Source organism: Siphateles boraxobius, unplaced genomic scaffold, assembly GCF_051911475.1.
Source record: "Siphateles boraxobius isolate OS27281-9 unplaced genomic scaffold, OSU_SipBor_1 231, whole genome shotgun sequence".
Classification (NCBI taxonomy): Eukaryota; Metazoa; Chordata; class Actinopteri; order Cypriniformes; family Leuciscidae; genus Siphateles; species Siphateles boraxobius.
Genome location: NW_027508846.1, coordinates 127,241 through 199,329, shown reverse-complemented (window position 1 = coordinate 199,329; position 72,089 = coordinate 127,241). Strand labels below are relative to the sequence as shown.

The 72,089-nt window shown below is 45.2% G+C and overlaps 3 protein-coding genes and 1 non-coding gene across 5 annotated transcripts in view; 2 read left to right on the top strand and 2 right to left on the bottom strand.

The window, feature by feature from the left end:
* Positions 1 to 18,127: 18,127 nt before the first annotated feature.
* On the bottom strand, positions 18,128 to 26,116 carry rpl24 (ribosomal protein L24). The gene is made up of 6 exons (XM_077240450.1): positions 26,084 to 26,116; positions 25,881 to 25,956; positions 25,360 to 25,470; positions 21,471 to 21,607; positions 18,542 to 18,605; positions 18,128 to 18,254 (listed from the first exon to the last, which is right to left on the bottom strand). Exons 1-6 carry the CDS (start codon positions 26,086 to 26,088, stop codon positions 18,174 to 18,176), a joined length of 474 nt encoding a protein of 157 aa, XP_077096565.1. The 5' UTR covers positions 26,089 to 26,116; the 3' UTR covers positions 18,128 to 18,173.
* Positions 18,334 to 18,465, bottom strand: LOC143748428 (small nucleolar RNA SNORA17). The gene has a single exon (XR_013206786.1). It is a non-coding gene; the product is annotated as a small nucleolar RNA SNORA17 (small nucleolar RNA).
* cep97 (centrosomal protein 97) lies at positions 26,085 to 55,613 on the top strand. The gene is made up of 12 exons (XM_077240449.1): positions 26,085 to 26,127; positions 26,252 to 26,365; positions 26,791 to 26,933; positions 27,051 to 27,209; positions 27,323 to 27,424; positions 27,520 to 27,633; positions 30,072 to 30,238; positions 44,464 to 44,622; positions 44,702 to 44,868; positions 47,302 to 47,896; positions 48,137 to 48,212; positions 54,537 to 55,613. Exons 2-12 carry the CDS (start codon positions 26,308 to 26,310, stop codon positions 55,035 to 55,037), a joined length of 2,241 nt encoding a protein of 746 aa, XP_077096564.1. The 5' UTR covers positions 26,085 to 26,127; positions 26,252 to 26,307; the 3' UTR covers positions 55,038 to 55,613.
* Positions 55,614 to 71,035: 15,422 nt separating this feature from the next.
* nfkbiz (nuclear factor of kappa light polypeptide gene enhancer in B-cells inhibitor, zeta) overlaps positions 71,036 to 72,089 on the top strand; it is a 10,611-nt gene continuing 9,557 nt past the window's right edge. Inside the window, exons 1-4 of one of the 2 annotated variants that reach the window (XM_077240442.1) lie at positions 71,036 to 71,299; positions 71,690 to 71,775; positions 71,881 to 71,914; positions 72,010 to 72,089. The exon at positions 72,010 to 72,089 is cut by the window's right edge and continues 15 nt beyond it. In XM_077240442.1, the coding sequence (XP_077096557.1) occupies positions 71,104 to 71,299; positions 71,690 to 71,775; positions 71,881 to 71,914; positions 72,010 to 72,089 (396 nt within the window). In that variant the 5' untranslated portion in view covers positions 71,036 to 71,103. Of the gene's footprint in view, positions 71,300 to 71,686; positions 71,776 to 71,880; positions 71,915 to 72,009 lie in introns of both variants that reach the window. The other variant, XM_077240441.1, reaches the window with a different exon arrangement.

Sequence of the window (72,089 nt, the reverse complement as noted above, 5' to 3'; positions counted from 1 at the left end):
GAAGGCTGACCCTCGAGCAACGCACGCTAAAGAGCACTCAGGGACAAGTAGACAGGCCAGCGGTTCCCTCACCACGGGACGAGCCCATGCCAACGGCGGCCTCTACGCCTCCGGCCCGAACTTGGCTCGCTGGCTGCATTGTTCATAACAATCTACCAATTGGAGCCCCGGAAGCCGACGTCAGGATCAACGGTAAGCCGGTTCGGGCCATCCTGGATTCCGGCAGTGCGGTAAGCTTGGTCCACTCAAACATTCTGTCCCCCCGATCGGAGTCTTCCGCCTTCCTCCCTATAACCTGTGTCCACGGGGATACCCGACAAGTACCAGCTCGCAGAGTGACCATCTCAGCTGGCTCTGGGACCTGGCCGGTGGAGGTAGGAGTGATGAAGGATCTGCCGGTTCCCGTTCTGCTTGGGAGAGACTGGCCCGGGTTTGACCGCCTGTTGGCTGCCTCGACGCTGCCTGCCAGCCGTAGAAGAAGCCGCCAAAGACCGAGGCTGACTCGGGGACCTCGTCAGCGCCCCGTCCTCCTGGCCTCGGACAGCGGAAGAGACGGTGAGTCCCCCTCTCAAAATCCTAACCCTTTTTATGATGTGTTCCAACAGGTGACGCGAGGGGGCTCATTTGCCAAGGAACAACGGGGGGATGACAGGCTGAAACACTGTTGGACCCAAGTCCGTGTCATCGAGGGCAAAGAAGCTCAGCCTGGCCCCCATCCTTTCCCACACTTCATTGTCCAGAATGGCCTGCTCTATTGTGTCGCTCAATGAAGGGGAGAAGAGAAAGCGTTGTTAGTCGTGCCACGCACAAGGACGGAGACCGTGCTAGAACTCGCACATTCACACCCCATGGCGGGACATCTGGGGGCCGCTAACACCGTTCAGCGGATCCGCGACCGCTTCCACTGGCCAGGCTTGGAGGCCGAAGTAAAGCGCTTCTGCCAGGCTTGCCCGATCTGTCAGGTGACGTCACCCAGGACTCCACCTCCCACTCCGTTGATTCCTCTGCCCATAATCGAGGTGCCCTTCGAGCGCATCGGGGTGGACATTGTGGGGCCACTGCCTAAGTCTGCCCGGGGACATGAACACATCCTGGTGATCGTCGACTACGCCACCCGGTATCCAGAAGCAGTCCCCCTCAGAAAGGCCACTGCCAAAGCCATCGCTCAGGAGCTCTTCCTGCTCTCCAGCCGAGTCGGCATCCCAGCAGAGATCCTGACTGACCAGGGTACCCCCTTTATGTCCCGGCTAATGGCTAGCCTTTGCAGCCTGCTGCGGGTGAAACAGTTGAAGACGACCGTCTACCATCCCCAGACTGATGGCTTGGTGGAACGGTTTAACCAGACCCTAAAGCAGATGCTGAGACGGGTGGTCGCGGAGGACAAACGCGACTGGGACCTCATGATACCCTATGTCCTTTTCGGAATCCGTGAAGTTCCCCAGGCCTCAACGGGCTTCACCCCGTTTGAGCTCCTTTTCGGTCGACAACCCCGCGGCCTCCTGGACGTAGCAAAAGAAGCCTGGGAGCAACAGCCTGCAGCCCATCGCTCTGTGGTGGACCATGTGAAACAGATGAGGGAGAAAATCGATCGAGTCATGCCACTGGTAAGGGAGCATATGGTGAAAGCGCAGCAGGCCCAACAGCGCCACTACAACCGGGCCGCCCAACCACGAGAGTTCCAGCCCGGAGATCAGGTGATGGTTCTAGTCCCCAACGCTGCCTGCAAATTCCTGGCCACATGGCAGGGCCCCTACACGGTGGTAGAAAGAATTGGACCGGTTACCTACCGTGTGCGGCAGCCGGGAAGGAGACGAGCCGAGCAGCTGTACCACATCAACCTCCTAAAAAAATGGGTTGGGACTAGAGACCAGCACGCCGCCCTCGCCACCTCTGACCCCGTGGTGGTAGACGTCAACCCCCATCTTTCGGCGGCCCAGAAGGGGGAGCTGCAACACCTAATTGATCAGTTCTCTGACGTATTCTCTTCTCTTCCCGGGCAGACCACCGTGCTGCAGCACGACATCCGCACACCTCCGGGAGTCATCGTCAGGCAGCAGCCCTACCGTGTCCCTGAGGCCCGTCGGCAGGCTATTGAGGAGGAAGTACTAGAGGTGATAGAACCTTCACGCAGCCCATGGTCCAGCCCGATCGTGATGGTCCCGAAGCCTGACGGCAGCCTCCGCTTTTGCAATGACTTCCGTCGCCTCAACGAGGTTTCTGAATTCGATGGTTACCCCATGCCTAGGGTCGATGAGCTACTGGACCGGTTGGGAAGGGCCCGGTACATCTCAACACTGGATCTTACCAAGGGCTACTGGCAGGTACCGCTCTCTGAAAACACAAAGCCTAAAACTGCTTTTTCCACCCCTAGCGGCCACTGGCAGTACCGGACCCTACCCTTTGGTCTTCACGGGGCACCGGCCACGTTCCAGAGAATGATGGACATTTTACTACGACCCCACCAGGCCTACGCCGCCGCCTACATCGATGACGTCGTGGTGCACTCCGAGACCTGGGAAGACCACCTGGACCGTCTGCGGAGGGTGCTGTCAGAGCTCCGGAAGGCTGGGCTCACCGCTAACCCACGAAAATGCCACCTCGCGCTTTTCGGCGCAAAGTACCTGGGTTTCCAGGTCGGTAGGGGTCTCATCCGACCGCAAGAGAAAAAGGTAGAGGCAATCCACTCAGCCTGAGTCGCTGCTTCATCCCTAACTTCTCCTCCTTAGCCGCCCCTCTGACAGATCTGACTAGAAAGGGACAGCCGGAGAAGGTTCACTGGACGGCAGAAAAGGAGGAAGCGTTCCGAAACATTAAGACGGCCCTCACCTCGGAACCGGTACTCCGAGCACCGGACTTTAGCTGCCCCTTCCTGTTACAGACAGATGCATCCGATACGGGATTGGAAGCCGTCCTGTCACAGATCAAGGAAGGTGAGGAACACCCTGTTTTGTATATCAGCAGAAAGCTGACCCCAGCCGAGAAAAACTACGCCGCGGTGGAGAAGGAGGCCCTGGCTGTCAAGTGGGCTGTCTTGGAGCTGCGGTATTACCTCCTCGGCCGAAAGTTCACACTGGTCACGGATCACGCTCCCCTTCAGTGGATGGTCCGAGCCAAGGACACCAATGCCAGGGTAACCCGATGGTTCCTCGCGCTCCAAGACTTCCACTTTGTTGTGCGCCATCGGGCGGGAGCTGCAAACGCCAATGCTGACGGCCTTTCTCGGATTTGGGCAGCTTTTGCAGGTCTGTCAGGGGTAACTCCCCACCCACCCCCTATTTCTCCCCTACTGTCTCAAATCATCCACAGGACCAAGACGACGCTTGGGGGGGGGGGAGTGTGACGAGCACCCAGAGGGTTCATCAGCGTCGCCCTGGAAACAGACGAGGAACACCTGCATGCCCTCGTCACAGGCTGATCGGCCCCAGCCGTGCCCCATCAAGCAAACAGCTATATAAGCCACATGGACTTTGTCAAAGGGAGAGAGATCTCTGCACGAGACAGAACGTTAATGCCTGTACTCTATCTTTCTCCAGAAAGCAGCAGTTGACCGCTCAGCCTCCAAGAAGCACAGCTCAGCCTCCAAGAAGCACAGCTCAGACTCCAAGAAGCACAGCTCAGACTCGCTGCACTACGAGGAAGAGGCAACACACTTCACCGGGTTTTTCTTTGTTTTTTTCTTCATGTTGTAAATAAATCCACTCTTGGGCACTTTGCATGAGCTCCCCTTGTCTTGTGATTCTTCACCCCGTGACAGTATCTTAACAACTCAGCCTATCAAGGCTTCGTTAAAATTCCCATTTCAAGTTTTGCGGCCAGACGCGGCTTCGTCCATGTTTAAAAATAAGCTCTGCCCATATAGAGTGACATTCCTACTCTCGATCTTGCTGAAGTCTCTTATAAGTTATCTTATCTCAGAACATATCGTAGTTTTAATCTTTTATGCTTAGTACCTGACTTTAAGATAAGCAATTAAAAGTCGTCTTATTGTCTTCCCTATTTATTAATCATACTGTATGCTTTCAGAATCCTCATAGGTATGTATGGAATTCGTCACATTTTCCTCACTTTTTGGGGGTAGGCTCCGCCCCTGCCTCTAACATCAGGCAGGACCTATAAGCTAACCTTCAGACCCTGACGGAGGACGAGGCCTACGCCAAAGAACTCAGAGACGGAGCTTGTCGAGCATCTACCTTTATTTTTGTCTGTAAACTCCTTTCACAAAATAAATTCTTTTTTCTTTTTTCACCAGCCTATCGAGGTACCAGCCTATCGAGGCACCAGCCTATCGAGGTAACAGCCTATCGAGGCATCAGCCTATCGAGGCATCAGCCTATCGAGGCACCAGCCTATCGAGGCACCAGCCTATCGAGGCATCAGCCTATCGAGGCACCAGCCTATCGAGGCATCAGCCTATCGAGGCACCAGCCTATCGAGGCACCAGCCTATCGAGGCACCAGCCTATCGAGGCACCAGCCTATCGAGGCACCAGCCTATCGAGGCATCAGCCTATCGAGGCACCAGCCTCTGGAGGCACCAGCCTATCGAGGCACCAGCCTATTGAGGTATCAGCCCATCGAGGCATCAGCCTATCGAGGCATCAGCCTATCGAGGCACCAGCCTATCGAGGCACCCAGCCTATCGAGGTATCAGCCCATCGAGGCATCAGCCTATCGAGGCATTAGCCAATCGTGGCTTATTTCATAAACACATATTACATTTAATCTCGGTTCTGACATATGGACTAAGCCTATCGAGGCATCAGCCTATCGAGGCATCAGCCTATCGAGGGATTAGCCTACCGTGGCCTTAGACAATCGTGTCTTATTTCATAAACGCATATTACATTTAATCTCGGTTCTGTCGCATGAACTAAGCCTATCGAGGCATCAGCCTATCGAGGCTTAATGTACAGTTTTAATGATTACTTTAAAGCCTACTATCATGGGCAGCCGAGCCTTTCGTATGTATGTATCTTAACAACTCAGCCTATCAAGGCTTCGTTAAAATTCCCATTTCAAGTTTTGCGGCCAGACGCGGCTTCGTCCATGTTTAAAAATAAGCTCTGCCCATATAGAGTGACATTCCTACTCTCGATCTTGCTGAAGTCTCTTATAAGTCATCTTATCTCAGAACATATCGTAGTTTTAATCTTTTATGCTTAGTACCTGACTTTAAGATAAGCAATTAAAAGTCGTCTTATTGTCTTCCCTATTCATTAATCATACTGTATGCTTTCAGAATCCTCATAGGTATGTATGGAATTCGTCACATTTTCCTCACTTTTTGGGGGTAGGCTCCGCCCCTGCCTCTAACATCAGGCAGGACCTATAAGCTAACCTTCAGACCCTGACGGAGGACGAGGCCTACGCCAAAGAACTCAGAGACGGAGCTTGTCGAGCATCTACCTTTATTTTTGTCTGTAAACTCCTTTCACAAAATAAATTCTTTTTTCGAGAATCCTTCTGAGTCTTTATGGTAGAAATGCATTGCTGTAGATTAAACAGTAGAGCAAAATGCAATAATGCTGAAATAATGGGTTTTATTTCTAGGGAAATCTGAATAAAATAACTCAATGAAACTTAAATACAATATAGGGTTACCTAATTCTGCATTCTACAAAATGGACAGCTAATGCTGAAGAAGAGTCTGTTAGCTGTTTTAAATGGATGATGATTGTGGCCTTCATAGTCAGCATCGATGTTTTTGCTTAGAGAACACTCTCCTGAAACAGTCACAGCAGCCTTTTAGTGTTATTATAGTTTACAGAAAAAACTAACATAAAATAACTTATTACTAACGAACAATGAGATGAGGGGTGAAGATAAGGCAATATATGATGTTGTATAGTCAAGTCAAGTCATCCTCATTTATATAGCGCTTTTAACAATGTAGATTGTTTCAAAACAGCTTTACAGAGATAAACATATAATTTAAGGTAACAGAGATTGGTTTGGTTTTAAAGTGGTTCTTGAATAATGTTTTTTCCAGCTAAAGTTAGTCATGATTGATTCAATTCCGTCGAAATGATCATTTGTTATTAAAGTCGGGCCGCTAAGACGACACCGTTCTCTCTAAACAGACTTTAAACGCGAACCTGTGACTAGATTTCTTAGTGGTTTTGAAAATATTACTATAAATTATGTTTAGGTTCATGTTTATAACAGTAATCTTGGGGGGTGCCCTCATTTAAAGTAATGTAATAGTTTGGTTTTAGCCAGGTTTCTGTCATACACAGCACATCTAGGTTATAATCTGAAATCATATCATTAACTATGAGTGCTTTTGAAGTAAGGGATCGAATATTCAGCAACCCAAGCTTTATCGTTTGCTCATCTGTATTATATCTGTTTTTTATTTGTTGAACATCAATTAAATTTTTAACCTTAGATAGGTTTGGAAATTTTTTGTATTTCCAAATTCGGGGAACAGACACAGTCTCTATATGATGATATCTAGGTGAAAGAGCCTCTATGTGATGGGATTTATCTGACCTTGGTGACGCGAGGCCGCTAGCAGACGGTCGGTTTAGCCAGTTTGTCTGCTTCCTGACCTGAGCCCCAGATTGTCATGTTTTGTCTCTAAGACTATGAGCCAAATTACTAGAGAGAAGAGCAGCACCATCCCAGGAGGGATGAATACCATCTCTTTTCAACAGGCCAGGTTTGCCCCAAAAACTTTTCCAATTGTCTATGAATTCTATATTATTTTGCGGACACCACTTAGACAGTGGTGTAAAACACTATAAATTATAGTGTTTATAGTTTTTAATAAATTAAACAACATTTATAATATTAGTATAATATTGCTAACCCTTTCCTCGTCCTGAAGCGTCAGCCCGTTCTGTGTATTAGAGTCAGCAGTGATGTACAGTCCGGAGGGAACGGCTGCTGCAAATTCCAAATAAAGAACAGACACTGATGGATGATTGTTTAAAAGCACTTTAACTCTCATGCCTGGGAAACCTCTATTCTCTCCCCTGCCATTGGTTTCATCGGCAGTTACATTATATTATGTTTGCCTGCTTAACTAACGCATACTTCAGCTAATTTAGTGATGTCATCTTTCTCACCTGTAGATGTCATTACTGTTACAACACCTAACACAAGGGAAAACTCCAAAATACACTTCCGACATTGCAGACGACATGATTCAGACCACAAATTTGAAAATAAAAAAAAGATATAAAGGGTTATTTCACTCAAAAATTTAAATTCTGTCACCATTTACTCTTTATATAGTTACTATTTATTAATTTCTTTCTTCTGCTGAATACAAAATAAGTTTTTTTTGGTTGTCAATGAATAATTTAATGGTATCAGCTGACTTGGATGGAATAGTGGCTTTGACAGAACTAAAGTCTAAACATGAAGACATGACACAATTCATATCTCGTTCATATCAATTCATATCATATCTCGTTCATATCAATTCATATCAAGTTATGTGTCCAGGTTTGCTATAGAAAAGATGTTTGTGAAAAATAAACTGTCGTCACAGTTTGGTGCGTACACATTAGCTAGGACAACTGATATATTATAAAGTTGACCAACTACTATAATAGAGCGACCTGCAGAATCTGCTTCAACTCTCGAAGCCACAAATGGGATGTTTTTTTTCAATAAGAATTTCTGTGCCTCTAGATTTAGAATTAAAGTTAGAGTGATATATCTGACCTACCCATCACACTAACCCTAACCTAACCCAGTATAGAATGGTCTGTTTTACATAAATTAGTTTCTTGAAGAAAGGCAATGCCCATCTTTAGTTGTTTTAAATGTAGAAGTACTTTTCTGTGCTTAACGGGATGATTTATGGACTTGACATTCCAGATAACAAAATTTAGATTGCAGCTCGCTGACCTATTGGTTTTATTAATCATTTTTATTATCTGAACAAATTAGAAAAAAAAAATCCAGAATCAAGACACAACAGTATGGGATCTAAACAAGTATAACAGTAATCCCTAAATCAAGTTAATAGAAAAAAAACCCAGAACGAATAAAGTGCAAAATATAAATTTGGTCCAGTGAAAACCCGGCCCGTCACCCAACGGAACAGATGACCCCTAAACCCATTGAAAAGGCATCCACACATTGATATGCTTCGTACGGATGAATCATTGTGAAGCAGGTGCTCCTAAACAAAAGAGATAAAGAGTGTATAACCTATTATCAATATTCTCAAAGGCAGTGTGGTCATTTTGCAAAAGTGACAAATAAATTTGGCTTACTGCAGCTTCATGCCATGATAAAGTCTTCTACTCACCAACTGTGTTAGAAAGGGAAAAACAAAGTAGAAGAGAGAGGCTAAAAAACACAGCAATGACACGTTAAGTGTGTGTAATCTGTCCTCGGCAAAAATTAGTGTCCGTAATGCAACGCTATCCAAAACGATGTTTCTCTTCACAAACGCCATGGCCTCCACCAGGTCGCAGAACTCCTTCTCGTTGCCATTGTGAGTGATCCTAAGCTTCGCTGGGTGCAAAATACTGTAGCGCACGCCATCTCCACCTCGAAGCAACTTCTTTACATCCTTAAACACAGATCCTGCGCAAGCCACGCTGGCGGGATAATCTGGAAATATGAAAATTGTGGATCCTTTGAATTGAAGGGGTCCAGCCTCCCTGGCTCTGGAGAATCTCGACACAGTCCTGGTAATAATGCAATCCGCTGTCCATGCCTAGGACGTCTTTAGGCTGGAGAGCTCGATCCTGGTCCCTCTGCCACGTTGAGTATACAGATGTTTGACCTCCTCATCCTCCCCTCCACATGAGTGCATCTCTAATGAAGTCACACCGTCTGAACAAGCAGATAGTCCGTGTTCCATTTCGGTAAACGTCTTTTTCTTAGTTTCCGGATCCGAGCGCAACAGTTGCCCGACAACCTTGTGTAATTCTGACCTCATGTTGTTGAATTCGTCCGTGAGAACAGTCTTCAGTTCAGCCCTGAGCAGCGTAGGGATTTAATTTTTCAACAGCGGCAGAATTTCTGCCTTCATACCCGCCATTTCTGTTTGTTTCTCCGGTGATTTCTGATCACTGCACGAGGCACTAGGCCTACTCGAAATTCCCTTCCCCATGTAGGTGTATTGTCGCAGACTTTTTGCCATTTAACGTGCTGCAGTAAGGAGAAAAAGTTGTGTAAATACAAGAGACACCAAAACAGAACATTTTAGTGCCAATTTGAAACCATAAGATGCCCCAAAATATAATTTAACGAAATTTGGCGGAGCTTACCCAAAACACAACTCACTCCATATCTGCTAACTAACGCCCCCCAAAAGAAGATATTTTAAAGAACATCAGAAAGTTTCTGGTCCCGTTTCTGGTATTTTTTTTTCCTCTACTATGGACGTCAATGGGGACCAGCAACTGTTTCATTACCAACATTCTTCAAAATATCTTCCTTTATGTTCAGAAGAAAGAACTTCATGCAGGTTTCGAACAACTTGTGGGCGAGTAAATGATGACAGAATATTCATTTTTGGGTGAACTGTCCCTTCAACTCAGTTTTCCTCAGTATTTCACATTAGATCAGTGTTAACATTGTTACTTCTGCCTAACTATCTAACTTGTGATAAAGAAGGATCGGAACATACAGAAGTTATTAATTCAGGTGACTTTAAACTACCAGTTGATGTTATCACCATTATGACGGCAATGAAAAGGCTCCAACACACACCTCCAACGTTGCAAATCTCGCCTAGAGCAACCAAAGGGCTAGAGCCGGCCCTGGGTCCAGCAGTCTCACAAAGCCCGGTATTAATACTCTGTCGACTCAGGTTTGATATACAGTTTGTGATTAAACTGTGCGACTGTGTGACATCATTAGCGAACAGCCAATCACAGCAACATTTCGAGCGTCAGTTTGATTCAATTCTCTTCTGAAGATTTAGATTTAGAAAATTATCATGAAATTAAAAGCGTTTACAAGGCAGGAATAAACAGTGATACTGCAGCTAAAGTTTGAGAAGCAGCTGAAAGAAAATATCTGACTATATCAATGCATGATGTGAATAAAACAAATAGGCCTAATAATTATAGATTCACAAAGAGGTCAAATGAGTACCCATTAAAAAGCATTGTATATTAATACATGTCTTATAATTATTATAGCCTATTGACAATTTTAAACTTTGCATTTTAAATTATTATATCAACATATATTAATTAAAAGCAATTATAATTAATATATAATAAATTAGCCTAAAAAGATGTGCAACTTTGTCTCTAAAGTTTTCACTATAAAATGCTTTAAAGGGTAACTAAACACTAAACTTTTTTTAGTTAATGATCTGTAAGAATGGAGCTTCATAAATGCTGTTCATTGATTCGAGTACATTTTTTAACATTTGGGTATAAAGTGTTTTAATTTTCAAATATATGGTGTAAAAACGTATGAGTGCTGCCCTCTTCAGGTTAAACGGAAAGCTCCTGACGTAGGGTACTCTGTGACGTAGGGTACTCTGTGACGTAGGGGACTCTGTGACGTAGGGGACTCTGTGACGTAGGGGACTCTGTGACGTAGGGGACTCTGTGACGTAGGGGACTCTGTGACTTAAGGGACTCTGTGACGTAGGGTACCCTGTGACGTAGGGTACCCTGTGACGTAGAGTACCCTGTGACGTAGGGTACCCTGTGACGTAGGGGACTCTGTGACGTAGGGGACTCTGTGACGTAGGGGACTCTGTGACGTAGGGTACTCTGTGACGTAGGGGACTCTGTGACGTAGGGTACTCTGTGACGTAGGGGACTCTGTGACGTAGGGGACTCTGTGACGTAGGGGACTCTGTGACTTAGGGTACCCTGTGACGTAGGGTACCCTGTGACGTAGGGTACCCTGTGACGTAGAGTACTCTGTGACGTAGGGGACTCTGTGACGTAGGGTACTCTGTGACGTAGGGGACTCTGTGACGTAGGGTACTCTGTGACGTAGGGTACCCTGTGACGTAGAGTACTCTGTGACGTAGAGTACTCTGTGACGTAGGGGACTCTGTGACGTAGGGGACTCTGTGACGTAGGGGATTCTGTGACGTAGAGTACTCTGTGACGTAGGGTACTCTGTGACGTAGGGGACTCTGTGACGTAGAGTACTCTGTGACGTAGGGGACTCTGTGACTTAGGGGACTCTGTGACGTAGGGTACCCTGTGACGTAGGGTACCCTGTGACGTAGAGTACCCTGTGACGTAGGGGACTCTGTGACGTAGGGGACTCTGTGACGTAGGGGACTCTGTGACGTAGGGTACTCTGTGACGTAGGGTACTCTGTGACGTAGGGGACTCTGTGACGTAGAGTACTCTGTGACGTAGGGGACTCTGTGACGTAGGGTACCCTGTGACGTAGGGTACCCTGTGACGTAGGGTACCCTGTGACGTAGAGTACCCTGTGACGTAGGGGACTCTGTGACGTAGGGGACTCTGTGACGTAGGGGACTCTGTGACGTAGGGTACTCTGTGACGTAGGGGACTCTGTGACGTAGGGGACTATGTGACGTAGGGGACTCTGTGACGTAGGGTACCCTGTGACGTAGAGTACCCTGTGACGTAGGGGACTCTGTGACTTAGGGTACTCTGTGACGTAGGGGACTCTGTGACGTAGGGGACTCTGTGACGTAGGGGACTCTGTGACTTAGGGTACCCTGTGACGTAGGGTACCCTGTGACGTAGGGTACCCTGTGACGTAGAGTACTCTGTGACGTAGGGGACTCTGTGACGTAGGGTACTCTGTGACGTAGGGGACTCTGTGACGTAGGGTACTCTGTGACGTAGGGTACCCTGTGACGTAGAGTACTCTGTGACGTAGAGTACTCTGTGACGTAGGGGACTCTGTGACGTAGGGTACTCTGTGACGTAGGGGATTCTGTGACGTAGGGTACTCTGTGACGTAGGGTACTCTGTGACGTAGGGGACTCTGTGACGTAGGGTACTCTGTGACGTAGGGTACTCTGTGACGTAGAGTACTCTGTGACGTAGAGTACTCTGTGACGTAGAGTACTCTGTGACGTAGGGGACTCTGTGACGTAGGGGACTCTGTGACGTAGGGGACTCTGTGACGTAGGGTACTCTGTGACGTAGGGGACTCTGTGACGTAGGGGACTCTGTGACGTAGGGTACTCTGTGACGTAGGGGACTCTGTGACGTAGAGTACTCTGTGACGTAGGGGACTCTGTGACGTAGGGGACTCTGTGACGTAGGGGACTCTGTGACGTAGGGGATTCTGTGACGTAGGGGACTCTGTGACGTAGAATACTCTGTGACGTAGGGGACTCTGTGACATAGGGGACTCTGTGACGTAGAATACTCTGTGACGTAGAATACTCTGTGACGTAGGGGACTCTGTGACGTAGGGTACTCTGTGACGTAGGGTACTCTGTGACGTAGGGTACTCTGTGGCGTAGAGTACTCTGTAACGTAGGGTACTCTGTGACGTAGGGTACTCTGTGACGTAGGGTACTCTGTGACGTAGAGTACTCTGTGACACTTTTTAAGGCAAGATTCTATTCTGTGGCATTTCCTTCTGACCGTCGTCAATAGCAACGCATTATAAAAGCGCAAATCCATGCATCACAACAGACGCGCTCTCTCGTTTCATTCAGGTACAACTTGCCTACTTGCGTCTCCGTTTTTGATTGTATTGAAAAAGGATTTATAAACAGGTAAGATTTAAAACATTAATGCAAACTTTTCTTCGTGGAAGCTTCACGTTTATTTCAAGTGAGTGAGATAAAATGTTTCACCTCAAAACAACATTTTGAAGTGTATTGCAGCTTTTTTTTGTGCATGTTCTGCAGACAGGGTGACCATCATCGATTACGTTTCCCTCAGGACTTTTGTAAAAGCCAAAATATGACCACACCTCAGATTTGATCCTCTTAAAAGGCAGAAAAAGTAGGTGAAGGTGGGGAAGAAAAGACTTCAAATGACCGCTCTGTTGCAAAGCTACTTGCGTTACTCCAGTCGCTCTCCATTTTAGCGAGTCTGACAACAGCTGTCAATTAATCCGTCACTGCGGGTCTCTGGTGCATGGGTGCATTTCTTCACGCCCTGACCAAACTTAATTCACAAAATTAACAATGCCAAGCTGATGCAATCCCTCCTTCCCTTCACCTGCACAGATCTAACATTGTCAAAATACTTCCGGTTCACATGGATACTCGGAAGCAATAAATACTAGGGCTGTCAATCGATTAAAATTTTTAATCTAATTAATTACATACTCTGTAATTAATTAATCTAAATTAATCACATACACAATCTTACAATGTTTGCATGGTACAATTTCTGGTAAGCTACGTTTTTATTATTATATACCACCACGTGGTGGTGATGGCGCAGGGGATAAGACACATGCCTTTGGTGTGAGAGACCCGGGTTCAAATCCACTGTGAGACACCAATGTGTCCCTGAGCAAGACACTTAATCCCTAGTTGCTCCAGAGGCGTGCGACCTCTGACATATATAGCAATTGTAAGTCGCTTTGGATAAAAGCGTCAGCTAAATGAATAAATGTAAATATTAGGTACACAAGACAGGCATTCATTTTTCTCAAGAAAAAAAAAATCTCACCCAATGCTGTAAAAATACAGAGAGCCATATCAGCTGGTAGTATTTAAGGTTAAAAATAGCTCAAATTAAATATAATGCGTGTTTATTACAAATAAGAACTTTGATATAAGTAAAAATATAATACATAGGTAATATAGTAGTAGGCTACATACATTTTGAAAAATACTCTCTATAGCTCTTTTTTTATAGCCAACTATAACATGATATATGGTCATGAAATGGCTTTCCTGAGGTAACTTAGGGCTAAATGTTATGTGACATAATTGTTCTCCAGCTGTTTTATTGACCTCTTTTTGCGGTTGAAAAACACGGATTGATCGAGGAATATACAGTACATTTCGGTAAGTTTTAGGCTGCCCTACTGTATCTTTCAACATTGGTCATTCGTGTTTATTTACTATTAGCTAGAGATGATCGGTTCACGTGCCGCTATAGGAATCTGTCATGTCACATTTCCAAGCGCCAAAACGGTATTGTTTGATTTTCGTAATAAAATTAACAGAATCTGAGAGCTGAGATTTTTTTAAAATCATAAGTAACGTGCTCTGTCTTGTCTGTTTCCGTGTCCTCTCTTTGGTGCGCGATTTTTCTGTGCGTGAGAAAATGGTTGTGTGACGTGAGAGCGCGTGAAAAGTTACAACATACACACACACAAGCGCGCTTTCTCTCAGACACACTCATCGACTCACGTACACACTCCTGGATGCTTTGCATTTATGTGGTACTTTAGAGTTTGACGAACTCCGTTTGTTATAAGTAAATGTTCCAAACAATGATCCAAGCAGCGCGTTCTTGTCACCCTCCTTCTTTTTACACGAATGCTAGAACGGCTCCGCAAAGGTCAAAACGGAATGGATTAATCTGCGTTATTTTTTTTAACGCGCTATTTCTTCTCAGATTAATTAATGGAAATTAACGCGTTATTTTGACAGCCCTAATAAATACATTAAGGCCAGACAAGTAATTTGATGAGGCGAGTTTGTAAAGAAAGACTACACGCCTGCGCACATATATATTCAAATGCACATATCTATAGACTAAACTATAATACGCACGAGCGCCGTCAGCGTTTCACAGGTTTGTGCAGAGATAACCTGCTTTTCAAAAAATTTCACCACTTGCACCTTGCAACCTATTTCAAGGTTTGCGTTCTCGAGCACTGAACGAGTGCATGGCCGGAGTGTGTTCAGGGTTTGCGTTCTCGAGCACTGAACGAGTGCGTGGCCGGAGTGTGTTCAGGGTTTGCGTTCTCGAGCACTGAACGAGTGTGTGGCCGGAGTGTGTTCAGGGTTTGCGTTCTCGAGCACTGAACGAGTGCGTGGCCGGAGTGTGTTCAGGGTTTGCGTTCTCGAGCACTGAGCGAGTGTGTGGCCGGAGTGTGTTCAGGGTTTGCGTTCTCGAGCACTGAACGAGTGTGTGGCCGGAGTGTGTTCAGGGTTTGCGTTCTCGAGCACTGAACGAGTGTGTTCAGGGTTTGCGTTCTCGAGCACTGAACGAGTGCATGGCCGGAGTGTGTTCAGGGTTTGCGTTCTCGAGCACTGAACGAGTGCGTGGCCGGAGTGTGTTCAGGGTTTGCGTTCTCGAGCACTGAACGAGGGCTTGGCCGGAGTGTGTTCAGGGTTTGCGTTCTCGAGCACTGAACGAGTGTGTGGCCGGAGTGTGTTCATGGTTTGCGTTCTCGAGCACTGAGCGAGTGTGTGGCCGGTGTGTGTTCAGGGTTTACGTTCTCGAGCACTGAACGAGTGTGTGGCCGGAGTGTGTTCAGAGTTTGCGTTCTCGAGCACTGAACGAGTGTGTGGCCGGAGTGTGTTCAGGGTTTGCGTTCTCGAGCACTGAACGAGTGCGTGGCCGGAGTGTGTTCAGGGTTTGCGTTCTCGAGCACTGAACGAGTGCGTGGCCGGAGTGTGTTCAGGGTTTGCGTTCTCGAGCACTGAGCGAGTGTGTGGCCGGAGTGTGTTCAGAGTTTGCGTTCTCGAGCACTGAGCGAGTGTGTGGCCGGAGTGTGTTCAGGGTTTGCGTTCTCGAGCACTGAGCGAGTGTGTGGCCGGAGTGTGTTCAGAGTTTGCGTTTTCGAGCACTGAACGAGTGTGTTCAGGGTTTGCGTTCTTGAGCACTGAGCGAGTGTGTGGCCGGAGTGTGTTCAGGGTTTGCGTTCTCGAGCACTGAGCGAGTGTGTGGCCGGAGTGTGTTCAGGGTTTGCGTTCTCGAGCACTGAACGAGTGCGTGGCCGGAGTGTGTTCAGGGTTTGCGTTCTCGAGCACTGAACGAGTGTGTGGCCGGAGTGTGTTCAGGGTTTGCGTTCTCGAGCACTGAGCGAGTGTGTGGCCGGAGTGTGTTCAGGGTTTGCGTTCTCGAGCACTGAACGAGTGCGTGGCCCGAGTGTGTTCAGGGTTTGCGTTCTCGAGCACTGAGCGAGTGTGTGGCCGGAGTGTGTTCAGGGTTTGCGTTCTCGAGCACTGAGCGAGTGTGTGGCCGGAGTGTGTTCAGGCTTTGCGTTCTCGAGCACCCAGCGAGTGTGTGGCCGGAGTGTGTTCATGGTTTGCGTTCTCGAGCACTGAGCGAGTGTGTGGCCGGAGTGTGTTCAGGGTTTGCGTTCTCGAGCACTGAGCGAGTGTGTGGCCGGAGTGTGTTCAGGGTTTGCGTTCTCGAGCACTGAGCGAGTGTGTGGCCGGAGTGTGTTCAGGGTTTGGGTTCTCGAGCACTGAGCGAGTGTGTGGCCGGAGTGTGTTCAGAGTTTGCGTTCTCGAGCACTGAACGAGTGTGTTCAGGGTTTGCGTTCTCGAGCACTGAGCGGGTGTGTGGCCGGAGTGTGTTCAGAGTTTGCGTTCTCGAGCACTGAACGAGTGTGTGGCCGGAGTGTGTTCAGGGTTTGCGTTCTCGAGCACTGAGCGAGTGTGTGGCCGGAGTGTGTTCAGGCTTTGCGTTCTCGAGCACCCAGCGAGTGTGTGGCCGGAGTGTGTTCATGGTTTGCGTTCTCGAGCACTGAGCGAGTGTGTGGCCGGAGTGTGTTCAGGGTTTGCGTTCTCGAGCACTGAGCGAGTGTGTGGCCGGAGTGTGTTCAGGGTTTGCGTTCTCGAGCACTGAGCGAGTGTGTGGCCGGAGTGTGTTCAGAGTTTGCGTTCTCGAGCACTGAGCGAGTGTGTGGCCGGAGTGTGTTCAGAGTTTGCGTTCTCGAGCACTGAACGAGTGTGTGGCCGGAGTGTGTTCAGGGTTTGCGTTCTCGAGCACTGAGCGAGTGTGTGGCCGGAGTGTGTTCAGGCTTTGCGTTCTCGAGCACCCAGCGAGTGTGTGGCCGGAGTGTGTTCATGGTTTGCGTTCTCGAGCACTGAGCGAGTGTGTGGCCGGAGTGTGTTCAGGGTTTGCGTTCTCGAGCACTGAACGAGTGTGTGGCCGGAGTGTGTTCAGGGTTTGCGTTCTCGAGCACTGAACGAGTGTGTGGCCGGAGTGTGTTCATGGTTTGCGTTCTCGAGCACTGAACGAGTGTGTGGCCGGAGTGTGTTCATGGTTTGCGTTCTCGAGCACTGAACGAGTGTGTGGCCGGAGTGTGTTCAGAGTTTGCGTTCTCGAGCACTGAACGAGTGTGTGGCCGGAGTGTGTTCAGAGTTTGCGTTCTCGAGCACTGAACGAGTGTGTGGCCGGAGTGTGTTCATGGTTTGCGTTCTCGAGCACTGAACGAGTGTGTGGCCGGAGTGTGTTCATGGTTTGCGTTCTCGAGCACTGAACGAGTGTGTGGCCGGAGTGTGTTCAGAGTTTGCGTTCTCGAGCACTGAACGAGTGTGTGGCCGGAGTGTGTTCAGGGTTTGCGTTCTCGAGCACTGAACGAGTGTGTGGCCGGAGTGTGTTCAGGGTTTGCGTTCTCGAGCACTGATCGAGTGTGTGGCCGGAGTGTGTTCAGGGCTTGCGTTCTCGAGCACTGAACGAGTGTGTGGCCGGAGTGTGTTCATGGTTTGCGTTCTCGAGCACTGAACGAGTGTGTGGCCGGAGTGTGTTCAGGGTTTGCGTTCTCGAGCACTGAACGAGTGTGTGGCCGGAGTGTGTTCAGGGTTTGCGTTCTCGAGCACTGAACGAGTGTGTGGCCGGAGTGTGTTCAGGGTTTGCGTTCTCGAGCACTGAACGAGTGTGTGGCCGGAGTGTGTTCAGGGCTTGCGTTCTCGAGCACTGAGCGAGTGTGTGGCCGGAGTGTGTTCAGAGTTTGCGTTCTCGAGCACTGAACGAGTGTGTGGCCGGAGTGTGTTCAGGGTTTGCGTTCTCGAGCACTGAACGAGTGTGTGGCCGGAGTGTGTTCAGAGTTTGCGTTCTCGAGCACTGAACGAGTGTGTGGCCGGAGTGTGTTCAGGGTTTGCGTTCTCGAGCACTGAACGAGTGTGTTCAGGGTTTTCTGTTAGAACGGTGTCGTGTTAGCGGCGGATAAGTTAATAACTAATGATCTTTACAACGGAAGTGAATCAAAACTAAAATGGGCATCAGTTTTCATTTAAAAACCAAGTATCAATAATATTATGTAAAGTTAATGTCACTGACTATCACTGAACATCAACGAAATCAATTCAAGGACACTTGAGGTTGATGGCGAAACCTTTATTAATACACAAAACACCAAAACATGAGTTTAACGCTTTCCACCGACGCGAGGAGCGTTGACCTTCATGGGCTTGGCGATCTTCTGTTTCGGTGCGTTCTTAGCAGGGGCCTGAAAACAAGACCAACATGTTACTGACTACATGCAGGGATTCAAGAGGATTTACTGTCAGCATTAGAGATTGTAATAAAGTGTAGGACTAGAAATGACACTGAGCACCCATTAAAGGAGTACCAGGTGTAGACACAGTCCTTCTGCTCTACGCCACCTTATGACACAGAAGCGACAGAATCAGTCGCACTGCAACGCCTCAAGGGGCAGAAGATGATCACACGTGAACAGATGTGTGTGTGTTCCAGCAGGAGATGAGCTGAAGACTGAGACTAAAGAGATCTAACCTTGGTGCTCTGGGCCGACGGCTTCTTCGTCACTTGCTTCGCCTTCTTGGCTTCTTTAGCAGCCCTGAAACATCAGATGGAGATTACAGTCAGAAGAGAAACTCAGTTCAGGTCACAGTCACTGTCGTGTGAGGAAGAGCTCGTTTAACAGATTCACTGACGGCAGATCACACTATAAACACGCAATCTCTTACTTTAATGTCCTCGGTTTACTTCCATATGACTGCACTGCGAGACGTCTTATGAATCTTGCAAGTCAGTTCGGGACAATGATCTGTTCACACTGGAATCTAATATAGGCAATATGAATCAACAGCTATATCCAAAAAATCAGATCTGATCAGTTAATCGGGATTGAGCTCGCAGTGTGAAAGCCTTCGAGATCTGAAGTCTAGAGTCAGAAACAACACTAATAGATTCATGCAGAACCACACAATGAAACGCTGTCTCAGTCTGTAACCACAAGATCAACTTGCAACAAATTATATTTAAATCATCTAGTATTCAGCTCAACCGCAGCAAGTTTCATCATTGCCAACCTGTGACACCCTCACATCGTTTTCATTTATTTAATAGTAATGAAAATCATTTAGAAACTGCTCGTGTCCAGAATGCGTGGCGCGAGCCGATTGAGCCAGATCTCGTTTATAACGAGTGACGAGCCGACTGACGAGACGGAGAACTTCCTTTCAAACCGAAATCCAAAAAGCGCCTATTTGGCATATTTTTGATTTAAACTCAATGGTTATGGGAAACATGTAAATCTGTCAAACTCATCTGATGAAGGGTGGCAGAATTCAGACGTAACACTTCTAACACACCTTCATGGTTTAAGACGTGTCTAAGCTTCGTTAAATTTGTTAAATTTAAATTTTGTCTTATTTGTTTTGTTTAGGGCTGCAACTAACGATTATTTTGATAATCGATTAATCGGACGATTATTTTTTCGATTAATCGATTAATCGGATAGAAATTAAATTAGATTTTTTTTTTATTATAACTAAATAAAACCGTAAATCAGGGTATTTATGTGTAAAAGTGTACTTTAAAAAGTGCAAAAGCCACACATTGAGTTTTACTAATATCAATATTTGCATTGTTTTTAATGATAATTGCTGATGGCAAGTTGACAAACATGATTATTGTTATAAATGATATCCAACATATTATGTTTTAACAAAATTTTTGTTAAAACAAATTTACACAGACATGTTGTTCAGATGTGAATATCTGAACTAAAAACAAACTAAAAACATCTAAAATATATAATTCATTTAATTTGTATTTAAAATTAATTATATATAAGGAATATAAGGATAAAGAATATAATATATATTATATATATAATATATAAAAGAATATAATATAAGGATAAATTGATTAAATAAATATAGAAAGACTGAAAACAATTGTGTGAACGTAGAGCCGCAGTAGATCGCGTTTGAAAAACAATTAAAACTTAGTAGACAAATGCTATAAAAAGAGAACGGAATGGAGGTAACGTTACCCAGCAAGCTAACAGGCTTGAGTAAAGGACAGGAGAAATTATGCATTAGTGCACAAGCATTCGCTGAAAACCACTGAGTACAGTGACTAAAAAACAATATTTTACTGCTGCTGTTATTAACTGCCTTTGTATTTAATGCTTCACTTTGTAAACACCGTTTTAATTTAACCTATTTCTGCGGTAGCGCTATTTTAATCCATCACTTACGTTGCGAGCGAACTGATTGCACAACCTGATGCTCGAGACAAAATACAGACATCCCGGAAGTCCCGGGAGTCTCCCGCATATTGATTGCGGCTCCCTGATGCCCGCGAATTAGTTCAAACTCGCGAAATCTAGAGCGCGCAAGCAAGAGCGCGCATGCGAGACATAAGAGACTGCTCCAAACCGTGTAGCGCGCGCGCTCGGCAGAGCGCCTGAGGGAGAGAGACCTTGCGTGTGTGTGCGTACCAGTAAACGCTCCCCGTGACGTAAGCAGACCAACTAATCGATAATGACATTCGTTGACAACGATTTTCATAATCGATTATAATCGATTTTATCGATTAGTTGTTGCAGCCCTAGTTTTGTTAATAAAAGTCATATGTTCAAATAATAATAATAGTGTTTATTTTCTATAGCGCCTTTCAAGAACCCAAGGTCGCTTCACAATGTAATACAAAAAACAAATAGCAAACAGACAACAAGCGAACAAATACAAAGGCCATCTGCTTACGAGAGACAAAACAGATGGAAACAAGCATACACTGGTTTGCATGAAAAGAAGGAGATATTGCATTATCAAAATATGCTATTATGATAAAGTATGTAGCAGATAGAGTTGGAAAAGTGCAGAACATAGAAAACAGTGATAAGGAAGATGATTTATTGGGCAAGCTTGAAGAAATGAGTTTTCAGATGTTTTTTGAAGGACCGGATGTTGTCGTTCGCACGAAGATTCGGGGGCAGCTTATTCCAGAGCGTAGAGCCAGCAACATTAAAAGCCCTTCCGCCCACCGTGGAGAGTCTGACCCGGGGTACCACGAGAAGGTTTGCCGTGCTAGATCTGAGGGCCCGAGTTGGAACATATGGCTGTACCAAGTCAACAAGGTATTTGGGTGCCGGGCCATGTAGGGCTTTAAATATTAGGATTAAATAAGAAATTAAATAAGTTTGTCATTGTACCGTTTTGTTGGGTGTGTTTTTCGTTTAGAATAATAAAGCACGCATCACTCAAGGAATTGACGTCCCAGAATTGCCACTAAATCGAAAGCAAAATGTGTCGATTAACCGGTGATCCTCAACACACCTCAAGCTAATCAAGGTCTTGCAGACCAATATTTATTTGAAAATGTTGAGCTGTCAATCATACAGTCATAAGAGTCACCCCAGTTCAGGTTGAATCATGATAAATCAGTGTGAATGGAGCGTAAGGTTAGTCACCTGATCGCCTGCTCTCTCTGCGCTTTACGCACTTCCGGCTTCTGGTTCCTCTTGGCCAGGATCTCGGCCAGAGACGCACCAGTGATCGCCCGCTGGAACTTCACCGCGCGCCGCGTGCGCTTCTTAGAGACCTCTTCCTGATGGGGAAAACACACACGAGAGAACATTAGACGCCTCTTCCTGACGGGGCAAAAACACACTAGAACATTCAAGCGTGAGACACAGACAGACAGACACACACACACACACACACACACACACACACACACACACACACACACAGTAGTGTTGGGCGATATGCTCCATTTTCATATTGTCCAATCGTCAGCCTGTGAGATCGGCGATACACAATATTATCGTGAGGGGCGGGGCTTACTTATTTGATTATTAACTTGATTATTTACTCATTAATTTGCTTGTTTTATTACTTCATTTTATATGAGAATTTTTTTTATATTGCTAGCAAAGGTGGAGTGTTTATCACTAGGCTAGATCAGGTTATTTCCCGGTATAGTGAGGTAAAAAAAGATCATAGTTTTTGTATCCGTCTCGAGTATTTCAACATGTCAGCGGGAAATTTATGGACACACATGATCCTCTCATGCCGTTACAGATGCAGCATTTTGACTGTACTTCTGCACGAGATAACACGTTTTAATAATTTCTAGGGTCAAGAAAGAGTCAGAGTTTGCGATATGTGTCCTCCCACCAGTGCTGTCTGGATGCACTTCACATACGCGCACTTCAATAAGCCCGAAGAACGCGGGTTTAAAATGCCGGGAGAAATCTGGCTAAGTCGATCGGTTTATTATGACTTGACTCCGATAAAGGAAAACAGGTTAATGCGTTTACATGACCACATGCATTGTCAGTTTATTCAGCATAATCGTGTTGGAACGTACATGTAAACGCACTCATTCTCTGAAAGTGAAAGTACAAACGGGCTGAGCTTTCAGCATCTGTTGCTGCATTAACGCCGCGTTCTCTCAGAGACGACGTTGGATATAACGGTATAGCGACGACTATCTTAATTTACTGGCTTAATAGTTCTCTTGTGGACCTACATGATGACAGGGAAAAAATTAGAAGAATATTTCTTCTTAAACAAGTGTTTGAAGCTGCTTAAGATTTTCATAGATGGCAGAGCTGTGCTGTGTTCGTGAATTAAAGACTGGCCTATATAATTTTAGTGATATTATTATTATTATAAATATTTAATTGCATTGTTTTTAGTGTTATTAGTGTTATTAAACATTTTGGTTAATGTGCTATGGAAAAAAAATACTGATGAAGAACGATGCTGTTTTCATCTTGGATCTGTATAAGATATGTGTGCGTCTGTTAAAACTCTTGACAGTTTGTGAATGGATCACCTTGCAATTAAATTTTGATGTGGGATGTAGGCCTAGTTTTTCATTCTGTTTACAAACATTTTCTTAGAGGAGTCCTCATACGCGCGTGTCGGTGTTGTCGCAAGTGTTAGGCTATGCGGTGATGTCGTTATGAATTTAGGCAAGGCAAATGAATTGTAGTTCCTAATATTAATTTAATAACAATACTAGCTTTATAATAATATTAATACTATCATGGTAAAACGAGCCAATTATCGTATTTATATCGTCAAAGGCATCTGCCATCGGCGAAATCTCAGTCTATCGTCTCTACACGATACTATCGTCACAACCCTAATAGACAGACACACACACACAGATAGACAGAACCCCTGGAGAACATGTCCATCTCAGGTCTGATCACATGTCCATCTCAGGTCTGATCACATGTCCATCTCAGGTCTGATCACATGTCCATCTCAGGTCTGATCACATGTCCATCTCAGGTCTGAACACATGTCTATCTCAGGTCTGATCACATGTCTATCTCAGGTCTGAACACATGTCTATCTCAGGTCTGAACACATGTCTATCTCAGGTCTGATCACATGTCTATCTCAGGTCTGAACACATGTCTATCTCAGGTCTGATCACATGTCCATCTCAGGTCTGATCACATGTCCATCTCAGGTCTGAACACATGTCCATCTCAGGTCTGATCACATGTCCATCTCAGGTCTGATCACATGTCTATCTCAGGTCTGAACACATGTCTATCTCAGGTCTGATCACATGTCTATCTCAGGTCTGATCACATGTCTATCTCAGGTCTGAACACATGTCTATCTCAGGTCTGATCACATGTCTATCTCAGGTCTGATCACATGTCTATCTCAGGTCTGATCACATGTCCATCTCAGGTCTGATCACATGTCCATCTCAGGTCTGATCACATGTCCATCTCAGGTCTGATCACATGTCCATCTCAGGTCTGATCACATGTCCATCTCAGGTCTGATCACATGTCCATCTCAGGTCTGATCACATGTCCATCTCAGGTCTGATCACATGTCCATCTCAGGTCTGATCACATGTCCATCTCAGGTCTGATCACATGTCCATCTCAGGTCTGATCACATGTCCATCTCAGGTCTGATCACATGTCCATCTCAGGTCTGATCACATGTCCATCTCAGGTCTGATCACATGTCTATCTCAGGTCTGATCACATGTCTATCTCAGGTCTGATCACATGTCTATCTCAGGTCTGATCACGTCTATCTCAGGTCTGATCACATGTCTATCTCAGGTCTGAACACATGTCTATCTCAGGTCTGATCACATGTCTATCTCAGGTCTGAACACATGTCTATCTCAGGTCTGATCACATGTCTATCTCAGGTCTGATCACATGTCTATCTCAGGTCTGATCACGTCTATCTCAGGTCTGATCACATGTCTATCTCAGGCCCGCGAGAGCACATTTAGGCTTGTTGGACTTGACCCGGCGCTGCACAGACGATTGGTGAACATCAAAGTGATGTTCCATGTGTCCACAAACCCGTGAGTACAGTTTACAAACCCGTGGGTACGGATTGCGGCAGCGTGGGCACGGATTGCGGCAGCGTGGGTACGGATTGCGGCAGCGTGGGCACGGATTGCGAATTTGTGGGTAGATTGCAAAAACTCAAGGCAAGGCACGGTAATCTGAGAGCGCGGTTTATTAACCCGTGGGCACGATTCGTTAAACCGAGGAACAGTTTGAGAATTCGTGAGTACGGGTTATAAACGGAGCGGACGGATTGATTGTTTTCCTCACAGGAGACTCCGTAACGGCTCTACACGTTAAAATAAAAGTTTGGTTTAACCTAAACCGCAGTATAATACTCTTATACTTATATAAATTTCTCTCAATGTTATAATTTCGACAGTAAATATCTGCTGTGGGATTTAAGGGCTCGTTTCATTTTCATTTGAATAAAAGATATATTGTTTTAATGCCTTCATTTGATTACCAGAAATATTTGAATACACACACAAACATTTTATTTGGCGCTATTACTGTACAGAAACTAATTAATTAAGTTGTTTTTATGAATTGAATTAGATATGTTTGGATTAAATAAATTGGAACGTAGAAAAAAAACTGAAAAAATGCAATTTGTTAAGCTGATAATAAATTGCTATTAAATTTAACGTTTCATGATATCAATTTACACATGCTTTGATTAATACAATATAATTTAACCATCCAGAAAAATTAAAACAGGAAAAGTGGATTTAACTCGCACTAAACTAGTTATCTTGTAAAGTGTAAAGATTGGCTGCACTAACAGTTTAGCTTTCTTGATTTCCCCTCTTCACATTAATGTTACAGCATTTGATATAATAACATCTGCTCATAAAATTGTCATTTAAAAAGTATCATTCAGGAACCTGTACTGATCAGTATCATAATGTTTTTAAGGATAGCCAGCCCTAGCTCCAGTTACACAGATACACAGCTTGGGGATCATGGGTTCTGTGACTCTACGGAGAGCTGGAGGGGTCAAACTCACAGACTGGCCCTTCTTGTGTTTGCGCCGGTACAGAACCGTCCAGTTGATCTGTCTGGGGTTCCTCTTGGACAGGAACGCAGACTCACATTTAGCATTCAGGAACTGGAAAACCTGCAGAAAAGAGGTTTAGAGGAGCATGACATCACTAATACTGACGTCACATTTTCAGTTCAGTCACAGACCTTAACTATTTATAACAGACGATATTTCCCACAGCATTAGGGTTAGGTTAGATTTTATTTAACTCTTATTTGGGTTTTTAGTCGTGAAGCCAGTTCAAATCAACTCTCTCTCTCACACACACACACACACACACACACACACACACACACACTTAAAGTGTTCACAGTTACTACCCGATCATTAGCTCAGGCTAGCACTTAAGCTAGCTAACCGGCCAGTACTAGTCTCAATAAACAAACTGAAGACTGACGGACTTACATGTTCACATCACATAATGATAAAAGTCACTCATCGATCAACACTGAATAAAACCAAATTCTCGTAGTTTGTGCTTTTACCTTTCCATCGATCCTGGCGTAGCGCCGGCCATGACCGGGATAGATTTTATATCCACTAAAACTGCACAGCTCGACCCTGCAAATCAGTAATAAGAGTTATTACAGATTCATTTATATTTAATATTAACCTATGAACCATTGATTTATGCGATTTTCCACGATAACCTTTAAGATGTTAAAGGATTAACATAGACTGTACTCACTTCATGGCGGCGTCTCAGATAGGGAAGAGGAAAAGGAATTGTGGGTAAGCGGCTTATAAAGGAGCCTATTTCACAAATTTAAACTATTTTTTCAAAGTAAACATACATTTGATATATAAATACAAGCAGCTCACCTATAAAAATACTTAAAATTATTATTATTTCCAGATTCGTTTATCCAATCAAATAGAGTATCGGTTGCCTGGCTGACTCAAGCGGGAAGTATGGCGGCGAGTGACGAGAAGATCCGCGATCCGCGGGAGCAAATGGCTAATTACCAAGGTATGCGAAATTAAGAAAGGTTAATCGTTACTGTTGATTAGATGGGTATTATATTGTATTTCCATTGTACATGCGGTACATGTTTAACATGCAGCGTGTGGCGCTCGTGACGAACTTGACGTCTGATCAGTTTTTGTCATAATGTGCAGAAATCTGAAATCTGCAGTTTTTACATTGACAGGATTTCATTCACATATCTGATGTTTATAACACATCTAATAGGATGGAGTTTATTTAAATGATTTATACTGAGTGTAGCGTTTTTTTGTCGATTATTGTTGTCGACATCAGCTTCAGATTTCAGTTATCTCTTTAATCAATAAACTTGATATTAATAAACCTCTAAAGATTTTATTTGGTCTTTACATTGAAACTGTGTTGTTAGAGGAGATCGAGTTTCACTGTTTTGTTCTGTTATTATTAAGGTCCTGGTTTATTAGACCTTTCGAAACAGAATATCCACAAACTGGATCCGAAGTTGTTCAGTGGAGAGTCTCACACTCTTATTCTGGACCAGAACCACATTATTAAGCTGGAGCACCTGGAGCGCAATGAAGTCCTCGAGCAGGTGTGTGTGTTTACACTAACCCTCCAGTCAGTGGGGCAGGTGTGTGTGTGTGTGTGTGTGTGTGTGTGTGTGTGTGTGTGTTTGACCTCCTGTGTGTGTGTGTGTGTGTGTTAACAGCTGTCTGTGGCCTCCAACCGGCTGGTCCGCATGATGGGCGTCTCGAAGCTCAAGAACTTACGCATTCTCAACCTCCCGAACAACAGCATCGGACACATCGAGGGCCTGAGGGACCTCCCGCTCCTCCAGCGCCTCAACCTGGCTGGAAACAACATTAAGGTACTTAGATAGTTAGTTAGTTTTAAGACTACCATGTAAGTGATAGAAAATGAGTCTGAATCTCTGTGTCAGAATCAGAATCTGTGTGTGTGTGTGTGTGTGTGTGTGTGCAGGTCATCGAGCAGCTTCACAGCTGTGCTTCTCTTCAGCATCTGGATCTGTCAGACAATAACATCTCTCACATTGGAGACCTCACGAAGCTCTCGGCGCTGAAGGTATTTGCCGTGTGTCTGAGAGATGAATCTCAGAGTCTCGTAATGCGTGAAGAGAAACGTGTTCTGCTGCTGTTTGAGAGTGTGTCCCGTTTCAGACTCTTCTTCTGCATGGAAACATCATCACGACTCTACGCTGCGCTCCTGCTCACCTTCCCTCGAACCTCACGGTGCTGTCGCTCGCAGAGAACGAGATCCGAGACCTCGCTGAGGTGCAACACACACACACACACACACACACACACACACACACACACACACACACACACACACTACTGTACAGCACACAAACCCACTACTGTACAGCAAACACACACACTACTGTACAACACACACACACACACACTACTGTACAACACACACACACACACACACCCACTACTCTACAGCACACACACACATACTACTGTACAACACACACACACATACACACACACACACACACACACACACTACTGTACAACACACACACACACACACACACACACACACACACACCCACTACTCTACAGCACACACACACACACACACTACTGTACAACACACACACACACACACTACTCTACAGCACACATACTACTGTACAACACACACACACATACACACACACCCACACACACACACACACTACTGTACAACACACACACACACTACTGTACAGCACACAAACCCACTACTGTACAGCAAACACACACACTACTGTACAACACACACACACACTACTGTACAACACACACACACACACACACACACCCACTACTCTACAGCACACACACACATACTACTGTACAACACACTCACACATACACACACACCCACTACTGTACAGCACACACACACGCACACACACACTACTGAACAGCACACACACTACTGTACTACACACACACACACACACACACACACACCCACTACTCTACAGCACACACACACACACTACTGTACAACACACACACACACACACACACCCACTACTCTACAGCACACACACACATACTACTGTACAACACACACACACATACACACACACCCACTACTGTACAGCACACACACACACTACTGAACAGCACACACACTACTGTACTACACACACACACACATACTACTGTACAACACACACACACATACACACACACCCACTACTGTACAGCACACACACACGCACACACACACTACTGAACAGCACACACACTACTGTACTACACACACACACACACACACACACACTACTGTACTACACACACACACTACTGTACTATACACATTACGAGATGTGTGTGTGTGTGTGTGTGTTAGGGGTTGAACTGTTATGACATCAAAGTCGAGTCGACTAGTCGCTGACGCCATTCATAAAAACACAAGAGATGAAACTGCTCTGCAACATGCCACAATTAGCAATTCATTAACAGAAATTACAGATGCTGACTGACAGACAGCTCATAATGGGGCCGTTTACACCTGGACACTTCATGCGTCTTTACTGATCTGATTTATCAAAACGATTCCATTTACACCTGGTCACATAAATATGTTTTCGCAAAACAGATATTTGCGATCTTCAAAGAACGCGCTATATGCAGATTTCCCGTCACCGAAAGCAACAGTAATGAGCTGCATTTTATTGATCATCGGCTAATTTCAAAATCAGAGCCTGCAATAAGAAAGAGTGTCAACAGCCCTGGTCAGATCATTTTGTTTCTTTACTTTTAACGAAGATGATGTGTTAAGCGTCTGCGACTTACTTTCACTTTGATTTGCGATAGTTTGCACGTTGGCTTGAGGAATAGATGCTCAGATGCTCGTCTGCGGTGATGCGTGTTGCCATAGCTTCGTCATATAATGAATATAACATGACATATAGGCTAACACGTTTATTTTTAGCATTGTTGGGAGGAGTCCAATTTACATATGTGCCTTCAATAACCAGATGCATTTACACTTGTCCAGTTTCGTCTGGAATGCGACCCAGATCTCCTGAAGTGGTTTGAGTGATCGGATTTAAATCCGTCTCGAATGCGTTTTGGAGGGCATTACACCTGGTCTTTTCTCGACCGGATAGCTATCAGATCACAGAAACACGTGAAGTGGCCCGGTGTATATCATAATTTAGGATGAAAAGAAAAAAAGAAAAGAAAAAAAAGTCATATTATCACATCTTTACGCGTTAGTAATGTGCTGATCCAAGTAATACAAAAATATAGTACAATTAATTGCGGGTAAATTAGAGATGCATCATTAATATGTTTAAATAAATATATGAAAAAAAATAATGTTAAAATGATTTTAATAAAGAGACTGAACTCTCATTTCCCGTTAAAACAGTGAGCGTGCGTCATGCTTTTACTTTCGTTTTCAACAATATCTAGTGTTAGGTTAGTAACGTATTTACACACACTTGATGTACCAATGCTGCTTTCTTGCTGCAATGCCCCTCTGGGCTCTTCATCTGTTGTCGTCTGCAACATGTTAGTATCAAAATTAGCGCAATCATAGTGTCACATGATCAACGCGACTAGTCGACGTCAAGCTTAAAGCGTCACGGCATTGCATTTAAGTCGACTAATCGGTTCAACCCCTAGTGTGTGTGTGTGTGTGTCGTTTGCAGGTGTCGTATAGCCTGGGTTACTGTATGTGTGTGTGTCGTTTGCAGGTGTCGTATCTAGCGCCGCTACACACTCTGGAACAGCTGTCCATCACGGGTAACCCGTGTGTGATGCCCACGCCAGCTCTGCCCGCCTGTGACTATCGCCCGTACGTGGTCAGCTGGTGTCTGCACCTGCGGGTGCTCGACGGCCGCAGCGTGTCACAGAAAGAGGGGTGAGTGGAGCTTCACATCACAGATCATCAGCTCCCAGTGTGAGGAGATTCAGGGTTTCAGTCCCGCTGCTCCAGCGCTTCCGTGTTCGTTCTGTGTGTGTCACTTCTCTAACACACTTGATTCAGACCCTCAGCTCAAACCGTCTGAACTGAAGCGTCGGACACGAGTGATACACACAGATGCAGAGTGACACACACAGATGCAGAGTGACACACACAGATGCAGAGTGACACACACAGATGCAGAGTGACACACACAGATGCAGAGTGACACACACAGATGCAGAGTGACACACACAGATGCAGAGTGACACACACAGATGCAGAGTGACACACACAGATGCAGAGTGAAACACACAGATGCAGAGTGGCACGCACAGATGCAGAGTGAAACGCACAGATGCAGAGTGACACGCACAGATGCAGAGTGAAACACACAGATGCAGAGTGACACACACAGATGCAGAGTGACACACACAGATGCAGAGTGACACACACAGATGCAGAGTGACACACACAGATGCAGAGTGACACACACAGATGCAGAGTGACACACACAGATGCAGAGTGAAACACACAGATGCAGAGTGACACACACAGATGCAGAGTGACACACACAGATGCAGAGTGACACACACAGATGCAGAGTGACACACACAGATGCAGAGTGACACACACAGATGCAGAGTGACACACACAGATGCAGAGTGACACACACAGATGCAGAGTGTCACACACAGATGCAGAGTGACACGCACAGATGCAGAGTGGCACGCACAGATGCAGAGTGACACGCACAGATGCAGAGTGACACACACAGATGCAGAGTGACACGCACAGATGCAGAGTGTCACACACAGATGCAGAGTGTCACACACAGATGCAGAGTGACACACACAGATGCAGAGTGTCACACACAGATGCAGAGTGACACACACAGATGCAGAGTGACACACACAGATGCAGAGTGACACACACAGATGCAGAGTGTCACACACAGATGCAGAGTGACACACACAGATGCAGAGTGACACACACAGATGCAGAGTGAAACGCACAGATGCAGAGTGTCACACACAGATGCAGAGTGACACACACAGATGCAGAGTGGCACGCACAGATGCAGAGTGACACACACAGATGCAGAGTGACACACACAGATGCAGAGTGACACACACAGATGCAGAGTGACACACACAGATGCAGAGTGACACACACAGATGCAGAGTGACACACACAGATGCAGAGTGACACGCACAGATGCAGAGTGGCACACACAGATGCAGAGTGACACACACAGATGCAGAGTGGCACGCACAGATGCAGAGTGTCACACACAGATGCAGAGTGGTGACACACACAGATGCAGAGTGGTGACACACACAGATGCAGAGTGAAACACACAGATGCAGAGTGGCACACACAGATGCAGAGTGGCACACACAGATGCAGAGTGACACACACAGATGCAGAGTGGTGACACACACAGATGCAGAGTGGCACACACAGATGCAGAGTGGTGACACACACAGATGCAGAGTGGCACACACAGATGCAGAGTGGCACACACAGATGCAGAGTGGCACACACAGATGCAGAGTGGCACACACAGATGCAGAGTGGTGACACACACAGATGCAGAGTGGCACACACAGATGCAGAGTGGTGACACACACAGATGCAGAGTGGCACACACAGATGCAGAGTGGCACACACAGATGCAGAGTGGCACACACAGATGCAGAGTGGCACACACAGATGCAGAGTGACACACACAGATGCAGAGTGGCACACACAGATGCAGAGTGGTGACACACACAGATGCAGAGTGGCACACACAGATGCAGAGTGGTGACACACACAGATGCAGAGTGGCACACACAGATGCAGAGTGGTGACACACACAGATGCAGAGTGGCACACACAGATGCAGAGTGGCACACACAGATGCAGAGTGGTGACACACACAGATGCAGAGTGGCACACACAGATGCAGAGTGACACACACAGATGCAGAGTGGCACACACAGATGCAGAGTGACACACACAGATGCAGAGTGGCACACACAGATGCAGAGTGGTGACACACACAGATGCAGAGTGGCACACACAGATGCAGAGTGGTGACACACACAGATGCAGAGTGGCACACACAGATGCAGAGTGGTGACACACACAGATGCAGAGTGGCACACACAGATGCAGAGTGGCACACACAGATGCAGAGTGGCACACACAGATGCAGAGTGGCACACACAGATGCAGAGTGGCACACACAGATGCAGAGTGACACACACAGATGCAGAGTGGCACACACAGATGCAGAGTGGTGACACACACAGATGCAGAGTGGCACACACAGATGCAGAGTGGTGACACACACAGATGCAGAGTGGCACACACAGATGCAGAGTGGCACACACAGATGCAGAGTGAAACACACAGATGCAGAGTGGCACACACAGATGCAGAGTGGCACACACAGATGCAGAGTGACACACACAGATGCAGAGTGGCACACACAGATGCAGAGTGGTGACACACACAGATGCAGAGTGGCACACACAGATGCAGAGTGGTGACACACACAGATGCAGAGTGGCACACACAGATGCAGAGTGGCACACACAGATGCAGAGTGGCACACACAGATGCAGAGTGGTGACACACACAGATGCAGAGTGGCACACACAGATGCAGAGTGGTGACACACACAGATGCAGAGTGGCACACACAGATGCAGAGTGGCACACACAGATGCAGAGTGGCACACACAGATGCAGAGTGACACACACAGATGCAGAGTGGCACACACAGATGCAGAGTGGTGACACACACAGATGCAGAGTGGCACACACAGATGCAGAGTGGTGACACACACAGATGCAGAGTGGCACACACAGATGCAGAGTGGCACACACAGATGCAGAGTGGCACACACAGATGCAGAGTGGTGACACACACAGATGCAGAGTGGCACACACAGATGCAGAGTGGTGACACACACAGATGCAGAGTGGCACACACAGATGCAGAGTGGCACACACAGATGCAGAGTGGCACACACAGATGCAGAGTGACACACACAGATGCAGAGTGGCACACACAGATGCAGAGTGGTGACACACACAGATGCAGAGTGGCACACACAGATGCAGAGTGGTGACACACACAGATGCAGAGTGGCACACACAGATGCAGAGTGGCACACACAGATGCAGAGTGAAACACACAGATGCAGAGTGGCACACACAGATGCAGAGTGGCACACACAGATGCAGAGTGACACACACAGATGCAGAGTGGCACACACAGATGCAGAGTGGTGACACACACAGATGCAGAGTGGCACACACAGATGCAGAGTGGTGACACACACAGATGCAGAGTGGCACACACAGATGCAGAGTGGCACACACAGATGCAGAGTGGCACACACAGATGCAGAGTGGTGACACACACAGATGCAGAGTGGCACACACAGATGCAGAGTGGTGACACACACAGATGCAGAGTGGCACACACAGATGCAGAGTGGCACACACAGATGCAGAGTGGCACACACAGATGCAGAGTGACACACACAGATGCAGAGTGGCACACACAGATGCAGAGTGGTGACACACACAGATGCAGAGTGGCACACACAGATGCAGAGTGGTGACACACACAGATGCAGAATGACACACACAGATGCAGAGTGACACACACAGATGCAGAGTGACACACACAGATGCAGAGTGACACACACAGATGCAGAGTGACACACACAGATGCAGAGTGACACACACAGATGCAGAGTGACACACACAGATGCAGAGTGAAACACACAGATGCAGAGTGACACACACAGATGCAGAGTGACACACACAGATGCAGAGTGAAACGCACAGATGCAGAGTGACACGCACAGATGCAGAGTGACACGCACAGATGCAGAGTGACACACACAGATGCAGAGTGACACACACAGATGCAGAGTGACACACACAGATGCAGAGTGGAACGCACAGATGCAGAGTGAAACGCACAGATGCAGAGTGGCACGCACAGATGCAGAGTGGCACGCACAGATGCAGAGTGGCACGCACAGATGCAGAGTGGCACGCACAGATGCAGAGTGAAACACACAGATGCAGAGTGACACGCACAGATGCAGAGTGACACACACAGATGCAGAGTGACACACACAGATGCAGAGTGACACACACAGATGCAGAGTGACACACACAGATGCAGAGTGGTGACACACACAGATGCAGAGTGACACGCACAGATGCAGAGTGGCACACACAGATGCAGAGTGGTGACACGCACAGATGCAGAGTGACACACACAGATGCAGAGTGACGCACACAGATGCAGAGTGACACACACAGATGCAGAGTGACACAAACAGATGCAGAGTGGTGACACACACAGATGCAGAGTGGTGACACACACAGATGCAGAGTGGTGACACGCACAGATGCAGAGTGGCACACACAGATGCAGAGTGGCGACACACACAGATGCAGAGTGGCGACACACACAGATGCAGAGTGGCGACACACACAGATGCAGAGTGACACACACAGATGCAGAGTGACGCACACAGATGCAGAGTGACACACACAGATGCAGAGTGACACGCACAGATGCAGAGTGGTGACACGCACAGATGCAGAGTGGCACACACAGATGCAGAGTGACACACACAGATGCAGAGTGGTGACACGCACAGATGCAGAGTGGCACACACAGATGCAGAGTGGTGACACGCACAGATGCAGAGTGACACACACAGATGCAGAGTGACGCACACAGATGCAGAGTGACACACACAGATGCAGAGTGACACAAACAGATGCAGAGTGACACACACAGATGCAGAGTGGTGACACACACAGATGCAGAGTGGTGACACGCACAGATGCAGAGTGGCACACACAGATGCAGAGTGGCGACACACACAGATGCAGAGTGGCGACACACACAGATGCAGAGTGGCGACACACACAGATGCAGAGTGACACACACAGATGCAGAGTGACGCACACAGATGCAGAGTGACACACACAGATGCAGAGTGACACGCACAGATGCAGAGTGGTGACACGCACAGATGCAGAGTGGCACACACAGATGCAGAGTGGCACACACAGATGCAGAGTGGTGACACACAGATGCAGAGTGACACACACAGATGCAGAGTGACACACACAGATGCAGACTGGTGACACACAGATGCAGAGTGACACACACAGATGCAGAGTGACACACACAGATGCAGAGTGACACACACAGATGCAGAGTGACACACACAGATGCAGAGTGACACACACAGATGCAGAGTGACACACACAGATGCAGAGTGGCACACACAGATGCAGAGTGAAACACACAGATGCAGAGTGAAACACACAGATGCAGAGTGACACACACAGATGCAGAGTGACACACACAGATGCAGAGTGACACACACAGATGCAGAGTGACACACGGATGCAGACTGGTGACACACAGATGCAGACTGGTGACACACACAGATGCAGAGTGACACACACAGATGCAGAGTGACACACACAGATGCAGAGTGACACACACAGATGCAGAGTGACACACACAGATGCAGAGTGACACACACAGATGTACAGTGACACACACAGATGTAGAGTGAAACACACAGATGCAGAGTGGTGACACACAGATGCAGAGTGAAACACACAGATGCAGAGTGACACACACAGATGTAGAGTGAAACACACAGATGCAGAGTGGTGACACACACAGATGCAGAGTGAAACACACAGATGCAGAGTGACACACACAGATGCAGAGTGACACACACAGATGCAGAGTGGTGACACGCACAGATGCAGAGTGAAACACACAAATGCAGAGTGGTGACACACACAGATGCAGAGTGAAACACACAGATGCAGAGTGAAACACACAGATGCAGAGTGACACACACAGATGCAGAGTGACACACACAGATGCAGAGTGACACACACAGATGCAGAGTGACACACACAGATGCAGAGTGACACACACAGATGTAGAGTGAAACACACAGATGCAGAGTGACACACACAGATGCAGAGTGACACACACAGATGCAGAGTGACACACACAGATGCAGAGTGACACACACAGATGCAGAGTGACACACACAGATGTAGAGTGAAACACACAGATGCAGAGTGACACACACAGATGCAGAGTGACACACACAGATGCAGAGTGACACACACAGATGCAGAGTGACACACACAGATGCAGAGTGACACACAGATGCAGAGTGACACACACAGATGCAGAGTGACACACACAGATGTAGAGTGACACACACAGATGTAGAGTGAAACACACAGATGCAGAGTGGTGACACACACAGATGCAGAGTGAAACACACAGATGCAGAGTGACACACACAGATGTAGAGTGAAACACACAGATGCAGAGTGGTGACACACACGGATGCAGAGTGAAACACACAGATGCAGAGTGACACACACAGATGCAGAGTGACACACACAGATGCAGAGTGGTGACACGCACAGATGCAGAGTGACACACACAGATGCAGAGTGAAACACACAGATGCAGAGTGACACACACAGATGCAGAGTGACACACACAGATGCAGAGTGACATACACAGATGCAGAGTGACACACACAGATGTAGAGTGACACACACAGATGTAGAGTGAAACACACAGATGCAGAGTGGTGACACACACAGATGCAGAGTGAAACACACAGATGCAGAGTGAATCACACAGATGCAGGGTGAATCACACAGATGCAGAGTGACACACACAGATGCAGAGTGACACACACAGATGCAGAGTGACACACACAGATGCAGAGTGAAACACACAGATGCAGAGTGGTGACACACACAGATGCAGAGTGAAACACACAGATGCAGAGTGACACACACAGATGCAGAGTGAAACACACACAGATGCAGAGTGACACACACAGATGCAGAGTGACACACACAGATGCAGAGTGACACACACAGATGCAGAGTGACACACACAGATGCAGAGTGAAACACACAGATGCAGAGTGAAACACACAGATGCAGAGTGGTGACACACACAGATGCAGAGTGAAACACACAGATGCAGAGTGGTGACACAGACAGATGCAGAGTGACACACACAGATGCAGAGTGAAACACACAGATGCAGAGTGGTGACACACACAGATGCAGAGTGAAACACACAGATGCAGAGTGGTGACACAGACAGATGCAGAGTGACACAGACAGATGCAGAGTGACACAGACAGATGCAGAGTGACACACACAGATGCAGAGTGACACACACAAATGCAGAGTGACACACACAGATGCAGAGTGGTGAAACACACAGATGCAGAGTGGTGACACAGACAGATGGAGAGTGACACACACAGATGCAGAGTGACACACACAGATGCAGAGTGACACACACATATGCAGAGTGACACACACAGATGCAGAGTGAAACACACAGATGCAGAGTGACACACACAGAAGTGACACACACAGATGCAGAGTGAAACACACAGATGCAGAGTGAAACACACACAGATGCAGAGTGAAACACACAGATGCAGAGTGAAACACACAGATGCAGAGTGGTGACACAGACAGATGCAGAGTGACACACACAGATGCAGAGTGACACACACAGATGCAGAGTGAAACACACAGATGCAGAGTGGTGACACAGACAGATGCAGAGTGACACAGACAGATGCAGAGTGACACACACAGATGCAGAGTGACACACACAGATGCAGAGTGACACACACAGATGCAGATTGACACACACAGATGCAGAGTGAAACACACAGATGCAGAGTGGTGACACACACAGATGCAGAGTGGTGACACACACAGATGCAGAGTGGTGACACACACAGATGCAGAGTGGTGACACACACAGATGCAGAGTGACACACACAGATGCAGAGTGACACACACAGATGCAGAGTGAAACACACAGATGCAGAGTGACACACAGATGCAGAGTGGTGACACACACAGATGCAGAGTGGTGACACACACAAATGCAGAGTGACACACACAGATGCAGAGTGGTGACACACACAGATGCAGAGTAAAACACACAGATGCAGAGTGACACACACAGATGCAGAGTGAAACACACAGATGCAGAGTGAAACACACAGATGCAGAGTGACACACACAGATGCAGAGTGACACACAGATGCAGAGTGACACACACAGATGCAGAGTGGTGACGCACACAGATGCAGAGTGGTGACGCACACAGATGCAGAGTGGTGACACACACAGATGCAGAGTGGTGACCAACACAGATGCAGAGTGGTGACACACACAGATGCAGAGTGGTGACACACACAGATGCAGAGTGGTGACACACACAGATGCAGAGTGACACACACAGATGCAGAGTGACACACACAGATGCAGAGTGACACACACAGATGCAGAGTGACACACACAGATGCAGAGTGACACACACAGATGCAGAGTGACACACACAGATGCAGAGTAACACACAGATGCAGAGTGACACACACAGATGCAGAGTGACACACACAGATGCAGAGTGACACACAGAGATGCAGAGTGACACACAGAGATGCAGAGTGAAACACACAGATGCAGAGTGACACACACAGATGCAGAGTGGTGACACACACAGATGCAGAGTGACACACACAGATGCAGAGTGACACACACAGATGCAGAGTGAAACACACAGATGCAGAGTGACACACACAGATGCAGAGTGACACACACAGATGCAGAGTGACACACACAGATGCAGAGTGACACACACAGATGCAGAGTGAAACACACAGATGCAGAGTGACACACACAGATGCAGAGTGAAACACACAGATGCAGAGTGAAACACACAGATGCAGAGTGACACACACAGATGCAGAGTGGTGACACACACAGATGCAGAGTGGTGACACACACAGATGCAGAGTGGTGACACACACAGATGCAGAGTGGTGACACACACAGATGCAGAGTGGTGACACACACAGATGCAGAGTGACACACAGAGATGCAGAGTGACACACACAGATGCAGAGTGAAACACACAGATGCAGAGTGACACACACAGATGCAGAGTGGTGACACACACAGATGCAGAGTGGTAACACACACAGATGCAGAGTGGTGACACACACAGATGCAGAGTGGTGACACACACAGATGCAGAGTGAAACACACAGATGCAGAGTGACACACACAGATGTAGAGTGGTGAAACACACAGATGCAGAGTGACACACACAGATGCAGAGTGACACACACAGATGCAGAGTGGTGACACACAGATGCAGAGTGGTGACACACACAGATGTAGAGTGGTGACACACACAGATGCAGAGTGGTGACACACAGATGCAGAGTGGTGACACACACAGATGCAGAGTGGTGACACACACAGATGCAGAGTGGTGACACACACAGATGCAGAGTGGTGACACACACAGATGCAGAGTGGTGACACACACAGATGCAGAGTGACACACACAGATGCAGAGTGACACACACAGATGCAGAGTGACACACACAGATGCAGAGTGACACACACAGATGCAGAGTGACACACACAGATGCAGAGTGAAACACACAGATGCAGAGTGACACACACAGATGCAGAGTGACACACACAGATGCAGAGTGAAACACACAGATGCAGAGTGACACACAGATGCAGAGTGACACACACAGATGCAGAGTGACACACACAGATGCAGAGTGACACACACAGATGCAGAGTGAAACACACAGATGCAGAGTGACACACACAGATGCAGAGTGACACACACAGATGCAGAGTGACACACACAGATGCAGAGTGAAACACACAGATGCAGAGTGACACACACAGATGCAGAGTGAAACACAGATGCAGAGTGAAACACACAGATGCAGAGTGGTGACACACACAGATGCAGAGTGGTGACACACACAGATGCAGAGTGGTGACACACACAGATGCAGAGTGGTGACACACACAGATGCAGAGTGACACACAGAGATGCAGAGTGACACACACAGATGCAGAGTGAAACACACAGATGCAGAGTGGTGACACACACAGATGCAGAGTGGTGACACACACAGATGCAGAGTGGTGACACACACAGATGCAGAGTGGTGACACACACAGATGCAGAGTGGTGACACACACAGATGCAGAGTGGTGACACACACAGATGCAGAGTGAAACACACAGATGCAGAGTGACACACACAGATGTAGAGTGGTGACACACACAGATGCAGAGTGACACACACAGATGTAGAGTGGTGAAACACACAGATGCAGAGTGACACACACAGATGCAGAGTGACACACACAGATGCAGAGTGGTGACACACACAGATGTAGAGTGGTGACACACACAGATGCAGAGTGGTGACACACACAGATGCAGAGTGGTGACACACACAGATGCAGAGTGGTGACACACACAGATGCAGAGTGGTGACACACACAGATGCAGAGTGAAACACACAGATGCAGAGTGACACACACAGATGCAGAGTGACACACACAGATGCAGAGTGACACACACAGATGCAGAGTGACACACACAGATGCAGAGAGACACACACAGATGCAGAGAGACACACACAGATGCAGATTGACAGATGCAGAGTGACACACACAGATGCAGAGTGACACACACAGATGCAGAGTGAAACACACAGATGCAGAGTGACACACACAGATGCAGAGTGACACACACAGATGCAGAGTGACACACACAGATGCAGAGTGAAACACACAGATGCAGAGTGACACACACAGATGCAGAGTGACACACACAGATGCAGAGTGAAACACACAGATGCAGATGCAGAGTGAAACACACAGATGCAGAGTGACACACACAGATGCAGAGTGACACACACAGATGCAGAGTGACACACACAGATGCAGAGTGACACACACAGATGCAGAGTGACACACAGATGCAGAGTGACACACAGATGCAGAGTGAAACACACAGATGCAGAGTGACACACACAGATGCAGAGTGACACACACAGATGCAGAGTGACACACACAGATGCAGAGTGACACACACAGATGCAGAGTGACACACACAGATGCAGAGTGACACACAGATGCAGAGTGAAACACACAGATGCAGAGTGACACACACAGATGCAGAGTGACACACACAGATGCAGAGTGACACACAGATGCAGAGTGACACACACAGATGCAGAGTGACACACACAGATGCAGAGTGACACACACAGATGCAGAGTGACACACACAGATGCAGAGTGACACACACAGATGCAGAGTGAAACACACAGATGCAGAGTGAAACACACAGATGCAGAGTGACACACACAGATGCAGAGTGACACACACAGATGCAGAGTGACACACACAGATGCAGAGTGAAACACACAGATGCAGAGTGACACACACAGATGCAGAGTGACACACACAGATGCAGAGTGACACACACAGATGCAGAGTGACACACACAGATGCAGAGTGACACACACAGATGCAGAGTGAAACACACAGATGCAGAGTGACACACACAGATGCAGAGTGAAACACACAGATGCAGAGTGAAACACACAGATGCAGAGTGAAACACACAGATGCAGAGTGACACACACAGATGCAGAGTGACACACACAGATGCAGAGTGACACACACAGATGCAGAGTGACACACACAGATGCAGAGTGACACACACAGATGCAGAGTGACACACACAGATGCAGAGTGACACACACAGATGCAGAGTGACACACACAGATGCAGAGTGGTGACACACACAGATGCAGAGTGGTGACACACACAGATGCAGAGTGGTGACACACACAGATGCAGAGTGGTGACACACACAGATGCAGAGTGGTGACACACACAGATGCAGAGTGACACACACAGATGCAGAGTGACACACACAGGTGCAGAGTGAAACACACAGGTGCAGAGTGACACACACAGAGATGCAGAGTGACACACAGATGCAGAGTGACACACACAGATGCAGAGTGACACACACAGAGATGCAGAGTGACACACAGAGATGCAGAGTGACACACAGATGCAGAGTGACACACAGATGCAGAGTGACACACACAGATGCAGAGTGGTGACACACACAGATGCAGAGTGGTGACACACACAGATGCAGAGTGACACACACAGATGCAGAGTGAAACACACAGATGCAGAGTGGTGACACACACAGATGCAGAGTGAAACACACTGATGCAGAGTGGTGACACACACAGATGTAGAGTGACACACACAGATGCAGAGTGAAACACACAGATGCAGAGTGGTGACACACACAGATGCAGAGTGGTGACACACACACAGATGCAGAGTGACACACACAGATGCAGAGTGAAACACACAGATGCAGAGTGACACACACAGATGCAGAGTGGTGACACACACAGATGCAGAGTGGTGACACACACAGATGCAGAGTGAAACACACAGATGCAGACACACACAGATGCAGAGTGACACACACAGATGCAGAGTGGTGACACAGACAGATGCAGAGTGACACACACAGATGCAGAGTGACACACACGGATGCAGAGTGACACACACAGATGCAGAGTGACACACAGTGACACACACAGATGCAGAGTGACACACACAGATGCAGAGTGACACACACAGATGCAGAGTGACACACACAGATGCAGAGTGAAACACACAGGTGCAGAGTGACACACACAGAGATGCAGAGTGACACACACAGATGCAGAGTGACACACACAGAGATGCAGAGTGACACACAGAGATGCAGAGTGACACACAGATGCAGAGTGGTGACACACACAGATGCAGAGTGGTGACACACACAGATGCAGAGTGACACACACAGATGCAGAGTGAAACACACAGATGCAGACACACACAGATGCAGAGTGAAACACACAGATGCAGAGTGGTGACACAGACAGATGCAGAGTGACACACACAGATGCAGAGTGACACACACGGATGCAGAGTGACACACACAGATGCAGAGTGACACACAGTGACACACAGATGCAGAGTGACACACAGATGCAGAGTGACACACACAGATGCAGAGTGGTGACACACAGATGCAGAGTGGTGACACACAGATGCAGAGTGACACACACAGATGCAGAGTGAAACACACAGATGCAGAGTGAAACACACAGATGCAGAGTGACACACACAGATGCAGAGTGACACACACAGATGCAGAGTGACACACACAGATGCAGAGTGGTGACACACACAGATGCAGAGTGGTGACACACACAGATGCAGAGTGGTGACACACACAGATGCAGAGTGAAACACACAGATGCAGACACACACAGATGCGGAGTGAAACACACAGATGCAGAGTGGTGACACAGACAGATGCAGAGTGACACACACAGATGCAGAGTGACACACACAGATGCAGAGTGACACACACAGATGCAGAGTGACACACACAGATGCAGAGTGACACACACAGATGCAGAGTGGTGACACACAGATGCAGAGTGACACACACAGATGCAGAGTGACACACACAGATGCAGAGTGAAACACACAGATGCAGAGTGACACACACAGATGCAGAGTGACACACACAGATGCCACACACAGATGCAGAGTGACACACACAGATGCAGAGTGACACACACAGATGCAGAGTGACACACACAGATGCAGAGTGACACACACAGATGCAGAGTGACACACACAGATGCAGAGTGACACACACAGATGCAGAGTGGCACACACAGATGCAGAGTGACACACACAGATGCAGAGTGACACACACAGATGCAGAGTGGCCGAGCGGCAGGACCGAGAACCACCGGCATAAACATCCATCCAGCATTCCCAGTAGTGTACATTATGCTGAATGTTTATATGTGAATAAAACACTAAATTAAATCTGTTCATCATATAAAGCGATCGTGTCTCTTCAGAAAATATGCTCAATTGATATGGATTAGTTTTACAATCTTTTTATGAACAGTTTGAAGCGTCAGTAGTAGTAGTTGCGTTGACTGTCAATGGAGCGACAGAAAGCTCTCAGATTTCATTAAAATATCTTTATTTGAGTTCTGAAGATCAATAAACGCCTTGCGGGTTTGCAACGACATGAGTAATTAGTGACAGAATTTTCATCTTTGAGTGAACTAACCCTCTGAGAAAGCGTTACTCATGACCACTTCCTCAATGTTTGCAGACTGAAAGGAGAGTGGCTGTACAGTCAGGGCAAAGGGCGAGTATTTCGGCCGGGTCAGCATGAGGAGCTGCTCCAGTACCTGTCCCACACCTGTCCCGTCACAGACACATTACAGTCCGCAGAGGACGCCAAACTCCAGAAAATCCTCAACAAGCAGAGGTAGCATCCAAAACACTGCATGTAATCCACAGCAAACCTGATCTTCAGTGTGTGTGTGTGTGTGTGTGTGTGTGCGCAGACAGCATCAGAAACAGCTGCAGAAAACACGTCTCTGCTGTTCCCAGAATCCCTCTCGGCCCACACATCTACATGTGCATCAGTTCCGGGACCACAGGAGCCGAGATGAGGATGATGATGAGGATGATGATGATGATGATGATGATGATGATGTCATTCCTCTGACAGGTCAGATCAGTCACACACCCAGGGAGGAATACACTTAACGCTTGTAATCTCTCTTCACCAGCAGATCAGTTTCCACACAGCCATGTTAATCAGCTTCATTTGCCAAGTTTGTTGTTCACACACACACACACACACACACAATTTAGAGTTGGACATGGACTTAAGATTTCATTAAACTAACTGTTAGATGTATTTCCCCTTGCACTTTTATTCCTTGGATAAAAACGAATGACATTGTCACTCAGAATGCGTCTGAAATCGAGTTATACTTTTATTGTAGTTAAGAATAACTCGCATCCTGCAGCAACTTTTAGAGTAGCATGGTGATGGTAGGATAAATGTAATTTTCCGTATTAGCTTAAACGTTACCGGCTGCTCGTTTGAAGAGACTCGCGCGAACTGCTGCGTAGTGCGTACCAGAACCGTTAAATGCGTATGAGGCGCTGCAAAGGAAACTCCGCCTACCACTTCTCCGCCAAATTTTTATTAATATAATATTTGTTTGTATTATTATTGTTAGTGGCAAGGGTGTGTTTCATTTATTATAATATTTATAATAATAATAATTATTATTCACAATTATCAGAAAAGGGCACAATACATTTTGAGACAAAAGGGGCAGGGGCGTGAGCCCTCCCGGCCCCCCCCCTGTGCACGCCACTGATACAGATGGATCACTCAAATCAGAAAAAATTTTGAAGGTTATGATTACGCCGATGGACATGAGTGGATGCGGGACGTTATAGTTCTCAAGCCTACTGAAAATGATCGGGCAACACGATCTCATGAAAGTGCGTATCTATAGTAATTAAAAAATTATAATAAATAATTATCGATTTTCAAATATTGCTCCTGTCAATACAGAACGAAATATTCTGTAGCCTATTTTGCCGTCAAAACTGCCGACGTTGTCTTTGCTGTATCAGTAGGCTATATATTTATGTTTAACATGAAGTAGGCCTTCCACAACTCTTCCCATGTGTCGAAGAAGGGTGATCCAAATCACGTGACTTTTTTCTAGCAGCAGCAGCGCCGCGTCAGACACGTTTCTGATGTGCAAAGACATAGAAAACGCCCACGCAGCAGAAGCGCCACGCTCACGCCAGTGTGTCACCAGCCTTACGTTTCAACACGGTAGAACAGACGCTCGTCAACATTGCCCGACCGTGACAACCCAACTGCTTAGCTAACTAGCTCGGGTGAGTAAAATTATATATGTGACCCTAGACCACAAAACCAGTCTTATGGGTCATTTTCTTTAAATTGAGATGTATACATCACATGAAAGCTGAATAAATAAGCTTCCCATTGATCTATGGTTTGTGAGGATATGGCAATATTTGGCCGAGATACAACCTTTTGAAAATCTGGAATCTGATGGGGCAAAAAATCTAAATATTGAGAAAATCGACTTTAAAGTTCTCCAAATGAAGTCCTTAGCAACGCATTACTAATGAAAGGAAATAATGAAATTTACACCATTATGAGTTCCCCACCACTAAATGCAAGTGTGTGCGTGTGTGTGTGCGTGTGTGTGTGCGTGTGTGTGTGAGTGTCTGTTTGTGTGTATGAATATGCGTACATGCCCGTATGTGTTTGTTTGTGTGTGTGTGTCTGTGTGTGCATCTCTGTTTGGGTGTATGATATGCGTGTGGGTGGGTCGCAGTGTGTGTGTGTGTGTGTGTGTGTGTGTGGTTACAAAACTGTTCCACACATTGATCGAATTCGTCGTCTTTCAGGTCATCCTTCCTTTGTCAAGCCAGTCTTTGGACATTCTGTATCATCTTCCCAATCATTTGCGAAAAAATCATTTACTATGTTCGTTAAATTATTGCTGTCATTAAAGTTGAAATTGAGCAAATGCGCTATCTCAGAATCCTTGGCTTGCACCGTAACCATTGCGGATTGTGTACAGTGTGCACGCGAAGAAGTTGCCAGCCAATGAGAGGCGCTGTAGCAGACCGTTGCTAAGAAGAAAACAGTTTTTTTTACACGAGAAGGGTTTGTTTTAACGCTCTCTATTGGCTTACTGCTCTAATGACGTTGTGGAGAGTTATGAACCCGAAAGGGGGAAATCTAAGCTTGACATAGATACCAAACTTGAGTGGGTAATTCCCAAAGAGCGGACAGCAGCGAGTGAAGTTTGTATGCGTGTTTTCTGACTTTTTTTTGCACGATTTTGCTGCATCCATTCACAAAAATATTTTTTATATATATTTACGGTAGGAAATTTACAAAATATCTTCATGGAACATGATCTTTACTGAATATACTAATGATTTTGGCATAAAAGAAAAATCGATAATTTTGACCCATACAATGTATTGTTGGCTATTGCTAAAAATGTACCCGTGCCACTTACGACTGGTTTTGTGGTCCAGGGTCACATATTAGTTCATGAAAAACCTGATTCTTCCTCCATTATGATTGCAGATGTGGATCTAGGTGTTCAGGTGAACTCGTGGATGTGCGCTGAGTCTTCTTCACCTGTGGTCTCTGCGGTCCGGCTTCCACTCGCTGATGAGGACCGGATGATTGTGGAGGACGTGACGGATGAAGAGATGCATCATGGGAGTCTGCTGTCTTCTGAATCTGCTTTCTTACCCTTTAACCCTGCGGTTCATCATCCAGCGTCCGCTCCTGACAGCGGGGAGGAGGAGTTTGAGGATTCCCTGGCTCCTCCCACATCCACTCAGCTCCGCCTACCAGGGGAGGAGTCAGGGGGCGGAACTATCCTCACCTCTCGCACACATGGATCGGGTGGTTTGGAGCAGTTCAGTCACACAGACGCGCAGCTCAACGGGGATGCCGTGTTCCAGAACGGACCTGTGGAGGATTGTGGGAGAGCTGGGACCGGGACTGGGACTGGGACGCAGTGTAAAGCACATGACGCCGCTGTGAGGATCCAGGCCTGGTGGAGGGGTCACCACACACGCCACTTTCACACACAGGCCAGAGAAGTGCGAGGCGAGATACGCCTGCGCAGAATGCAGGATCACATCGTCCACCTGACCGCAGAACTGGACAGGTGAAACTCTTCACCATTAAACACTTCATATGTCAAACAATTCCTAATGTCATCAAGACTTTGTCAGAAACATTTACTGAATAAAGACTAAAGGAAAGTTTGAAAAGTTTTATCTTCTAGATCCCGAATCAGTCTTGTATTTCTGTGAATCGCTGATTAGTTCAAACACTAAAACTGCTTCAACTATAACGTAAGCTTAAACAGTGTAAAGTATTTACCAGTAACTCTTATGCTTTACAGGGTGCGCCATCAACAAGAAGAAGACCGACTGCAGAGACGAGTGCAAGAAGAAGCGGTGAAGTTCCTGTGGAAGCAGGTCAGTGTCATGATGGAGACTCCTTATCTCAGTCATCTGGGGAATAAACCATGACCAAGAGAATCTGGCCAGAATATGTGAAGCATCGTCACCGATTTTGGTCACATTTGACATTTGCCCAACATGACAGGGTTAGAGATCATAGAAACACAAACTACTGGACGAGTGAGAACTTGAAATGGAAGACGACACATTATGTTAAAGCTAAATATATTAGCTAGTCCATAGAAAATATCAATTTATAAATAAATATTGTCAGAGTGTTTGTCTTGACTGTTTTTCTTTAAGGAAGTTAGTAACTATCATGATTTGTGATAAGTGGGATAATGTACAGTAATCTGTTCATTATTGTAAAATAAACCATAAAGTCCTAGTTACCCTGGGCTTATTTAGTGATCATCTACACTTACAGGATCTTGAGAAAAGACTTGACTCAAAGGTGCAGTGTGTTATTTCTCAAAGTCGTTGCTGAAGATTGTTGATAATAGAAATCAACCCAAAGAAACACACCCCTCTCTTCACGCAGGGTGTCCGGCGGGTCCTTAAAAAGTCTTAAAGTCCCTGTAAAGTCAAAATGAAGTATGTGTTCTGAGTTTGTCATATCACAGAAAAATGTGTTATTAGACACCCAGCCAAATTTGAATGATAAAAAAAGGCGGCAAGTACATAAAATAAGCTATCAAAATCTTGAAAAAATGAGCAGTAGTCTCTGCTTTCAAACGCTGGGGGCGTGTCCACTGGCTGCGCTGAAACCACGCCCACTCGCGGTAAAGCTGCCGTTGCCACACTCAACTGTCACCCGCTACAGCCGGAATGGATGCTCCTAGCAGCTTATTAGGTTAATTATAACATAAGCGCACAAGGGAACTTACACTCATTGGTGGGCACGCACTGCCGATGATGTCACCAGTTGTCGGCGCGACGGGAGGATGAAGGCCGAGGCGGGAGATAGTCGGTTTGGCCCCATTCACCAGTAACAGCGGATTATCAATGAATCCCAGTTGTCTCCGACGAAAGTTTATAAAACTATCCCGTGTAAAATGATCACTACAGAGGCGGGTTTTGGCGGTGATCCTCAGCTCTCCATCAAGGTGGCTTTTCACAAAATTAACCCACCTCTTCTTGATGTGATTTAAGTAAACACGTATTTAGTAAATTTAAATGAGGACACCGATCTGTTTTGTACGTGATCGCATCCAGGTAGTACGCATTTCTGTGACGAAGACATAGCTAACTAGCAAACTGCAAGCTGTAGTAACTAATAATACTGACAGTAACTCGCGATTGAGCGGCAAACTGATGCGAATGTGCTCTATTTATATTGTTAGTGGAGCGGCCAGCCTCAGGGGCTCCAGTGCGTCATCAGGTAGGGGCGGGGCCAGGAGCTCAGGCACTCCAGTGCGTCATCAGGTAGGGGCGGGGCCAGGAGCTCAGGGGCTCCAGTGCGTCATCAGGTAGGGGCGGGGCCAGAAGCTCAGGGGCTCCAGTGCGTCATCAGGTAGGGGCGGGGCCAGGAGCTCAGGCACTCCAGTGCGTCATCAGGTAGGGGCGGGGCCAGGAGCTCAGGGGCTCCAGTGCGTCATCAGGTAGGGGCGGGGCCAGGAGCTCAGGCACTCCAGTGCGTCATCAGGTAGGGGCGGGGCCAGGAGCTCAGGCACTCCAGTGCGTCATCAGGTAGGGGCGGGGCCAGGAGCTCAGGGGCTCCAGTGCGTCATCAGGTAGGGGCGGGGCCAGGAGCTCAGGCACTCCAGTGCGTCATCAGGTAGGGGCGGGGCCAGGAGCTCAGGCACTCCAGTGCGTCATCAGGTAGGGGCGGGGCCAGGAGCTCAGGGGCTCCAGTGCGTCATCAGGTAGGGGCGGGACCAGGAGCTCAGGGGCTCCAGTGCGTCATCAGGTAGGGGCGGGGCCAGGAGCTCAGGCACTCCAGTGCGTCATCAGGTAGGGGCGGGGCCAGGAGCTCAGGCACTCCAGTGCGTCATCAGGTAGGGGCGGGGCCAGGAGCTCAGGCACTCCAGTGCGTCATCAGGTAGGGGCGGGGCCAGGAGCTCAGGCACTCCAGTGCTACATCGAGTACCCTTTTAGCCCCGCCCAAAAAATCCGTAAAATATCAATGGTGAAAAAATGTTTTAGCAATACATTTCTAACATTTATAATGTGTTTAGATTTTTTTTTTAATTGCCTTTACAGGGACTTTATAAGGTCTTAAATTAGATTTGAAAAATTTAAGGCCATAAAAAGTCTTATTTTTACTTATGAAAGGTCTTAAATTTCCGATGGCAATTTGACTTAGACATATCTAAATGTTATTTATATAAAGTACGCATATCTAATTAGCGTACTTTTTTATTTATTATTCGTTCTTTGTGGATTTGCTCGTTCACGTGACATTTCGCGTCACACTCGCGCCAGCATTACGTCTGTCTCCTGCACGCGCAGAAAGCTGGTTAATTTCAGTTCAATTGTAAGTTCATTCTTTGTGTGCGTAGTGGTGTGCGATGTGTATTGTCTATTATGATATTGTAATCATTTTTTTACTTTAACGTTAACTAAGTACGAGGGCGCACAGCGAGCTGACATCGCATTTGTCTCTCATGCTTGCTTTCACTGCGTGATGTGTCAGTGCAGTTATAGGCATGTTCCCTAATAGACGTATAAAGTTTTGGTATTTTATATATCATATGTTGTTATCATACAGTATTACATCAACAAGAGGGCCGTTTTCCCGTGCACAATAGCAAAAGTGATATTTATTTTATATAACAGTTAACTTAAATTAACATTGTGAGTTACATTTTATAAACAATATTGTCAATATTGTTTGTTTTCCCTTTATTTCGCTGACGAGAATTTCAAAATGAAACCGTAGCAGAGTCTCAATGCAAAAGACAGCGATGATTTCTTGACTGAAATCCGCGTTTTGAATGAATGATTTTAACGATTCAATGAACAATCACTTGCACTTCCTGAATGAATCGGCCGTTTGAACAAATTGGTTGAATCAGACTCCCTGAGACAGTGACTTGCCGCCGCCTACTGGCGGGTTTAGTTTCACATTTAAAGTACCCTGTAATTAAAATGTTACAATTAGAAACCAGTTCATATTTAAATATTGAATTGAAGAATTGAAAGAATTGAATATCTCATGGCTTTATTTATGCAATTGTAAATGGAGTGTAAATATATTATAGGGTAAGTTCGGCGTTTTACAAGTAAAGCCCTGTTTTAAGATCGTTTCTGATGAAATCGAACGGTTGAGATCAAAATTTGGACACATGCTGCTGTCCCGAGAATATAGGTTTTTGTGTTAGCACCCCCCCCCCCCCCACCTATACAATGGTTCCATAGGGGCACTGGAGCAATCATTCATATAAACGCATTAAACTTTAGTTTACAAAGACCTGAAACTCACCGAGTGGTCTGGGGTGTTCACTGATATGCTCACGCAAAAATCGCTGCAAAAGAAGCTTTCCAACAGGTGTTTTACCGTTCGTTGTAAAACTGTGGACCTATTTTTCCAAACGCCTCACAACCGGACATTCTTCCAAAAACTACGATAAAACCTGTTGGAAAGCTTCTTTTGCAGCGATTTTTGCGTGAGCATATCAGTGAACACCCCAGACCACTCTGTGAGTTTCAGGTCTTTGTAAACTAAAGTTTAATGCGTTTATATGAATGATTGCTCCAGCACCCCTAATGTAAGGTATTAATTTTGATTTCTTCAGGTCTTAAAAAGGTCTTAAAAAGACTTAAATTTGACTATAAAAAGTGTGCAGATACCCTGTCATGGCTCCGCCTCCAAAACTCAATCCTCCAATCATAACCTCTGCTCTGAGTCTCGAACCCCGATCACTGGCAGTGAGGCGAGTGCACTAACAAGGACCCTAAACAGTAAACACCTCGCTTTCCAGCACGACTCTCACTACTTTACACACGAGTGGATTTCTGTTTATCATAGCAAAAGCACAACAAAATAATGCTTCACGAAAAATAAAGTGAATATGATAAACGAACGACAAGCACAGAAAATAACATGCATACATAAGAGTAAATACTCACAAGAGTTGGTTGTTTGTTGCCAGCAACTCCAGACACACACTGACACTCAAGTGTTCCTGTCAGGGATGCGTCGACTGTCAGAATGTGCAACAACATGATCATCCCATTGACCCTCAACACGGGTTATTCCACTCCTGTACACACACACACACACACACTCCTGCACACACACACTCACACACACACACACTCCTGCACACACACACTCACACACACACACACTCCTGCACACACACACTCACACACACACACACTCCTGCACACACACACTCACACACACACATACTCCTGCACACAAACTCCTACACGCACACACACATTCCTGCACACACAAACACACTCCTGCACACACACACAGCCCTGTACACACACACACACTACTGTGCAGCTTCACAGCTCCAGTGTCCTCGTGTAACTCGCTGTGAGTGTAGGAAATCCCGGACGATCATCAGTGTCTCCACTTGAGACTGTAAACCTAACCCAGTGTTTCATCAGTGTAACCCAGTGTTCCTCAGTGTAACCCAGTGTAACCCAGTGATCCTCAGTGTAACCCAGTAATCCTCAGTGTAACCCAGTGTTCCTCAGTGTAACCCAGTGATCCTCAGTGTAACCCAGTGTTTCATCAGTGTAACCCAGTGTTAGTGTTCCTCAGTGTAACCCAGTGTTCCTCAGTGTAACCCAGTGTTAGTGTTCCTCAGTGTAACCCAGTGTTCCTCAGTGTAACCCAGTGTTTCATCAGTGTAACCCAGTGTTCCGCAGTGTAACCCAGTGTTCCGCAGTGTAACCCAGTGTTCCTCAGTGTAACCCAGTGTTCCTCAGTTTAACCCAGTGTTCCTCAGTGTTATTCAGTGTTATTCAGTGTTCCTCAGTGTTCCTCAGTGTTATTCAGTGTCCCTCATTGTTCCTCAGTGTTCCTCAGTGTTCCTCAGTGTCCCTCATTGTTCCTCAGTGTTCCTCAGTGTTCCTCAGTGTTCCTCAGTGTTCCTCAGTGTTCCTCAGTGTTATTCAGTGTCCCTCATTGTTCCTCAGTGTTCCTCAGTGTTCCTCAGTGTTCCTCAGTGTTATTCAGTGTCCCTCATTGTTCCTCAGTGTTCCTCAGTGTTCCTCAGTGTCCCTCATTGTTACCCAGTGTTCCTCAGTGTTCCTCAGTGTTCCTCAGTGTTCCTCAGTGTTCCTCAGTGTTCCTCAGTGTTCCTCAGTGTCCCTCATTGTTCCTCAGTGTTCCTCAGTGTTCCTCAGTGTTCCTCAGTGTTCCTCAGTGTTATTCAGTGTCCCTCATTGTTCCTCAGTGTTCCTCAGTGTCCCTCATTGTTCCTCAGTGTTCCTCAGTGTTCCTCAGTGTCCCTCATTGTTCCTCAGTGTTCCTCAGTGTTCCTCAGTGTCCCTCATTGTTCCTCAGTGTTCCTCAGTGTTCCTCAGTGTTCCTCAGTGTTCCTCAGTGTTCCTCAGTGTTCCTCAGTGTTCCTCAGTGTTCCTCAGTGTCCCTCATTGTTCCTCAGTGTTCCTCAGTGTTCCTCAGTGTTCCTCAGTGTTCCTCAGTGTCCCTCATTGTTCCTCAGTGTTCCTCAGTGTTCCTCAGTGTCCCTCATTGTTCCTCAGTGTTCCTCAGTGTTCCTCAGTGTCCCTCATTGTTCCTCAGTGTTCCTCAGTGTTCCTCAGTGTTCCTCAGTGTTCCTCAGTGTTCCTCAGTGTCCCTCATTGTTCCTCAGTGTTCCTCAGTGTTCCTCAGTGTTCCTCAGTGTTCCTCAGTGTTATTCAGTGTCCCTCATTGTTCCTCATTGTTATTCAGTGTTCCTCAGTGTTCCTCAGTGTTCCTCAGTGTTCCTCAGTGTAACCCAGTGTTCCTCGGTGTAACCCAGTGTTCCTCAGTATTCCTCAGTGTTACTCACGTGTTGAGCGAATCAAAGAAACAGCTCGTCTGTTTTCAGGCCTTCCCGCTTTGCTCTCTCCAGCACTGGAAAGCTGTTCTTATATTAATCCGCGTTCTGAAGCTCTTTTCTGATTAAACTGAAAATCACATGCATTTCGAACCAAGGTTGCTGGTCCGTACGGATCAACTACGATCCCTGTCCTTGACATCGCGATATCGAATATATTGGTCAGCCTTAGAGACAAAACTACAAAATCTCTACCGATTGACAAATTTTTACCTTATATCGACCCACCCTTTGTTGTAAGGATAATAAGGGAGTTTGTTTTAGATTTTTTGCAAAATACACTTTATGGCAGATAATAGAAATAATATTTCTGACTGTGTTTATCCAACAGCTTCAGGTTCTACTGGAGTGGCAGTCGTCTGTAAACAAGAGCTCTGCATTCAATCCCAGCATTCCTGCTGTCGCTCCCGTCAGCACTGAGATCTCCATCCCGGAGTCCGGTTTCCATTCCCTCGGAGAGAGACAGGAACTGCCGGACACCAGCCGGATCAGGGCCGGATCCCCAGTGCCGGACACCAGCCGGATCAGGGCCGGAACCCCAGTGCCGGACACCAGCCGGATCAGGGCCGGAACCCCAGCACCGGACACAAGCCGAATCTCAGCCGGATCCCCAGTGCCGGACACCAGCCGGATCTCAGCCGGATCCCCAGAGCCGGACACCAGCCGAATCTCAGCCGGATCCCCGGTTCTCTCGCTCGGGTCGGGGGCTCGGGCCGCTGGAGACAGTCTGTTACAGCAGTATCTCTCATCCGTACAGCGACTGCAGGAGGAGGAGGAGGGAGACACGACATCTGATCTCTCTCCTCAGGGAAAACAGGAGCGCTTGTCCTGACCGGAGTTGGACTTTTCATTACTTGACTTCAATGTCTTTTATTTCCATATTACATGAATGTCATCCATCAGACACTCTGATTGAACAAAGTTGTGTGTTTAACTTAACAATAACTTTTATATTACTGGCCGCTGCTGCCTTTCGTCTCTCTAACAGTGTAGAAATGCATTTACACGGTTGGAATATCAGTATAAAGCTTTCTGTGAGAAGTCATTGACGTACTTCCCATATTCACTTACCCAGAGTGCCGAGCTCTTTCAGTCTACTTACCAGTCGACTGGTTTCCTTAATGAACGTAAAGTCTTGACGACAGAACCAGAAATAGCCTTGAACTGAAGAGGAGCATGTAGGTGTGTGGAATAAATTTGAATTTATTTGATAGTTTGAACCTGTTGAGTTTAATAGCCTTTATCATAAATGTTCGTATGTGTGCATCTGGATATTTACAGTATGTTCTTCAACAGGTGTTACGTGTGGCATATGCAATAAGTGTTAATTTATTTCACATTTTCATTCTTTTTTCTATGTCATATATTTAACAAAACCTTTTTGAAAATAAAGTTTTACTTTCCTTCACCATTGTGGTCATTCCAATCAATAGGTTAAAAAGAAAACATGTTTTGTCCTGCACCAAAAGGTGATTAATTAATAACATCACAGACGTTACAGTGAATAAACCCGCTGTGAACACTGATGATGCCAATGCTTTCACCCTAAACACTGCTTTCTCCCATCTGGACAATAACAACACTAGTGTGAAGATGATGTCTGTGGACTATGGCTAATCCCATATGTTGAGCTCCAGACTCTGAGGATAAACAGGATCAATGGATCCTGGAGTTCCTGTCAGGCAGGCGTCGAGTGTCAGAATGTGCAACAACATGATCCTTCCCGTTGACCCTCGACACGGGTTATTCCACTCCTGCACACACACACACACACATACACACACACACACACACTACTGTGCAGCTTCACAGCTCCAGTGTTCTCATGTAACTCGCTGTGAGTGTAGGAAATCCCGGAGGATCATCAGTCTCCCCAGCATTCGATCCGACTGAAGGATCCAACTCTGATCTCCCAGAACTGACACACCGTTACAGTAACTCACTCTCTCTCTGCTCTGCACTTCACACTTCACACTCCAGCAACACAATTAACCTAAAACTGGCCTGTACTGGATCATGTGTGACTGTCTTAGGTCAGTAAGAGCTGTGTGTGTGTGTGAATGTAAACCTCCCTGATCTCGAGAAATGTCTGCGGTGTTTATCTTCTGGTTAGAGCTCGACTCCCGATCGGAGACTGCGGCTCGACTCCCGATCGGAGACTGCGGCTCGACTTCCGATCGGAGACTGCGGCTCGACTCCCGATCGGAGACTGCGGCTCGAATCCCGATCGGAGACTGAGGCTCGAATCCCGATCGGAGACTGCGACTCGACTCCCTAACCGGAGACTGCGACTCGACTCCCGATCGGAGACTGCGGCTCGACTCCCTCACCGGAGACTGCGGCTCGAATCCCAATCGGGAGAACTGCGGCTCGAATCCTGATCGGAGACTGCGGCTCGACTCCCGATCGAAGACTGCGGCCCCACTCCCGATCGGAGACTGTGGCTAAACTCCCGATCGGAGACCGCGGCTCGACTCCCTCACCAGAGACTGCGGCTCAACTCCCGATCAGAGACTGCGGCTCAAATCCTTCACCGGAGACTGCGGCTCCAATCTCTCACAGGAGACTGCGGCTAGACTCCCGATCGGAGACTGCAGCTCGACTCCCTCACCGGAGACTGCGGCTCAACTCCCGATCAGAGACTGCGGCTCGACTCCCTCACCGGAGACTGCGGCTCGAATCTCGATTGGAGATTGCAGCTTGAATCCCGATCGGAGACTGCGGCTCGACTCCCGATCAGAGACTGCGGCTCGAATCCTTCACCGGAGACTGCGGCTCCAATCCCTCACCGGAGACTGCGGCTCGACTCCCGATCGGAGACTGCGGCTCGACTCCCTCACCGGAGACTGCGGCTCGAATCCCAATCGGGAGACTGCGGCTCGAATCCTGATCAGAGACTGCGGCCCAACTCCCGATCGGCGACTGCGGCTCGACTCCCTCAACGGAGACTGCGGCTCAACTCCCGATCGGAGACAGCGGCTCGACTCCCTCACCGGAGACTGCGGCTCGAATCCCAATCGGGAGACTGCGGCTCGAATCCTGATCAGAGACTGCGGCCCCACTCCCGATCGGAGACTGCGGCTCAACTCCCTCACCGGAGACTGCGGCTCAACTCCCGATCGGAGACTGCGGTTCGACTCCCTCACCGGAGACTGCGGCTCGAATCCCAATCGGGAGACTGCGGCTCGAATCCTGATCAGTGACTGCGGCCCCACTCCCGATCGGAGACTGCGGCTCGACTCCCTCACCGGAGACTGCGGCTCGACTCCCAATCGGGAGACTGCGGCTCGAATCCCGATCAGAGACTGCGGCCCAACTCCCGATCGGAGACTGTGGCTAAACTCCCAATCGGAGACTGCGGCTCGACTCCCTCACCGGAGACTGCGGCTCTAATCCCGATCGGAGACTGCGGCTCTAATCCCGATCGGTGATTGCGGCTCAACTCCCGATCGGAGACTGCGGCTCAACTCCCAATCGGAGACTGCGGCTCTAATCCCAATCGGAGACTGTGGCTAAACTCCCAATCGGAGACTGCGGCTCGACTCCCTCACCGGAGACTGCGGCTCTAATCCCGATCGGAGACTGCGGCTCTAATCCCGATCGGTGATTGCGGCTCGACTCACGATTGGTGATTGCGGCTCGACTCCCGATTGGAGACTACGGCTCAAATCCTTCTCCGGAGACTGCGGCTCAAATCCCTCACAGGAGACTGCGGCTCGACTCCTGATCGGAGACTGCGGCTCGACTCCCGATCGGAGACTGCGGCTCAACTCCCTCACCGGAGACTGCGGCTCGAATCTCGATTGGAGATTGCAGCTTGAATCCCGATCGGAGCGGGCGAGGAGGACCGGTTACACACGCGGTGCACTTTAACACAATAATTAACTCTGCCATCATATACTTATTAACCCAGTGCACACCTGCAGCTGTACTATGTATATAATAGTGTATTATATGTGTGTATAATGTGTATTATTATCTGTAAAGTATGTCTAATGTTATTCTGCACCGTCTGGATTCCTGTGGACTATAGTCACATCACATATACTTCACTGTGTTGCAACTGCAGGACTGACTAACATAAACACTAACACAAACACTAAAACTACAAACACTAACACTAACAACCCCCGCCCCCCACCCACTTTCAAATTTGTTTGTTATGATTTTTAAACGCACTGTCATTGCCACGGAGGAGCAGGACCGAGCCTGTGTACAATAGTGCACTGAACGCTTTAATGAGCAGGCATAGCGGTTGCGGCACAGTCAGCAATGAAACTCCAGAAACAACAACAGGTTAAAGTGACAGCAGCCACTAATTCTCTCTGTCGTAAAGTTAACCAAAGAACAAAGGGAACAGAGAAAATTACTCACTGCTCTTGACTAAAGAACGCTTTTATCTTTAATAAGGATTAATCTATATTACATTTATAATTTATGCTGTGCAGACTTTTTTATAACCTTATTCAATTTCTGTATATTTCATACCCGGTAAATATGACATGTATTATGGGTTTATGTGAGGATTGTTTTAAGTGTTTTTAGTTTAAAAGTAGTTTGAAGCCTAATAAATGTTTAAAATTTGGGGAAAAATCATTTCCACGAGACATCAGTGGCTATATTAATATCATTGATACTGGCCTTCATTCATAAAAAGATGCCATTAAATAATTATTTAAAATATACTGTCTTTATGTTGTTTCTACATTACAGTGGAAATTGACCACATTATTTAAATTTTATTTACACAAAACATTAATGGTTAACATTTTTTACTTTATAAAATGATTCTCTCAAGTATTGGAGTTCGACCCCTATTAACCCTTGTGCATCAATTAAAAAAAGTTACACATAGGTACATAGAGGACAAAAATGTCCGTGTCAAAAAACTGTCATAAAAATGTGAAGCTTGGGAGCACAGACTTAAGTTTGGTATCATTTTAAAGAAGACCCTTGGCAGATTATTGCTGAAGTAAAAAAATAATAAGTAAATCTCCAAAAAATTTATAAGTTATATAGGTATAAGTTTATGAAAATTATTTATGAAAATTATTTTATATAAAATATATATTTTATAAATCAAGTTGAACTCTAAAACGGCAAGAAAATCAAAGCCATAAATCTAAATAAGTTATGTTCCAAATTTGAGGATGATATCTCAAAAAATGAGCTTTCGGGAAGAGTTTGTTTGGGCGCAGTAACAGATTTTCCCCATTGGGTGCCAGCAAAACTCCACTGGTCACACAGTGATTGCATTTGTTATTTGCAGTTGGAGTTTTTCTCTCTCAGTATTACAAACACACACACACACACATATTTTTTTATAACACACATACTAACCACACTCTGACATCCATACCAACACACCCACACAAATTTCGATGCATAATTTATCCAATTGGCTCTATAATATGCCGAAGCAGAAAACAGGAATAAAGCGAAATTTGTTTTATAGGCCAAACCTAAAAAAAATGGCACCATCTGATAAAAAATAGTAAAAATTAAAATTTTGAAGCCTTGCCAACAGAATGCCTCTGAAAGCCTCTTAACAAATATTGCAACATTTTATAGTTGAATGGCCCTGAGATTAAAAATAGCAGTTTTAATAGGTTTCAATGGGGACATTTTTGTCCAAAAGGCGCTGAGAGGGAAGTATTTTGTGAACCTAGTGTAAAAAAGATTTTTCAAAGGAAATGGGGGTGAAATAGTAAAATTACAATAAAAATACACACCTGTGCCAAAATTCATGCAGTTAGCATTAACAACAAAAAAAAAAGTTACACATAGCTACTGTTATGATGAGGTGGAAGCAAGGAGGAAGCAGGATCCAATTGCAGCACACTTTATTTAATAAACTCAAACTACATAAAGACTCTGGCTAGGGCACAAGACTCAGGAACAGAACCACCAACATCAAGGTACAACAACAAGAACTCACAAAGACTGGACTGAAACACAGGGCTTAAATACAAGGCCAAACAAGCTAAACAAGATAACAAGGGGGCGTGGTATACATGAACACAAACGAGGAGCGGGAAAACTGAACAGGACTGAACCAAAAGCACAAAGACCGGGGGAACACAGACAGACATTACAACAGCTACAAAGTGGACAAAAATGTCCATGTCAAAAAACGGTCATAAAAATGTTAGGCTTGGGAGCAAAGACTTAAGTTTGGTCTCATTTTAAAGAAGACCCTTGGCAGATTATTGCTGAAGTTAAACAAGTGAAAAAAGTGAAACCAAAAATGTTGTATAGAGGTTTAAGTTTATGAAAATTATTTATGAACATTATTATCGTTATTTTTTATAAAAGATATACTTTATGAAACATGTTGAACTCTAAAACTGATATAAATTCAAAGCCATACATTTAAACAAGTTGTGTTCCAAATTTGAGGATGATATCTCAAAAAATTAGCTTTCGGTAAGATTTTGTTTGTGCGCAGTAACAGATTTTCCCCATTGGGTGCCAGCAAAACTGTGCTAAAATGCACACAGTGATTGCATTTTAGATTTGCAATTGAGTTTTTCTCTCTCAAATATTACAAGCACACACACACATATACACACACATTTTTTTGTTTACACACGTACAAACCACACTCTGACATCCATACCAACACACCCACACAATTATCGTTGCACAATTTATCCAATTGGCTCTATAATATACCGAAGCAGAAAACAGGAATAAAGCGATATTTGTTTTATAGGCCAAACCTGGAAAAATGGCACCATCTGGTAAAAAATAGTAAAAATTAAAATTTTGAAGCCTTGCCAACAAAATGAAAGCCTCTTAACAAAGATTGCATCATTTTATAGTTAAAAGGACCTGGGATTAAAAATGGCATTTTTAATAGGTTTCAATGAGGCCATTTTTGTCCAAAAGGCGCTGAGTGGGAGTATTTTGTGTAGCTAGTGCAAAAAATATTTTTTTAAGAAAATGGCGGTAAAATAGTCAAATTCCAATAAAATACACACCTGTGCCAAAATTTACGCAGTTAGCATTAACACAGGCAAAGTGATCAAAAAAAAACTGAAAAGGACAAAAATGTCCATAAGGATGCACAAGGGTTTTAAACAATAAAGAAAGTAAGACATCTTTTTCTTATACATAGTTTAGAAGCCTAGTATTCTTTTTATCATTATAATCAAATTATTTCCTGGATTTTGTATCACCATAGTCCCTAAATGTATGTAATTTACAAATTTTAAATGCAGGAAAACTAACACCACTAGCCCTGACACAAACACCACTAACACTAACACTAACACATCTAGCACTAACACTAACAGCACTAGCACTAACACTAGCACATCTAGCACTAACACTAACAGCACTAACACTAGCACCACTAGCACTAACACAAACACATCTAGCACTAACACTAAACCCACTAGCACTAACACTAACACCACTAACACTAACACATCTAGCACTAACACTAACACCACTAGCACTAACACTAACACCACTAGCACTAACACTAACACCACTAGCACTAACACTAACACCACTAGCACTAACACTAACACCACTAGCACTAACACTAACACCACTAGCACTAACACTAACACCACTAGCACTAACACTAACACCACTAACACTAACACATCTAGCACTAACACTAACACCACTAAAACTAACACTAACACCACTAGCACTAACACTAACACCACTAGCACTAACACTAACACCACTAGCATTAACACTAACACCACTAACACTAACACCACTAGCACTAACACTAACACCACTAGCACTAACACTAACACCACTAGCACTAACACTAACACCACTAACACTAACACATCTAGCACTAACACTAACACCACTAACACTAACACCACTAGCACTAACACTAACACCACTAACACTAACACCACTAGCACTAACAAAAACACCACTAGCAAAAACACTAACACCACTAGCACTAACACTAACACCACTAACACTAACACTAACACATCTAGCACTAACACTAACACCACTAGCACTAACACTAACACCACTAACACTAACACAAACACCACTAACACTAACACCACTAACACTAACACCAATAGCACTGACACAAACACCACTAACACTAACACCAACACATCTAGAACTAACACTAACACCACTAACACTAACACTAACACCACTAACACTAACACCACTAACACTAACACCAATAGCACTAACACTAACACCACTAGCACTAACACAAACACCACTAGCACTAACACAAACACCACTAACACTAACACTAACACCACTAACACTAACACTAACACCACTAACACTAACACTAACACCACTAACACTAACACCAATAGCACTGACACAAACACCACTAACACTAACACCACTAACACTAACACCAATAGCACTGACACAAACACCACTAACACTAACACCAACACATCTAGCACTAACACTAACACCACTAGCACTAACACAAACACAACTAACACTAACACTAACACCACTAACACTAACACCACTAACACTAACACCAATAGCACTAACACTAACACCACTAGCACTAACACAAACACCACTAGCACTAACACAAACACCACTAGCACTAACACTAACACCACTAACACTAACACTAACACCACTAACACTAACACTAACACCACTAACACTAACACCACTAACACTAACACCAATAGCACTAACACTAACACCACTAGCACTAACACAAACACCACTAGCACTAACACAAACACCACTAGCACTAACAAAAACACCACTAGCACTAACACTAACACCACTAGCACTAACACAAACACCACTAACACCACTAGCACTAACACAAACACCACTAACACTAACACTAACACATCTAGCACTAACACTAACACCACTAACACTAACACTACTAACACTAACACCACTAGCACTAACACTAACACCACTAGCACTGACACAAACACCACTAACACTAACACTAACACCACTAACACTAACACCAATAGCACTGACACAAACACCACTAACACTAACACTAACACCACTAACACTAACACCACTAGCACTAACACTAACACATCTAGCACTAACACTAACACCACTAACACTAACACTACTAACACTAACACCACTAGCACTAACACTAACACCACTAGCACTGACACAAACACCACTAACACTAACACTAACACCACTAACACCACTAGCACTAACACAAACACCACTAACACTAACACTAACACATCTAGCACTAACACTAACACCACTAACACTAACACTACTAACACTAACACCACTAACACTAACACCAATAGCACTGACACAAACACCACTAACACTAACACCACTAACACTAACACTAACACCACTAGCACTAACACTAACACCACTAACACTAACAACACTAACACTAACACCACTAACACTAACACCACTAGCACTAGCACTAACACTAACACCACTAGCACTAACACTAACACCACTAGCACTAACACAAACACCACTAACACTAACACCACTAGCACTGACACAAACAACACTAACACATCTAGCACTCACACTAACACCACTAGCACTAACACCAATAGCACTGACACAAACACCACCAACACTAACACATCTAGCACTAACACTAACACCACTAACACTAACACTAACACCACTAACACTAACACTAACACCACTAACACTAACACCACTAGCACTAACACTAACACCACTAACACTAACACCACTAACACTAACACCAATAGCACTAAAACTAACACCACTAACACTAACACCACTAACACTAACACTAACACCACTAGCACTAACACTAACACCACTAGCACTAACACTAACACCACTAACACTAACACCACTAGCACTAACATTAACACCACTAACACTAACACCACTAGCACTAACAATAACACCACTAGCACTAACACTAACACCACTAACACTAACACCACTAACACTAACACCACTAACACCACTAACACTAACACCACTAGCACTAACACCACTAGCACTAACACTAACACCACTAGCACTAACACTAACACCACTAACACTAACACCACTAGCACTAACACCACTAGCACTAACACCACTAGCACTAACACTAACACCACTAGCACTAACACTAACACCACTAACACTAACACCACTAGCACTAACACCACTAGCACTAACACCACTAGCACTAACACTAACACCACTAGCACTAACACTAACACCACTAACACTAACACTAACACCACTAACACTAACACTAACACCACTAACACTAACACCACTAGCACTAACACTAGCACCACTAACACTAACACCACTAACACTAACACCAATAGCACTAAAACTAACACCACTAACACTAACACCACTAACACTAACACTAACACCACTAACACTAACACCACTAGCAATAACACTAACACCACTAGCACTAACACTAACACCACTAGCACTAACACTAACACCACTAACACTAACACTAACACCACTAACACTAACACCACTAGCACTAACACTAACACCACTAACACTAACACCACTAGCACTAACAATAACACCACTAGCACTAACACTAACACCACTAACACTAACACCACTAACACTAACACCACTAACACTAATACCACTAACACTAACACCACTAGCACTAACACCACTAGCACTAACACTAACACCACTAGCACTAACACTAACACCACTAACACTAACACCACTAACACTAACACCACTAACACTAACACCACTAGCACTAACACCACTAACACTAACACCACTAACACTAACACCACTAACACTAACACCACTAACAATAACACCACTAGCACTAACACTAACACCACTAACACTAACACCACTAACAATAACACCACTAGCACTAACACTAACACCACTAACACTAACACCACTAACACTAACACCACTAGCACTAACACTAACACCACTAACACTAACACTAACACCACTAGCACTAACACTAACACCACTAGCACTAACACTAACACCACTAGCACTAACACTAACACCAATAGCACTAACACTAACACCACTAGCACTAACACTAACACCACTAACACTAACACCACTAACACTAACACCACTAGCACTAACACTAACACCACAAGCACTAACACTAACACCAATAGCACTAACACTAACACCACTAGCACTAACACTAACACCACTAGCACTAACACTAACACCAATAGCACTAACACTAACACCACTAGCACTAACACTAACACCACTAGCACTAACACTAACACATCTAGCACTAACACTAACACCACTAGCACTAACACTAACACCACTAGCACTAACACTAACACCACTAGCACTAACACTAACACCACTAGCACTAACACAAACACCACTAACACTAACACTAACACCACTAACACTAACACCAATAGCACTGACACAAACACCACTAACACTAACACTAACACTAACACCACTAACACTAACACTAACACCACTAGCACTAACACTAACACATCTAGCACTAACACTAACACCACTAACACTAACACTACTAACACTAACACCACTAGCACTAACACTAACACCACTAGCACTGACACAAACACCACTAACACTAACACTAACACCACTAACACACGGTACGGTACAGTTCGGTACGGTACGCAATTATTTGCGTTTCCACTGTCAAAAGTTGTGAATGGTACCAAAAAGCCGAACCGTACCGTACCACTTTTTGGGTACCCTTCCGTTGGGGTACCTAGCACAGTGGTACGGTACTAAAGGGAGGAGCTAGACTCACTGCAGAACGCTGATTGGTTGACAGAGTATCGTCACTTGCGCGAGCTACAAGGGGAATGGCAACATAAGAAGCGCCATTTTTTAATATACAGTTGGAATATAATACGGTTATTCTTTCACGAAATGTAGTTTTAAGAGTTTTTGAGGCGAGAATGTAGTTGTTTAAAGCTCAAATCTGCGGTTTATTTATAATGATTTATGATAATTTGATCCATTCCAGGTGATCACCGGGCGCTCGGCGCTCATGTTCCCCGCCTGGAACAGCCTTTCCTCGGCTAGTCGTTCTGACGTTTGCCGCTGACTCTGTAGTGGTAATGCGTCTTGTGTGTATCTAACGGGTGATCTTTGGTCTCGTGAATCGATAATTCGTTCCCTGGCCAATCGTTTTGGCTGAGGGCTAAGTGAAGTTTCATATATTTAGGCTATAACTTTTCCGTTGTAAAGATAACGTTAGACTAGCGCTGAATTTGTATATTTGACTGAATTGTTTGCTTTATTTCTTATTGTATAGCTTCTTGTAACGTTACCTTTTACTTATACTTTTGGAACAACTAGTTCATGCGTTCATGACATCAAGGCTAGATTATTGTAATGCTCTACTGGGTGGTTGCCCTGCACGCTTAATAAACAAACTACAGCTGGTCCAAAACGCAGCCGCTAGAGTTCTTACCAGAACCAGGAAGTACGACCATATTAGCCCGGTTCTGTCAACACTGCATTGGCTCCCTATTAAACATCGTATAAATTTTAAAATATTGCTGATTACTTACAAAGCACTAAATGGTTTAGCTCCCCAGTACTTGAGCGAGCTCTTAACGCATTATAGTCCTTCACGTCTATTGCGATCTCAAAACTCCGGCCAGTTGATAATACCTAGAATATCTAAATCGACTGCTGGCGGTAGATCCTTTTCCTATTTAGCACCAAAACTTTGGAACAATCTTCCTAACATTGTCCGGGAAGCAGACACAGTCTGTCAGTTCAAAGCTGGACTAAAAACACATCTCTTTGACCTAGCATTCACATAACACTCTATAGACTTCTATAATTTAATATTAGGCTGCTTAGATTAGGTCGGCCGGAACTGGGAACACTTCCCTCATATCCTGATGTACTCGTTACATCATAAGAAGAATGGCATCTACGCTAATTTTAGTGTCTTTGTTTATCCCGAGGTTTTCCCGCAGCCTGCCGGATCCAGGCCGTTTCCAGATCTGACGAAGGACTTTCGCCTGGACCCGATGACAATGCAGTGCTGAAGTGCCGACTAGCCTCTCCTTATGGAGGATCCCTATACCACTCTACAGATAAAGCCTTGTGGAATTTTTCGGTTCGCGTACCTACCCAAAGTGATAAGATAAAATACAAATTCTGCATCAAAATTTATAGACAAGTAGTTTGTTTAGGCATGGTTTGTAAGGAATTATAAACCTGCGCACATATATTCAAACGCACATAACTATAGAATCAATTCTTAATGCGCATGTGAACGCCATCAGCGTCTATCACAGGTTCACGTTTAAAGTCTGTTTAGAGAGAACGGTGTCGTCTTAGCGGCCCCTAATTTAATAACAAACTATCATTTAGATGGAAGTGAATCAATCAAAACTAACTTTAGCTGGAAAAAACATTTTTCAAGAGCCACTATAAAACCAAACCAATCTCTGTTACTTTAAATTATATCTTTATCTCTGTAAAGCTGCTTTGAAACAATCTACATTGTTAAAAGCGCTATATAAATGAGGATGACTTGACTTGACTTGACTTTTATAATGGCTATTATTGATAGAACTGAAATTTAACAAAAAGAGATAGGGTTGTTTTGTCATTTTTTATTACAAGATTATCACTGTAATGTTGTTTATTGCAACATTTGTACAAATGCAAATATTGCCTGGAAAATGTTTAATATTTTTTTTAATTTAAACGAAAAGATGCAGGGTTGTGTTTTATATTTCGTTTTGTTATAAATAGGCTAACGTTAAACATGTATATAATCAGGTCTATACATTGCCTGAACCACATTTGTGTGCCTATAATGTTTAAAATGTATTTAAATGAAAACGAAACGAGGCATAGTGGAGTTTTATAACATATTTCGTTTTATTGTTGCCTAAAATGTACATGCAGAGCGAGCTGAGTGACGCTTTCAAGAACGCGCTGTTCCATTTGAAGATTTACCGGACTCGCGTCCTCGGGAGTCCTTCTGCTGAGAACTTTACATACTTGGTATTGAGAAATGCCTAATGTCGGCGCTTGTCTTCTTGTGACAAACATGCCGAGAAGCAAGGACAAGATCTGCTGTATGCCATCCATTGGTGTTTACTTTGTCGCTTTCTTCTTCGCGCGAAAATGACGTTGATCGCTTCTTTCCGGCAAACACCACGCCTATTAAGTAGGGTACTGTTGGCGGTGGAAAAGAGTATGGGGAGGCTGCAGACCTGGAGCCGGCAGATATACGCCCCTGGCAGTTTTACGCCCCTGTTGTTCCTGATGCGTCCAGTAGGGGGAGGCTGTACAGCGACACAAATTGAGTTATGTTAGTAAATAATCTTCTTTTGTTTTTTAATTAATACATTTATTTATTTTGTATTGCAAATGAAAGGATACAAGACATTCACAGTGAGAAAGAGAAATTTTACATTTTGTCAATATAAAAAATTAAAGGTGCTTTACATCAGACTCAAATATATTATTTATTTTAGAAACCTTTGAGTTTAAAGGTTTTGAAATTTTCTTAAAAGAAGTAAAAAGGGACTTTATATCAGAGGAGAATATTCTTAAATCAGGATCATTGAATGGTTCTGTCTTTATAAGCATGAATCTTGCCCAGAAGACAAAGTAATAGTACCGTATAATCAAGATTTTTATCGTTAGAATGAAAATCTGACAAAAAATTATAGATTCTGTCATTTGTGTGTTAAATAATCTGCTAAAGTTATTGTTTAGCAATGATGCAACATTTATTATTTATAAACAATTAGCTTGGTATAGGTAGCCTATCAATTCATTTCTATATCAATGGATGGGTCTATAATTTATTTAGAGAGACAAAAAGTACTTGACGGTCAGGTTTATGTTCTATCTGGCTTAAACTCAGCTATACCACGTGTAGGTTTAGTTGCCCCTAGTCTTCTCTACTCACTTTAAAATGCATTTTCTTTTTAATTTTCTTTTGTTGCCTGTCTTTAGCTTGTCTGAGATCGCCTCTTCTGGTAAGACCCTGTTTACTCCTTACATTAAAACATACTCCACATGGTTTCTGGGGCAACATTACAGTAGATATTGGAAATATCTGAACTTGTTTTTTTACAGTCTATGATGTGAACACACAAAAGACACATTTATAATAGGCATGTATACATGTATGTAAATCTCTCTCTAAGTAAAGAGTTGAACTGCACACTCACTCAAATATTTTGATTATTTCCAACATCATTTTTTAAAATAGCTTACTGGTCGGGACTAAAATGTAGGGTATGTGCACTTAATGTGGGTTTTATCATACTCTGTCTTTACCAAATTCTTTTTAACTTGCATCTCATAAAGGTGTGTTTGCTTTAGCTATAAGAAAATGAAAATCTATCTCTAAACTTATAAACACTCATTATTTTTTTAAGACTTACAAAATAAACAACTTACAGAGACATACATGGACGTGGTTTTAATGTCATTTTCAATTTTCTCTGCACAGTCCATCATTGGTGGCCAAAAGAAATCAAAGTGGCTTGACACTTTTTTCACTATTGTTCCATCAATAAGTGCTTGTGCCGCTGTACTTTCAAGATCAGGAGCAAATTGATGCAATCCACACACACACACACACACACACACACAAACAAACGATAAAATCACCGTGGATGTCCTTTTAAAAAATAGTTAAAGAAGAGGGGTAAACCATAGGGGAGTCATCATAATTCATGGTGTCAATAAAAAAAATTGTGAACAACAGTATTGTGTCTTTCTTTTAAATGGCCCTTGGAATTTTAGAAAAGGTATAAATTGTGTTTGTCTTCATAAAATGCTGTGTAGGATACTGTTTTGTAGCTGTACAAAACATAACGACCAATAGAGAATGGTACTACAGCTAATCAAGGATCCATATAATTACACGGTACTGTATGTCTAATGGGCTAAATTTGGTTAATATCTGAATGTAACTATAAATTCACATATACTCATATACTTTTCATAACATAGTTGATCCAACTGTGTATTTTTAAATTTTCAATTCACAAAAACACATAGTCTTCTGTAGGCTGAGTGAAGAGAGTGAAGCCCAACTGAATAGCTAAAGACATTTTAATCCGTGCAGATCTAAACTGTAACGTTTATATTTAAATGAACAAAAAACAAACAAAAAAAATTCCATGTACAGGTTATTCATGTGTAAGAGTCGATTTATGTTATTTTGAAGTATATTCCCCTACTGGACGCATCAGGAACAACAGGGGCGTAAAACTGTCGGGCGTATATCTGCCGGCTCCAGGTCTGCAGCCTCCCCATATAGGTGGAAAACGCTAGCCGGATCACGGTTTACTGACCCGACCCGACCCGAACCGTACTGTACCGTACTGCTCAGTGGAAACGAGCCATAACACCACTAGCACTAACACTAACACCACTAGGTGGAGCTCTTTATCTACAGGGATCATATGAGTTTGTTCTTGTGATTCATTTAACATGAATAACCTGTTCTTCCTTTAGTGCTGTTTCTTCATATTTTATGTCATATAGACTAACCTTATATGTTCATTCATTCATTTACATTGTCTTGAATTGTAGATGTGGATTATCTGGTTCAGTACATTTCTAAATGGTGTTGTTGGATTGATTTTGATCAGTCAAAAACAGTAACAGAACTGTTCAGTTTATAAAGTCATCTTCATTCATTAAGGCCTTGATGGTCTGTTCCCTGATCAGGCTCACATCTGAAAACAAGAGCCGAATCTCTCATAATGTTGTTTTAATTATATTTTAATTACATAAATGATTTTGAATGCTGGTGCGTGTAATCCTGAAGTATTAATGAAGGCGTGTCCTGACGTCACAGCACACGTCACGCACTATAAAGTTCTTCAGTGAGTGTCGCGTGACTCGCGTCGCATCATTCAGATCTAACGCTCAGACGCGCGTCACAGCAAGAGAAAATGATAATTGACAGGGTTTCTGAGGAACTCTCGGGTCTTCTGGACCGGGACACCGATGTTATGACCAGTCCGGTCAACCTGTGGTCGTTCTACGGTTGTTCTTCTCCCACAGAACCGAACCTGTCGGCCGGGTCCCAGAACTCGGACTCGGACCAGAGCTGGAGTGATGCGGGGAGCCCTCGAAACTCCGTCAACGGTAACTTTAGTTATTTAATTAATAACGAAAATTAAATTAAATTTTAATTTAGCGAACTGAATGGGAGTCAAGAAAACAATGTGTTGGTGAATAAAACCTATTAGTTAGCGTAAACTGCTTAGACAAGTCATACAATTTAACGTTAACTAACAGTTAGTTATTTCATGTTTTTTTTCCCCCAAGACTGATCATAACTTTTTTTAAAGCCATTTAAATACAAAGGTAGATTTTTCTCATTAAATCTGAAAAGTATAACTGATTACCACTTAACTAACTGCTTGTTGGTCAAACTTTTATTTAAGTTTGTGCAACTAGTCAAAAGTATGTTATTCAGTGTTTCAGAGGACAGTAATTAAAGGGATTAAAGTAAATTATGTTTAATTGTAGAAGAGCGTAAACGGAGTCACTATCAAGGTGTTCGAGTGAAGAACACAGTCAAAGAGCTGATCCTGCAGAAGCGCCATCACGACATCCAGGTGCTTATAACACATTATTTCATGTTTTATGACAGGGTTTATAAATCCACAGTGTTGTATTTCGTATTATATTATTAATTGACATAATTATTTGCTTCTTCACAGGCTCAGCAATATCAATTTGAAAGTGAATATCCAGGTAACTACATCACTGTATGCAGTTATGAGTTCTAATAGTACAAGGAAGTTGTGTGTCAAAAATGACTGGAACATTTATTTCCTGTTTTGTTGTAGCCGTGACTCATTTGCTGCAGGGAACGAAGAGGCAAGCGGAGAGTCCATCTCATTATCCAGCGAAACAAGTGCGAGTCGCA

Bases quoted from the DNA above. Each gene is read 5' to 3' on its own strand.
- rpl24 (XM_077240450.1), bottom strand. The intron at 21,608-25,359 runs GTGAGTTTGACC...TTTCCCCATCAG, and splicing joins AACACAAGAAGGGCCAGTCT to GAAGAGGTCTCTAAGAAGCG. The intron at 18,255-18,541 runs GTTAGATCTCTT...TCTTGTTTTCAG, and splicing joins CGTCGGCCCAGAGCACCAAG to GCCCCTGCTAAGAACGCACC.
- cep97 (XM_077240449.1), top strand. From the start codon at position 26,308: ATGGCGGCGAGTGACGAGAAGATCCGCGATCCGCGGGAGCAAATGGCT. The intron at 26,366-26,790 runs GTATGCGAAATT...GTTATTATTAAG, and splicing joins GCAAATGGCTAATTACCAAG to GTCCTGGTTTATTAGACCTT. The intron at 26,934-27,050 runs GTGTGTGTGTTT...GTGTGTTAACAG, and splicing joins GCAATGAAGTCCTCGAGCAG to CTGTCTGTGGCCTCCAACCG.